Source organism: Chironomus tepperi, unplaced genomic scaffold, assembly GCF_022539635.2.
Source record: "Chironomus tepperi strain 1889 unplaced genomic scaffold, CSIRO-AGI_Ctep_v1 contig_337, whole genome shotgun sequence".
NCBI classification, from domain to species: domain Eukaryota; kingdom Metazoa; phylum Arthropoda; class Insecta; order Diptera; family Chironomidae; genus Chironomus; species Chironomus tepperi.
In genome coordinates, this window is record NW_027226459.1 from 3,318,946 (window position 1) to 3,390,600 (window position 71,655).

Consider the following 71,655-nt stretch of genomic DNA (forward strand, 5'->3'; position numbering starts at 1 on the left):
GTGAAATATTTTTTGAAAAATGGAAGTAGTGTAGATGAATGTTTTTTGGTGAAAGTGTGTGTATTGTACGTAACAATGATAATAATTGTGAAAGAAAAGTAATGGATTAGAGTTTTTTAGATGCAAGGGATGGTAATATTCAGTCATTTAGGTCTTGTGGCATATTTAAAGGCTTTATAAAGTCAGTAATAATAATGCAATTAACAATGATGCAATTGAAGCCATATCCAGGAGTAGTTTGAAGTTCTTTTGTACATAATACTTCATTTTGATTGGGTTTCTCGTAGGATTTTTCGGAAATTGCAGGCAAGAAGACAATAAACGCTTGCGTACAGTCTTAAATGAGTTAAGTAATAAGTTATAACCCAAAACTGCAGGTCTGCGCATCAAATGTCTTATTTTGTAAACTGCAAAAGAGTGCGATGGCAGCTAAATAACTCTTGGAAGGAAGCTGTTGATAGAGACAATGTAGCATTTGGTATTGGCAAAGGATAGCCAGAGATATAGCCAGTTTCAGACACCAACCAATGATCACAATCCAGAGTATATCAAAATATGTTCCAACCAGTTGATGGCAAGTTAATACCCAATTGATGACTATTTCTTCTAAGTTGATCTGTTCGGCCAGTTAGCAAGTTAAGCATCTGTTCGGCTATTTAGCCAATAAGTTACCAATTAAAGTCAAATAAAGAATATCAACTCTTATATTCCTAATTTTGACTGGATAGATTCTAATATCAATCCGAATTGCAGCTCATCCTGTTCTTTGCAGTGCTTAGGACATTGCTGGACATGCTGGACATGCTTACATTATTGGAATATTAATGATTATTCAATATTAAGGAGTTCTTGGAAATATTACAAAACCGGCTAAAAATGCAACAAAAATCTGGATTGACTTATTTAGCAAGAACTTGAATACAACTAAAAATATCCCACCAAGCACCCATCCCATGTCTCTCACAAAAAACAAAGAATTAGCATAATGAATAAGCCCTCAATACCTATTTACTTAGACAATGTAAAGCATTAATGAATTTACATAAAGAAAAATAATTTCACTATAAAGAAATTAATTTAATTTAATGCGTGTCCATTACGACTTTACAAATGGAACTGAAAAACAAAGAAGAATTCATTCATTTCTGTTCACATAAATCCCCTCCGTACTCGAGTTTGAAAAATTAATATTATCCAAGACTCTGTGTAGCATTTTTGAATCAAAACACCCATAATAATATTAAAAAGCATATACAAAAAAGTTTGTGCTTAAAAGATGGAAATAAATTCGAAAAATATGCAAATTTGCTTGCTTCACTTGAAGGCTGCTGTAAAGATTCAAATTATTCATTCAGTCCAAAATAAATTTCGGTTAAGTACCGTGATATGGAATGAAGCAAAAAGAAAAAAGATGGAGACGAGATAATTTTTAAGAAGCTGCGTGCTGTAAAAAAAAATAAAAAGTTTCAATGATGATAATTATGAGGAGGGAGGGTCGCATGGGGATTCCTTTTTAAAAAATGGACAAAATTAATTTTGGGTTGAAATTCGTGTTACCAAATGGCATCAATTTCTTAGTGTCCTCAGCTCTTTTTTTGCCACTTTATGTCATTTCTTTTTAGCTTGTGTTCTTCATTTGAGATTTGGAGGATTGTATTGCAGTCTGTCTTTCTGTCTGAGGAGCAAATAGAATGGTTTCAGACTTTTGTAGCAATTGAATAATTTTAAGGCATTTTGATGGCATATGCACATGCTTTGGGTTTTTTCAGTTCAATTATGATCCATGGGCTCCTTCAGATGAACCCTAAGGCTGGTTACTTCTGCTAATTACAATACCAAGTTCAATACTGTATCTATCGACAGTTTTCTTCTAAGAGCATGCATATGCACATGCAAGTCTATTTTAAACGGTTTTATATGAGAAATTTGAACCATGGGAATCTAAAATCAAGCACCAAGCCAACGTGACTCTGGCACCCGCGTGACACCGAAAACTTCACTTATTCAAAATCAATTAGACCTATTCCCATACTTGATCATCCCATAAATCGGGTAATGATGATCAACCTATGCTTCAATGGGCAGGACATGTTATTAGAAAACCTGTAAAAACTCCTCTAAGAAAAGTCTTTAAGTCTGACTTAGTGAATATCAAAATATCACGCGGGCGTCCAAAGAACTTATGGAAGGAAGATATTAATAGAGACAGTATTGCACTTGATATCGGGAATTGGCAAATTGTAAACATACTGTCATAAATCAGGGTTGATATGTTCGGCCAGCTAAGTAAGTATGTAAGTAACGAATACCTCAAACTTAAGTATTCAATTTTGGGACTAAAAACCAAATCATATAGCCTTTAGAAACGGCTGAATATTCAATTCTATAGACAATTACGATGACGATCAATCATTTTAGATTCATGGAACAAACTTCTGGTTTGACGGACCTTAGCCATCATGATCAAGTATCATTGACTGTCTCTTTTCAAAACTTCAACAACACATTGCTCCAAATTTCAGGTTTTGTCTTAAAAATGGGTCCAAAATATCCATTAAGGACCCGTAAGTGCACCGACTAATATTGCCTTCAACTCGACGACGTATCATTGCTCTAGCTACTTTATTTTGTTACTCAAGACACTCTTTAGGATAGTACCCGATAAAATTAAGTAAAATCAGAACAGCTCCACCAAATGCGCTTCTATCCACACATCCAATTGTCACCATTTCATCCTATTAGCATTTTAAATGCTTCTCAAAAAAACAACAAAAAAAAACTTCTAAAATGTTAAATTACTTTCAATTAATTTAATTTGTTTGCTATTATTTGCGCTCAATCTAGCAATTGCCATCTATGTATCTATGCCCTCAATAATTTTTTGTAAAAACAATTTTCTTCTTATCATATTGGAGCAATTAAAAAAAGGAAAGGAACAAAAATAATCATTTTAAGAATAAGTTTAAGTTTAAAATCTTTAGTGCTGTCCTCTTGACCCCTTCAATCCTATTTGAATGTCTTATGGAATGGACAAAAACAAAGAAAAAGTACTCAAGTGTGCTGAAAGGCTACGTAATTTAATCTTTGATAATGATATTGACTTTAATGTTGTTTTTAAAATGTTATTGACGTTTTTGTGTGTGTGGGTGGGCTAGGCTATGAATTGAAATGGGTGAAGCAAATTGAGTGAAATGGGAAAGTAATTACATGGAATATGAATCAAAAAAATAATATTGTAAAACGTGGTCGAAAGGGGAACCTCAAGTGATTTCTTACAGGGAAGATGTTGGTTTTGGAGATTTTTAAGAGGGATTTATTATATGAAAAGGAATCATCTTAACAGGCCTAGAGACCGCTTTTAGATACCGTAGTGGACTTTGTGTACCATTAGAGCGATTTTCTTTATCTGTAAGGGTCATTTTTCTAAATATATTAACATAAACGGGTTATTTCCATCATGTTCCTTAACGGCACATTGTGGTGTACAGCAGTTTTGGCCATGAAATCCACTATCTTGGTGTTGGAAAGCAACCTCGTATTCTTCTGTTAGTACGGCAAAGTATCGGTGCCCTTGCGAACACGATGTGATGTTTAAGGTTTCATTAGACCGTCACAGAGCTAGACCCTCATAGCATGATTGGCAAATTGATTAAGGGATCAGAAATGCGGCATCAGGCTGGTGAAACTCTGACATGAAGACGAATTTAAACCAAATCTGGCACCAAGTCACGCCGTTCTTTAATCCTATTACTGATCGATTAACCGGTTTGTACTGTTTGGGAATAGTATTCTTAAGTATGTACCTGAATCGTGACAGAACATTAAAATTTGAATATTATTAATTCAATTACCCATCAATTACGCTTAAGGGGAAGTTACGAAAGTATTTCCGAACGTTCCCTCAACGACAGTTTAGTTAATTTTAAAACTTTTTGCTTCTAAATTTTCTTGTGAGGAAGATATCGATAGAGACTGTATTACAATTGATATTGATGATTGGTAGACATAAGCCAACAATTGAACCAGCTTTCGGCGCTCTCTGAAGGAGGCCATAGTTCACAATTAATCTGTGAGACTAACTATGTAAGAAGAATTCCTCCACAATCTATCATTCCATCACCATACCTATTACCCAACACCTGTAAGTCACATTAATTGCCACCTCAAACAATACACAATGTTTGAAAAAAATTATGTTATATAAGCTCAATGAAGCATAAAAGTGAACCCCAATAATAATATCAATCCAACACACACAAAAAATGACAATAGTCAAAAAATGAAAAGGAAACAGCAAAAATGAAAAATTAAATAAAGAGTAAAAAAATGGTTCCGCTTGACCAATATCTCAGACCAATTTCTCAACTGTCACAACACAACTAATTATTTAAATTAAATAATCCGCTTCGGAATTGTAACGCAACGGCATAGGAGATAGGTAGATATAGATAGAGTTGATATAATTTGTAACCCAAGTTGAGTGCTCCATAAAATTGCTGATTATTATATCAGCAGCCATAACGAAAAATTATAACAAATGAAATGAGTGTGTGCCTGTGTATATCCAAAACAATTAGCTAGGTGAAAACCAAATGCTGGTCGGTTTTAATGCCGATAATTGATATTATAAACACCCAATTCCTTTGCTGATACAAGAACGGAATATTGAGGGGTATCAGTGGGTATGGGGGGTGTTATGTGAAGTTATGTGAAGCCGAAAATTGAGGGGTATCAGGGGGTATGGAGGGTGTAATGTGATGTCACATGAAGCTATGTGAAGCCGAAAATTGAGGGGTATCAGGGGGTATGGAGGGTGTAATGTGATGCCACATGAAGCTATGTGAAGCCGAAAATTGAGGGGTATCAGGGGGTATGGAGGGTGTAATGTGATGCCACATGAAGCTATGTGAAGCTGAAAATTCTGAAGATGGGGCGCCACGGGCGCTCCCGATACTCTAGTTGTTATAATAATTTTAGAAAATTTTAATAAATCGTCAAAATGGTGGAAACCTTAATTTTTTGTGTTGTTTTGTTTCCATTCGCGTTCCACAAAAATAAATTTTTGGAGTGAGTGTGAAAAATCGTAAATTAAGATTTTTTTTTTGGTTGTGTTTAGAAAGCGATGGAAATGGCGTAAATATAGTTACAGCACAGTTGTAGATTTATATATTCATATTATGTTCATTTTTCTAAGCTATAGTGTAAATGAATTAATTTTAGTGAGGAACAGAAAAATATAATAAATTTCCTTAATCATTTACGTTGATATCTCCAGCCATATCTCTATGCTTTATGCTACATGGGGAGAGTTTTTTTTTCCATTTCTAACGTGTCAAAAATAATTTTAATTTTCATGAACATTAAACAGCGAGGTGCGTTTAACTTGCGAGGTAAATGAGATAGCTCAAAACATTTTAATTTTTTTTGGAATGAATCTATGTTTGGATGGGTGAATGGAGCGGGTCTTGTAGCAGTTTGTCCTTGGAAATGAATTGTATTGTGCATACCAAGAATGTAACCTTGGAATTTTAAGAGGGGTGCAAGATTTTGTGATTTTTTTCACAAGAACTCCTAGAAAATTGAAGAATTCATTCCAAAAAGGCTGATGAGCCTTAAAACCCTCTAGGTCCCCTCTCTGAATAAGCCCCTAGTGCATGTAAAGTGGTGCATTCAACTAAAAACCACTTTTTGGATCTGAAAAGAAGACTTCCGTGTTACCACACTAATTTGAGCCAGATACCTTACCCATTTGCCTAGCAAGACACTTAACTTCATGAAATTTCAAAATGCGCCTTAAACATCTCACCCAAAACCTTCCTTACTTCCATATTTTTTCCCTCTTCATACCTCCGCACTAAAACTTCTTCTTCTTCTTATTCTTCTTCATGTGATACAATAAGCACAAATTTATATAAATAATAATATTAATTTAAGTATTTTTTATATGAAATTTCATGCTCTGTCGCCCTTTTGTATTTAAAATAGCTTTTTATTATGGTACATTGTAAACAGCCATGCGATTGCGAGACACGGCTTTTTTTTCTATAATTTGTTTATTTTTGTATAAAAAATAATTTAAATATTAAAATGTAGAAAAATTACAAATTTAATTTACGTAATTTTGACATGAAAAAATCAAGAGGAAGAACTGAAATTTTTACCTCACATTTAGTAGATTAATGTATCATAATATCTCTATTATGTGGCAATAATTAAGCGACATACCCTTTCTACTTCTACAAATATAAAAACAAACAAATTAATTGCTTGACTTCAATAGTACAGCATTAAAGTGTGGGCAAAATAAACCATTCCCTATTTATATGTATAAACATTTTTATCTTAATGCCACTCTATCAGCTCTATTAATTATGTTATAAAAGTCCCATTGTCGATTAGTGAGTGAAAAATTAAAGTGAATTTATATTTTAATTATACATGCATATGGATGTGATCATGAAAATGAGAATTTATAAAATTAATATAAATATTGTAACAGAATGCTCTATATGTGCATCGTGGTGTCTTGTTTGTTGATAAGTATGGTTAACTATATTGATTAGTTTGAAGATTTATTGAAATTTAACAATTTAAGTTAAGAATTTGTCTTATTTTTTCACTATGGTTCGATGGTCAAGATAGTAGAATGTTGGACATATAACCAAGAGGTCAAGAGTTCGATTCTCACTCCGAACAACTTTTTTTTTTGTATCTTTTTTTTGATTTTTTTTTTTAAATTCCTTCAATTTTCAAAACCTTAACTCCATCCACCAAACCTATCTCAATCTCCATTATTTACAAAATAATAATATAAACATTAAAGCTCAAAGGCAAATACACAATAAAAATTTTTTTATTGCTCATTTTATCGCAAACTGTCATCGCTGTGAGCATCAAAATAACAGTTTTTATTTCCATTACAATGCAATAAATCATAGAAATTTGTTTACATTGAATTAATTTCTTACTTAAAATTTCAGACAACAATGCTCAAAGGTCCTAACATAACATACTTCGAGATCAAGACGATGCGATAGCATTAATTATAAAAATTAACACCTGTTAAAAATTTCTTTATAAAATGAATAATATAAGGAGATATCGTATGACGATGATCATGCCAGCCGTGAATGTGTGCCTGCTTTATACATAAGTGTGATAAATGCCTTTTAATTTATTTTTTTATAAAGAATTATTTTCATGACTTTTTATGTTTTGTTTGTTGAATATTAAATTAAATTATTATGCAGGACATGTGAAAATGCTAATTAGAATTTAAATATAAATTTGAGCATTTATGTCTTAATTTTTGGTTGGATACATTTGTTTTGGCTAGATTTCATTGCTTAATATTGACATAAAGACTCTAATTCAGTGTTATTCAAACTTATGTGTGCGATTGTAATATACTAACTATGTTTTTGCTTATATTCTGTAAAAACACCAACATTTCAGGATCGGATTGTGATTGTTCAACTTTTGCCACTTTTTTGAAGAGATTAAAGCATTAAAATGATTAAAAATCAGTGATTAAAGCTGGAAAAATCAAGAAAAACTTTTCGAAGTGAGGAAATTTTTTACACATCAACTTACATATCAAGCCACACTTCAAAGTTTTATTTCAAAATTCCAAAATTTCGTTATTTTATAAATTTAAAAACGCTCAAAATCCATCCTTAACATCCAATTCTTAATCATTTTCCTCTCATATATACAATCCCAGCATTCTTAACATCCCGAGTAGACAGTAGTAATCGAAATAGAGATAAAGCTGTCTACAGACGTTCAGTAAACGCGAAAATGGTCCCCCGTACACCCGACCCAAGGAAGCTAGTAAGTAAAACTACATAACCCCCAAAAATGTACCAAAACATCCATCCAACCTTCATATAACTCACATTACCAACTCCATAATAAATTCCTCCAATTCACAATAATTCATAAAAAGTCATCATCATAAAGATTTCCTTAATTGGACTAGCATGAAGTCAGTTAATATTTCTCTTTTCGCTTCGACTGTGGCATTTATCAATCATACATTCTATTTTTGATGCCTTTTCAAATAAATAAATGTCACAAAAAAATTTCTTCATTGCCTTTTTTATTGACAAAATTATTTTTTTTGAATTTTTTGACTTGTGGAGGGGTCCTGTGTGGTGATTTAGTCAGGAAATTTGGGGTAGAATTAGATTTTGTTAGGAATTGGAGATTCTATGGATTTATAGAGAGACAGTAGAAAAGTTTGATCACTTAGTCGTCCAAATAACTCATGGACAGAAGCTGTCAATCAGGACTCTGGACAATATTGGAGTCGGGAACTGGAAAAGATAATACAATTATCAATGGGATTCGAACCACATATTTTGATGAATTTTATCTATTAATGAGGCTTCAGACGTATTTCTTGTTAATAATGATTCAAAAAAAAAAGGCAACAAAACTCCGAAAAAAACTAAAATGTTTACCTTTTAAGATTCGAACCCATGATCAATACTTTGAGGAATAAAGCAAACAGGTACTGTGAACTGATCCACATCGCCAGTGAGTCAATTTTATCTACAAGTCAATCATAGCATAAATCCCTATATTAATAGCTCATAGAAGCTTAACATGCACTCGAAGAAAGGCCATGATTCACAATTGTAATGTTTGGACAGCGAAAGGAACTCCGAAATCTAAAAAAGGTTCAAATTTAAAATTGATAATTGTTCAAATTTCTAGTGCTGATCTAGCTCTTTGTTGATTGAAAAGTAACTAGGTTTCAGCCAAAAACTCGCAGACCTACATTTCCTGGGCTGCATCTACATCCTTGTAGTTCTCGGTTGTATCTTATAGTTCATCCAAGGCTGCAAATCTACATTTTCTGTCTGCAGACCAGCAATTTTTTTTCCCACTAAATAAGCTCTTTAAATCAGACTTTGTGGATGGCAAGAGAGCTTGTGGGAGATCACCGGCGATAGAACTAGTTATAGGCGACATTTGAGGGAGGCCATGGATCTCAGTTGATCTGTACGACCAGCGAAGAAGAAGAAGAAGACCAGCAATTTCAGATGAATCTAATAAATAAATCATGATCCAAATGTCAAAAAATAATCTCCAAAAATCCCCAAAAATCAGATCAAATTTCACCTAACATAACGTTGTCTTCATCGTCCTATAAAAAAAAGAAGGCAGATCGACATATCGATTTTAATGAAATTCTAATGCATACAAAATGCTCACGAGGACACAAAACATTCTTCTTTACCATACATTATAACTTTTCAGACATGGACTGCTGTTTGCTGTTGGACGTGGCCGCTCCAAATGTTGTCATATACATTTCATTTAATATTATGAGAGTGTGCGTCACGAAAGACGACAAATAATGATTTATAGACTCGCAACGTTGACTTATTTTTTTTTTAGCAAGAAACAAAGACGACGAAAAGCATAAGAAATGAAGAAACAATAAAAATTCAACATTTGATGAGACACTGACATCATTCGCTGTCGGGATGCTCAATTTACAAATAATTAAAACAAAAAATCCATTAATTATTTTTTATATTAATCATTTTTTTACCGTGTTTGTTTTTATCGTTGGATATATGAGAGGAAAGTGAGTAGGAATTGGATGTTAAGGATGGATTTTGAGCGTTTTAAATTTATAAAATAACGAACTTTTGGAATTTTAAAATAAAACTTTGAAGTGTAGTTTGATGTGTAAATTGATGTGTAAAAAATTTCCTCACTTCGAAAAGTTTTTCTTGATTTTTCCAGCTTTAATCACTGATTTTCAATCATTTTAAAGACTGAATCTCTTCAAAAAAGTGGCAAGAGTTGAACAATATCAATCCGATCCTGAAATGTTGACGTTTTTAAAGAATATAACCAAAAAATAGCATAGTGTGTACCCAAGACAGCCACACAAACTGACTAAATATTCCATAATTTCTGTTGTTTAACATTCATATAAAAATATTTCATTTTTTCCTCGTTCTTCTAAAAAAAAATTGATGATTCAACGACATTATGATGATGAATATAAAGCATAAATGCGAGCATATTGAGTTCCTCAGAATTCATCAATATTTCGGAATGTTAAGAACGCCAATGCGATTCGTAGACATCATAATCAGAGACATTGCAGTTATTAATTGCTTTCCGACAAAAGACCAAGAAAGTCTTTTTTTATAGATGGAACCGAATTAAAAATGCTCAGCATATTGCAGCCATCATATTATATGATATATATCGAAACAATCAAAATTTTTTCATCATGTTGAATTAATTTTATACTTCTTTTTTATGCTTTAAGAATACGCATAGAAAGCATGCTGGAAAGTCTTTAAAATATGAGAGACGATCAACCGCAGACAAGATTGGCATATGACATTAATTTGTTATGAGATATGACTTTTTCTATGTCAGTGGAGGTATTTTTTGATGATTTTGGAATGTTTGGACATCAGGCTTGTGAGGTAGCTTAGTATGGATGTTATTGTGGGTTGTATACTTAGTTACTTACTTGCTGGCTGGACAGATCAGCTGTTATCCATGTTCTCCCTCAGTTTGCGTCTAAAACTGGTTCTATCGCTAGGTAAGTTGCATACCTTAGTGATTTCATGAGTATTTCATCAGAATTCTAGGAATGATCACCAAAAATCCACAATTTTGACTACCATACCCAAATTCCCCCTCAAAAATCAGTCGAATGACCTCAAAAATTCCAGTATCCACATCATCCAAGACTCAACTACCTCAGCAACTGCTCAAAATCATTCCAAAGATCTAAACCAAAAATATTCTCCAATTCCTTCATCCTACATTGCATAACATCACATGGCGCTCCTAAAATTTTCCGCGTTCCACATTATCTTTTCTGCATTCTTGCTTGTATTTTTTTATGATTCATTGGAATTGACATTTCGATTTCATTAGTCTCTCTCTCGTATTCTTACTTGTCTTTCAGCATTTCTTATCTTCTTATCCATTTTGTGTATGTCAAAAAAAAAATGCGATGTGGTTTTTTGTTATCATTCAGTTCCAGCTAAAACATCTGACTGACTTTGATCTTGTATGTTAACTGATTAATATGCTTGTGTATTAATTTATTGTCAATAAAATGTTTTGTTATATTGCAGGGGATGTGGAGCACAAATTTAAAGCTCAAACATGAACTGCAGACCTGCATTTTTGGATTTTCCTTATAGTTCGTCCAAGGCTACAAATCTACAATTTTGAATTCGTTAAAAACTGATTAAAATTTTCATGAATTTTGTTTTCTGCTAGCTCTTGTGAAGTATAACATTTCATGCAAATTTAAATTGGTTTTTTTTTTCAGTTTTCTGCTAGCTCTTGTGAAGTATAACATTTCATTCAAATTAGAATCGTTATTTTTCTGTTTTCTGCTAGCTCTTGTGAAGTATAACATTTCATACAAATTTCAATTGATTTTTTTCCAGTTTTCTGCTAGCTCTTGTGAAGTATAACGTTTCATACAAATTTCTATCGGTTCTTAGCTCAATTTGGCTTCAACCTCTGTCCAGTACAGCTCCTTAAATCATCAAAAACATGAAGAATGCTTCTTTATTATTCCAAACACTACTGTCAATAACAAAACAATCCCAAATCCCTGACCAAATCAAACAAAAATAGTTCCACATCGACTCCATGCGCCAATGATAAAAACAACAGATATCAAAATGCATCGCAAATTGCTTGTGATGAAAATTTCATGACATGAATTTTTAAAAAAAAAAATTAATTCTGTATCGAGAATTGAAAAATAGTCAACTTGATGCTAATTTAAAGGCGTTCCATATGCATATCCATTGCACATCCAACAAAATGTGTATGTAAATTATAGAAAAATTAATTAATCTCTACATAATGTTCTAGCTAGAGAATGAATGTTAGATAGTCAGATATAGCTTATTTGATAAAGAATAGTAAATTAAAATGGATAACATAAAAGAATCAGATTGAAACGTGTCAGCATTATTGACAATTGAGAATTGGACATTGCAAATGACTTTTACATGATGAAATGCAGTTTGTGGAGATAATAGATAAAGAATGCATGTGAATGTTCATATGAATATTTTCAAACGATAAGCGATGCTTTTGTGATGAGTAGAGTTAAGCTATTGGGTGGTGGCAATTGGATTGCTGTTTATGGATGAATTTTAGATAGATAAGGTAAATCGCATAGATTTTTACACGCTTTTTTTATAATTATTTTAATATTTTCACTCAATTATTAAACTTGTTGCTCAGTTTTCACATTTGTTGCTCAGTTTTTGTACTTGTTGCTTAGTTTCTGAACTTTTTGCTTAATTTTTCTACCTAACTTGTTGTCCATTTTCTAACTTTGTTCAGCAGCTAATGAACTTGTTGTTCAGTTTTTGAACTTGTTGCTCAGTTTTTGAACTTGTTGCTCAGTTTTTGAACTTGTTGCTCAGTTTCTGAACTTGTTGCTTAATCATTGAACTTGTTGCTCAGTATCTGAACTTTTTGCTCAACTTCTGAACTTGTTGCTCAGTTTTTGAACTTGTTGCTCAGTTTTTGAATTTGTATTTCAGATTAAGAAATTGTTCCTCAGTTATTGAAATTGTAGTTCAGTTATTGAACTTATTGCTCAGTTATTGAACTTATTGCTGAGTTATTGAACTTGCTGCTCAGTTTTTGAACTTTTAACTTAGTTAATGAGATTGTTGCTCAGTTTTTAACTTGTTGCCAAGATTTTGAACTTTTTGCTCAGGTCTTGAATTTGCCTTTCAAAGTCATACCTCACAAAATAAGCCATAATACACTATTCAATGAAAATTTCCCTAAATAAAATAAGAATAATGGCAACAACTTTAAATCAATTTTAATAAATTGACACCATATTGACAATAGAAAATGGATATACATATATATTGTGATAAATTTCTCCTCCAACGGATTTCCATTCAATCTCCCACAGTGTAATATGCCAATAAATGATAAGCCAATTTGTATCTTTATCATCATCACCGTCATCATCCTGATGCCTACCGTACATTGTAAAAAGGGTCTCCCCTCTATACCATATCAATCTAATTTTTCATATTGATAGCAGTTAATATAAAGGCACAATAGATCAATCACATTCGACGGCAGGAATGTGAAATTTTTTTATTTTATTCGCCCTCCTGCTGTAAAATTTTACATCCTAAAGTTTGGAAGAGCAACAATCCGCCCTTATATCCAGTAGATTTTGCATGAAATTAGATTACATCCGAGACAAATTTTTTTATTATTTCCAAAATCGATAAAAGTTTTTAATAAAAATTAAATTTTTTTCTCCGTCTCCATCCATCCTAGAACATCCATCGTATCGAGATCCCCGAGACACAAAATCCCGATCATGAAGCATGAAGAAAAAAAATTGAGGAGTGAGAGATTTTTGCATAAAATGCGCGTTCATCAGCATGATTTAATTAAATGAAACAAAATGGAAATGGATAGATTTATTATTCATTGAGGATAATATAATTTCATGTTTATTTATTTACACAGTAGATGTGGAATTATTTTTATTCGATATACATTTATATTGAGTTTGATACTAGAATATTGTACCCGTGGTGACATTATTGGATGTGATTTTGGTGGGTCAAGTTGAATTCCATGTCTTTGGGAGTCTGGTTTATCAAATCTGAATAGCACAAGTCGGTATCATTGATCCAAAATTCAGCACAAGGTCACAGTAACTTCAGTCTACGGAGCTGTGGAACCTAGAGCTGAATAATATAAGGTATCCTTCAGTTCTAGACTCTAAAATGATAGAATTCTATTCAAAATTTTCCGAAAGGCCCACGGAATGGAAAGTCGGTCGAATTTTACCGAAGCCGACTCAATACCTGACCTACGCCGACCTTAGGGTACTATTTTCACCTTTTGTACACCCTGTGTCTTTCAAAATCGTTCAGATAATCAACAGGTTAGACATATAATTCACTGCCCAATTCCATAGTACTCAGGTTGAGTTTCCATTTATCTAATACCATATTCTGGCATGAAATCATCCTCAAACTGTAAAACTGATTTAAAATGCGCACCTGAAGGACGCACGACATGAAAAAGATTAAAATTAGTGTCACTATAGCTGCGTTACTCTAGCGTAGCCTCGGATTTTACCATATACTGATACCAAATTCTACCTTTAGTTACACATTCTTTCACAGAGTATCATGATGCTATCTTGAGCAGTGGTGTGCCACAGCACACTAGTGGGCGTTCAAAATTTTAAGGATATGCCATAAACAATTTTCCGTGTGATCTCAGTCGAGTGAAGGTTGCCCCAAGCACAAGTACAAGTACAAGTACATTAAGCATCAAGCAGTAATGGCGTAGTGCTGAGAGTGTCTGTCTACCGATCCTCACGACCTGGGTTCAATTCCAGGGAAAATTTGTTGAATTTCTGTGCATTTATGCTGTTCTAGCCACGTCAACTCGGTTTGTGTGATTCTCGACCAGAATTGGCAGGAATTCGGAGTCCGGATTCCGAAAGTCCAAAAAGTCCGGACATTGAGGAGTCCGGACTTTTGGAGTCCTGCCAATTTTGTTCGCAAATTGTGGTTTAGGTCCATTTTAGACATTGAAACCTATTCTCTAGTGATAGACTAGGTGTCAAAGAAATCGCGAATAGGCCCTAGTAGTCTCTTAATAGACCCCTAGTAGACTATAATGTCCACATAAATTCCAAAAATATATTAAAATTTATCAACGAAAATATTCTAAATGACAAACAATTTTACACACAACATGACTCTTATAATCATCTCATCGCGGGGTATCAAGAAGTCAAACATATTCCGGTAGCCAAACAAGCAGTAGCAGTAAAATATAAAAAAAAAATATAATACACAGAAATGAGAAGAAATGGAGACATGAAAACCAAGTAAATGAGAATGTTTTTTTTTTTTTTTGTTTCTGTTCTTTTATTTCGACTCGGTTTTATGCGATTGTCGATTGTCAAATCGCACGGGGGATCATCGTCGTCGAGTGGAGCGAGTGAGATAGAGAGAAGGAGCTATGGGGTCAAGAGCAACAAAAGCGCCACTGCCAGTAATGTTTTTAAATTGGCAAAATTATCTGGCTGTGATTTTTTTGTATTTATTCAGTTTTTCTTCTTCAATTTTCGTTCTGCTTATGCCACAGAAAGAGGCAACAAAAAAAAAATTGTAAGGAATAAAAAAAGCCATTCGACATTGTCAGTAACTCACGATAAAAAAAGTGCCTTTAAGCTACTGTAAACAATTAAACAGTCAATGTGCAAGAGAGCTGTTTCTACAGATACGAATCCCATCGTCCATTTATAACTAATATCTCTATGCGATTTTCATTTGCTCTGCCTTTAAGCACAACATTTCCATTTTTCTTCTTTATAATTTTTCTTAAATTGTTATTTCAGGTGCTGTGACTTTTTTTATTATTATTATTTTGGATTGATCTAGTTTGATGGTTTTGTTGTGTCTTGATGTCCAGTTTGATGGCTGTGATTGGAATTTTTATTGGAATTGTTGGAACTAGAACAACTGACTAGAACATTTTAATCCGATTTTTTAGATGGCAAGAGATCGTGCAGTAGACCAAAGAACTCATGGAAAGAAGCTGTCGATAGAGATGGTGTCACACTTGGAATTGGTAATTGGCAAGCGGTAGCCAGTGATAGAGCCAGCTTCAGGAGGCGACTGAGGGAGGCATGAATCACACTTGATTTGTACGGCTAGCGACGTAAGTAATATACAAGTCATATTTAGGAAAATTTGTCAATGTAAGAGTATGGTCCGTGTGGCCTAATGATTGTCTACAGTGAATAAAATGAGATCTGGGGTAACGATTCTATAATAAGGTAAATCTGTCAATGCTAGAGTGTGGCCACTGTGGCCAAATGGTTTGATAACAGCATGCAAACCGAAATTTGTGGCATCGTGGCATATATAGGCCAATCTGCTAGCACCAGAGTAAGGCCTCAGTTGCCGAGAAATTAGTCAATAGACCATAATTGAATGGCATTCTTTCATATGTAATTGGGTTCAGAAAAACATCAGAGGTTGATCATCATTACACGACAATGCACGAGCATGCGACGTCCAATCAACTGATTGTAAGTTCGAGTCCCATAAGATCCCCAAAATCCCTAAAATTTTCAAAAATCAAGGATTTGTCAAAATTAGATGCGCATGGATGCATAGATGCAGAAACCTGCAGGCCTGTAACATCTTGGCGAACCCTCAAAAAATCATATCTAATTCCTCCAAAAGAATCCACAAAATAAATTAAATACCGATAAAATTTCCAACTTTCCTATCCAACCACCATAACCATCATCATCATTGCCATCAACCTCATTTCAATTCAGCCTCATGTAAAGTCCCTATCGTAAGGAGCAATTCTCTTTACTTATATTTTAATGCGAATTGCTAAGAAATGATTTGCATAAAATTCGAATTTGTACGACTACAGTAGTCACTTCAATAAAGATTAATGGGATAGTATCCCAACGAGTAATGAATAAAATGAAAAAAAGATTATAAAATTATACAGAAAATGCTTAAATCATTTTGATTGGCCATAAATATCGGGTAGCATAGTTGCCATAAAAAAAAAATAATAGCCAGAGCAGAATGTTCTCATTTTCAGTTATAATATAACAATATATTCAGTCACAATTCCTTATTTTATTATATTTGCATTTATATGTACACAGACTTTTGTCTTAATTTTTTGCGATTATCAAGAATATTAACAACCCCGCGACAAGTCATCACGACTATTTTTTTTTATTGTGCATGCTGCAATATAATGTATGAATATCAATCTATGGATGTAAGTCAAAATGAGACAAGAAAACAATTTGTAAGCATTTAACCAATTCCATATTTTGATGTTTTTACTGGACAGCTAGTTTTATGATTTATTTATCGAAAATCTAACACATCTTTCAGTAAATTTGAGTAATATAGAAATTTGTACAGTAATTGTTCATTTAAGTATTATCAATTATCAAAAGTTTTAATTTATTCAAAACCATTCCATGTGATGTCGGCCATTTTTTGAAAAAATACCTTCTAAACTAAATAATTATGGGCAGAATTAGCACATATTAATAGCTCAATTTACAAGCTTTAAAATAGTCAAATTTGTACATAGTTTTTAAATTTTAGTGGAAATAAATCAAAAATAAAATATTTTTCAAAACATGGAAACAGTTTTGAACGATACTGTATGAACAACTGATTGCAATCATGAGTCTCTTAGTGAGGAGTGTGGGATATAGGATATCAAGTCATATTTAGGCAAATTTGCCAATGTAAAAGTATAGCTCTTGTGGTTGAATTGTTAGGCAGCAATCCGTAAAGTGAGATCTAGGAGATCGAGCCATATCAAGGCAACTCTGGCAATGCTTGAGTGTGGTCATTGTGGCCAAATGGTTGAACAACAGTGAGCAAAGCGAAATTTGTGGTTTCAAGGCCTATATAGGCCAAAATGCCAGCATTTTCAAAATTCTGTGGTTAAGTAATTACAATAGAAATTGTAAGCATTATTTCGTGAGTAAGCGGATTTGATTCCCACTAGAGGAGTTAATCATCATTACACGATGTTGCACAAAAGCAGGCAACTTCATTCAATTGACATAAGTTCGAATCCTATAAAGATCCTCAAAATCCCTAAAATTACCAAAATTCACAAAAAAATCCTCCAAAAAAATCACAAAATAAATTAACTTACTTACTTACTTCGCTGGTCGTACAGATCAGTTGTGATCCATGACCTCAAGTCGTGAAGCTGGCTCTATTGTTGGCGACCATGCCAAACTGATACCAAGTGCATTGCTAATCGACAGCTTCCTTCCAAATCTCTCAAAATAAATTAAACACCGATAAAATTCCTAACTTTCCTATCCAACAACCACCATAACCATCATCATCATTGCCATCAACCTCATTTCAATTCAGCCTCATGTAAAGTCCCTATCGTAAGGAGCAATTCTCTTTACTTATATTTTAATGCGAATCGCTCAAGAAATGATTTGCATAAAATTCGAATTAAATACGACACAGTAGAGAATCAATATAGATCCCCAGCGATAGTATCCCAACGAGTAATGAATAAAATGAAAAAAAGATAATAAAATTATACGAAAATGCATCATTTTGATTGGCCATAAGATATCGGGTAGCATATTCGCCATAAAACAAAAATAAAAGCCGGAGCAGAATGTTCTCATTTTCATTATAATATAACAATATATTCAGTCACAATTCCTTATTTTATTATATTTGCATTTATATGTACACAGACTTTTGTCTTATATTTTTTGCGATTATCAAGAATATTAACAACCCCGCGACATCATCACGACTTTTTTTTTGTGTGCATTCTGCCAATATATATGTATGAATATATCTATGGATGTAAGTCAGAGTGAGACAAGAAAACAAAACGTAAGACATTTAACCAATTCCATATATCTCAAAATGAACATTTAACAACTTCTGTTGGTCTGGATAGTAGCCTGTCTTATGGTTAATATTCATTTTTAATTCACATTCTCATGCATTCAAAAGATGAAACTAAATATTGATGTGGGGATATGGAAGTATGGTGATGTTGGGGTGATAAAGCGCATTTTTGATTGTTGGATCAACTAAAGATTTGTTTGTGAATTAATGCTGTTGTATATCTCAATTTTTGACTGTCGATAGAGATCCTACCAAAAAAACTAGTTAGTTTCTTGCTGGAGTAACGCTCACGAGTATGCTTATATAGTATATTTAAGGTGAGCAAGTTCTTAATCTGTTATGGCTAGTAAGTGGCTAGTTAGGGAGTATTGCTAATGACATCGTGATTTAACCGTACTTTAGTTACTGCATTATGAGTAATCTTCAAATCCACTTCAAAGACAGCTTATTTCGCTGTCTGAACAGATCAGTAATAATCCACAGTCTCATTTTAATTGCACCTGAAGCTAGATCGTCATTGATAGTCAAATGCGGCCTGCATTCTGTTGCTTTCTTTGTATTATGTTGGGTCTATACTTGATTGAATTACGATTGGTTGTCATCCTTCAAGTAGAGTTTGGATAGGCTTTGAATATATTCTTTTGCAGTATATATTTGGCCCATGGCTCAAGAGTGATAACCGAGAATATTTGACATTTGGTCAGTTTTGGAGCCAGACTTCGGCTTCCACAATTCCTCAAAGAAGCTCGGGTAATTACAATTAGGAATCTCAATTAGAAAATTAGGAATCGAACCCATATCCTCGCAATATTAATCACAGGATTCCTTCAATAGATTCTTATCTTACGAGCTACATAAACTCATTCATCCAGTTACAGGCGCACCAGTTACAAAATGATGATCTAAAATATTCAATAAGCTACTCTATCAGCTAATCTTTGAGCCTTATAACTTCAACTATGCACAGCTATGTCAAACGACTCCAAATCACTTAACATATACTCACTAGCCAAACGAGCACTTCCAAACATTCTTTCCATAATAACACGATCAGAAATTGAAACATAAAGTGAGTCCTTTAATAATGAATGTTGCACATACTTTTCGTATCCAAACGAATATGAATTGCCCAACAATATTGTATTTTATTGCCAACAAAGCATTATCAAATTCTTTCTTAAAAGAAGCTACAACGAAATTTAATTAATTTTAATATTTTTTTTTTGCTCTTCTGTTTTTCTCAATTTCATTTTATACTCTTGTACATACCCGATGCGATGCCAAATGCTGAAAAAATAATTTTGTGTCTTAAAATTATTTTATGTCATTACCAATCGGTATCCAATAAATGCCTTACATTATTCACGATTTGCTGTTGTTACTGACTCTCACCGTCCTTAACTTCTGTGCATATATTTAAAGAACGTAAAGGAATAAAGGAAGACGACAAATAAATAACAAACAAATTAAAAACTTACAACCGCAATTGCAATTTTGCTTGCTTGCTTCTCTTCTTCTGCTGCTGCTTTCCGAGAATAATATTTTGTATAAAGTAACAAATGTTTGAGAACTTGGCAATGCAAAAGAACGGAGAAATATGAAAAATTGAAACAAAAGAAAGTTCGATGCGCGTGTATGCATTGAAAGTGCAATTGGTGCATCATAACGATAAGGTCTGATAATTCCTCTAAATTGCATGTTGTTATTATTGATCAACTTTCATTTCTAACATTTATTATCGATTTGAGCTGGATATGAATGAGTTAATATCATTTAATGCGAAGATTATAAATGAGGTGGAGAATTGCGGGGATTTATTTGATAATTTTGTGGTTTTGAGGTAGTGGATTTGGTTGATATTGAAGAGATTTATTAGAGATTGAGTAGAATTGGTAGAGATTCATGGTTGGAACCCAGAAGAGTCACACTATCATTTAAAAGCTACTTATGAATCTCAACTAATTTGATGATTGCTGTTAAAATAGACATGTAACCCGGAAAGTACGCAACAAAGAGAAGACAGCTAAATTGGACCCTGGATGACGTGAATCTGGGCTCAATCCGGATTTCACCGAAGTTGGCTTCAGTCTAGAGCAGTGTTGGATAACCTGAGTGCCGTGGCAAACTTGAGTGCTGCGTACAGTTTTTGCAAATGCTACCAATCTGTGGTATCCAATTCCAAATATTCCAATATCTTGGAATGCTAGGAACTGTATGCTATAGTACATCGGCTCCTAGCACCGAATTCTTTGCCATGTTTATAATGTCTGATATTCGAGTCAAAATAAAGAGACTTAATCAGAATTGAAAATTCTTGGTTTCATCCATGAGAGAATGGTCAATAAGAGTCAAAATGAGTTTAGTCTGAACTCCGCTGGAAGCGCCTTTTTGGACTTTTGATGTCTGAACTCCTCAAGTTGTACCAATTCTCCTTAAAAGTACTGGGAGTATTCTAAGGCTAGCTTAGATACTTAACTTAATAATTTACCCAACTGTTAGATCATCTTTCAAATCTTCTGACAATTCTGAATATTCAATTCCTTTTCTTCTCATCCAATCTAACAATGTTTCCCTTTGAGATACCAAACTTAAAAGTATAAATTCCCTCCTAAATCAATTACTTCTTTTCTTCTTCTGATTACATTCCAACCACAATAAATCTAAAAACTTCAACCATTAATTTTAAATTTCAAAAAAGTAAAACTCACTTTTACCTTAAAAAACATCCAAATTCATCGACCTTAAAAATTAAACAAATCAATAAGTGAATAATTACCGTCCATAAAATCCACTTTCATGTCTACAATCCCCCTGCTTTCCACCTTTCAACACACAACTTCCATACAACAAGCCGTTTCACTTCAATAAATTCATAATTTTATATCCATTTCCACTGTTTCTTCTTTATCCACCTACTTTGATCTAAAAAAACATTGATTAATTGCTCACATAATTAATCATATTGTAATTAACACATTAGTGAATGAGAGAAGAAAAATGTATAGTAATGACTTAATTTAGTAGCATCACGTGAAAGTGGATTGAAAAATTAGAAAATTAGATTTAGGAGCATGAATTTATTATGGCAATGTAAGGTAGTGGTGTTGCTAGGGGAAGGGTATTCAACATGTATGTCTAACATCACATGGTCCACTAGAGTACCACTGTGTCGACGTATTGACGGCCATACTCAAAGTTGCCCAGAATGCACATTAACGGCGCATTTTGGACAATTTTTCGAATTCACCGCATTGTGCTACTCGGGTTTAACCCTCTAAACCATTGGACTTTCAATATCTATTCCGAATAGCACACCATGCCTGCTAGGACGCTGCAGTGCCGCAGTATTGACGGCCATACCCGAAATTACCCTGAATGCACATTGACGGCGCATTTTCACCAATTTTTCAGTTATAATTTAATTCACTGTATTGTGCTGCTCGGGTTTAACCCCTTAAAACAGTGGTGAGCAACCTGTGTGCCACGGCACACTAGTGGGACGCCACAACTGCTTGGACATACCATGAACCGTATATCATGTAGGGTTTTGGTCGAGGTTTACCATCAATGTGTCTCAAGGGTTGCCCACCACTGCCCCAAACCCTACCCACACCCAAGCAGTAAGCCATGTAGACTAGAAACAAGAAACAATCCACAGTTATTTTTCATTTTTAAGCCTCAAATATTAATAAATAATTTTTCTTTTTTTATTATTATTATTTCAATAAATTAAATCCATTTTACAGCATGTTTAAATCGGAGTATTGTGCCAAATTCCTATCTTCCTTTAATTCTCACACGAATAGTCAGTAAGATCCAAAATGAGATGCACATAAGAAAAATTTATATGCCAAACATTTTGGATAATAATCTGCAGTTTATGGTCGAGTAGAGGAATTACATTTTTGTCTTAATTAAGATTTTCATCGCAACTTATCATCGAGATGAAGAATGAGGTTGAGGAAGTTGTTCATGTGTTTGCTTATTAACTTAGTTTTGGGTTTGGGGATATTGTTGCTCATAGTAATATTTGTATGGATCGGCGTAGTATTGGTTCTTCTTCAAGTAGGCATTACGTCTGTGGAAAAAACTCATTAGAATCATCAAGACAATAGAACTAATATTCAGCCTTACCTGTTGTGGTCACCAGCATGAACTTGGAAGCTTGTTTCTTCATGATGATCACTTGAGAAGATTTTCTTAAGAGCAATGATGCCAGCGATTGTCAATGCAACTTTACTGATGACTAAAGCTTTACCAGCGATGGCAGCCAAAGCCTTTAAACCCAATGGACCAGCAATTCCCATAGCAGTCATCATAGCAGCAATAATGTATTTATAATGCTTGCCTTTTTTGCCTCTGGCTTCTGATAAGTCAACCTTGATTGTGTGTGTACGAAGGAACTTGTCGACAGTTTGAACTAAAGCCTTATCAAGTCCACTTAATCCACTTAAAGCACGGGCATCAGCAATAACTGGAGTATCATCATCAACTGGATGTTCAGCTTTAACAAGATTGATTCCATCGAGAAGTTGAATTGAATCCTATTGGAAATAAGAAAGATTATTGATTGAAATATTCAATAGATTTAATGTTAATCCTCACTTGTTCAACAGCACGTGAGATGGCAGTAAGAGCTTTTCCTTTTAAACATCCTGTAAAGTCTTCCTTGTTTTCACAATCATCATAAACTTTTTGAATGATGCTTAAATCCTTTCCAACTTGATTCTCATCTGATTTCTTTGACACGGAAGCTCCAAATACAGCTGATGAGACAGCAAGAATAACGATAAGTTCTACAGCTAACTTTGAATACATCTTTGGTGATTTTATTGCTTTAAAATTGATTTTTTAACTAAAACTATATGTTCTTTTCAGATTTCACACTTAAGTTACTGCTGTATGATGTTAACTCTGCAATAATTGAATAGAAACTGATAATTTTTTGATTAATAACTGTTGCTTATAAATGAATCTGAATGCTCTGCTTACTCCTCCACGCTCGTATGCAATTTTCTTTCGATTTCTTCTCAACTCGATGCATTTTTTCATGTTTTTTTGTTGCTTCTATATATTTTTGTTGTGCATTTTTCTTTCGTTTGCTTTCATCAAAATTTTCTCTTTTTTTTTATTGTTCGTATGGGATTCTTGTGTATGCATTTTTCGGGAGATGCCGTGGAAATATTTCATATCATTATTAATATCACTGATAATGTATTGGATTAGGAAGTTGTAGAGGTGAAAACTTGATAATTAGTGATTTTTATGGTTGATTTGATTTTAGTCTGTTATGGATGGATTGATCTAACGGGATGGGCAGTATGTTTTGCTCATAACTTCAATTATCTGTCAATCAGAAGTGAAGATGAGAATCTGTTGGATTTGCTTGAGAAATTGCGTTCTATTGGAAGCAATTGGATGTTTTTGAGGCCGTCTATTGAAGAATTCTTTAAGAATGGATTGTAATTGCTTCTTAAGAATGTTAAGAGAATCTATGCATTATTGTTTAGGACTAACATTAGGTTCTTGACATCAAGAGCGGTAAACAGAGGATATAGTTTAATTTGACTTTTTCATGGCAATTCAGGATGATTTGTTTATTCATTGGGATTTAATTAGCTCAGCTTTAGCAAGTCTCCATTTAATTCCAAAAATCTAACCATGCTTCTCATCCAACCTCCAAAAATCAAGTATTTCACTCCTTAATAAAGGATGATAATACAAAAATCTCCCATTTTCATTAAATCATATCAATTACATATCATAATCCATCATTACCATAACTCATTATTCATATTCATAGCCTCAACTTCAATATTTATCTATTAAAAATCATCTTACGCATGGAAATCTAAAAATCGACACTCAAACACGAACGAAAGATGCAGTAACCGTTAAAATTGAAGAAAATCATGAAAACTTGCTCAGAAAACTGTTACTAAATGAAAGTGAAGCTTCTTTAAGAGGCGCTTAGTGAAATTTACTTTTCAAAAATTCATTACAGCTATTAGAATTTAGTAGATGAGTGATTATGAGGTGTAAGTATTGCTGTTTGTTTGAATTTAATTGTTATATACTGGGATATTGTAAGAATTCTTTAATTTTGTAGGATATGATGTAGAATAGAACTTGAAATCAGTCTGGGTTACTAATTGAACATCATGTTCTGCAACGCATATTGAACTTCATGGATCAGGAAGTTGAATCTATCGATATTTGTTATTGTTGAGTGTAACTATTATTAAGAACTCCTTACGGATTCATAATGATGTTTATTCTTCGGAGTTAGTTCAGATACAGTCTGAACTTTTGTATGAAAAGGGGTCTTCAACTATGTACAATAAATATTATTCAAATCTCAAATGAACGTTACAACAACGATGCAATTCCATTTACTTCAGTTAATTTCCCATGTCTGGTATAGATCCCATGCCTGGAAGCACATCTAAGATTGAACCAATAGCTTTTATGAAAATTAGTCTCTAAATCATCCTTAACTTTTATTTATTAGCTACACAAATATTTACTTTAAATTGTAAAACCTACAAAAACTTTATAATTATCCTCAAATATCATTCTCTGTATGTACTTATGTATCATCTAGTTATTAATTCCATTTTTCCTTAACTTTAGTTCTTTTTACAAAAAAATTTCATGAATAGCTAAGATTATATATCAAATTGTACAAATTATGTCCATAAGTTAGCATGTTCTCTAATGATTTCATGTTAGATATTCCTCATGATCGAGATATTCCACAACCTCGTCAGTGGCTTTACTTCAAGAAACTTCCGAAAAACTCGTCTCGATTTTAACTTCATTTTGGAATTCCGACTCAACGTCCATCTCTTCCTCTTCAGCTGCATTCAGACGATTCAGTGTCATATGTGATGATGTCTGTTGAACTAAATTTTCCGGAAGTTGATGTTCAATCTTAATTGTTGCAGGTTGTTGATGATGGAAAATGACTTGTTCTTGTATTACAACAGGAGTTTGTGTGATTGTTGGCTTCACGACTGGCTCAACTTTTGGAACAAGCCCAGCTTGCTGATAAGATTTATTCTTCAATGTTTGTCTTATTTGGGATGTTTGTTTGGCTTTAATGTGACTACTTAATTGATTCAAGTCCTCATTGAATTTTGTTACGGAATTTTTTAGCATGTCAACTTCCTCTTGACTCCATTTAGAGCTCCTGAAATGGTAAATAGCCGGCTTAACATCAAGTAAACAAGATTTTTTGTACAATTTAAAGAATTTACCCTTCTTTATCCGTTTGAACTTGCAATATTAGGTCTCCTAGCGTATTGAAGGCTTTGCCGGCCGATGTAAATATTTCACTGACCTGAAAATAAATTGAAGAACTGTTAATATTGAGTCTAAAATTGATAAAATTAATTAAATTACTTTTACGTTCATTTTTTATGTTTTGATTGTATGGTTCTGAAAAAAAGATGTACGGTTTTGAATGTTTGTTTGTGTTGGTGTTTGAATTTTCTAGCGGTTTTTGGCGCTGGATCTTGGATGTTAAATAAATAAAGAATTTTGCATGATATTGTTAATTCTGATTTGCTAATTTGATGGATGCAACGTGACATAGCTGAGCTATGTGAATTTATTCAATTTCGAAGTATTTGATTGTAGAATTTCCAGAAAATTTTGATATTTGAGATGAAAAAAGATCCAGGAATGCCAATAAATCTGGAATAAATGCTGTAATTAATGAGATCTAGCGATTTTAAGGAAAATGATTTATTGAAATGATAAGAAACATTTAAAAGAATAAGTTATTTCTCATAAAATATAATCAGATGATTTAAAATCCTCCTCGAAGCGCGAGAACCAAATGAAGAACTGATCCACCTTGAACTTTATAGTCTTGAGCTGTTTTATCATCGTTCCTAAAATCAATAAGGTAGCAATTAATCAGATTAATCGATTAATTATGGCTTAATTTACGTACATTTGCTTTCCGGAAAAAATTAAACGCTGTTGTTGCGGTGGAATGCCTTCTTTCTCTTCAACACGCTCCTTAATTCGATCTACTTTATCTGTTGGCTCAATATCAATTTCAATCTCCTTGCCAGTGAGTGTCTGTAATTAATTTCAATATTAAAATCATCAAAAAAATATAAGAAGAAGAAATTTTTAGTAGAAAAATAAAAATTTTGCAAAAATTTATGAAATTTAATCAATTTACCTTAACTTTAATCAACATTTTTGCTATGTATCAGTTCCTTTATTCGCTATTAACTAGAATTGGTGAGGATGAAAACCTTTAAGAGGCTCAGTAACGAGAATTATGCAAATTTATAGATTTTTTAATTCACAAAATTTGCAAAATAGTTCTTGACTTCGAAAATTCGATCGAGCAATTTCGAAATTCGAATATAAACATAAAATCAAAGGGGAATATTGTTGCCTTTTATGGTGAAATTTTGACTAAGACGCATTTCTCGGAATAGACGATGACTCATTATATTAGTCATCGCTTGGTTCTAGTAATTTCTAGTTGATGATTTAATTTATTGCAATTTTTATTTAACGGTTTTCGAAGATTCAAATTAATTCGAAGATTACTTAACGAATTCTTTGTCAATTATGCTTTTGTGTAGAATGACTTTTTGTCGTGTTTTATCATTCATACTTGTTTAATATGCTTCAAATCTGTTGTTTGTGATTAAATATGATAACAGGAGTAAGTACAAATTAGTTTCAAACACTAAAAGTTACGGTAAATTGTCAAGTCAGACAAAGTGAACAACACATGACATTTTTCTCACGGATTTTGCTATAAAGTTACAAAAGTAAACAAAAATATTATAGCAAATCAAAATTAATTAAATTTACCTCATCATACACAAGATATCCATCAAATAACAATGACAAATCCACTAGAGAAGATCCAGGCACTAGATGCAATTGAAAAGGAAATAGTTTTGTGCATACAAAGTGCTGGAAATGCACTTCAAGAATTATCAAAGGAAAAGCCGAGTCAAAAGAATGCTGAAAATCATGCCTCACAGTTCCTCAAGTCACTAAACAGCATAGAGAACAAATTAAGTGATCAAATAAACTACCTACAGCAAGTATCAACAACTCATGCACACGAAGGAAGTGGATATGCGAGTGCAAAGAATCTCCAAATGGCATGGCAGCGACTCAATAATGTTAAGGCACGAGTAAAGGAGCTGGAAGATTGTCAAAATAAGTATGCAAAGAAGCAAGGACAGGTCAGCATTGTGGCGCCACCTGCACCGGCTCCAGCAGCGAATTTACCACAACAATCTTAATTCATAATTTGTAACTTTAAGTTTATTAAAATTAATTTTGATATAAAGGTTTAATTCTGAGAATTTACAGCACTTTCTTCTGTTTCCATGCTTGACTTTTCAGCACCATCGTCTATTTCCATGCTTGACTTTCCAGCACTTTCACCTATTCCAAAGAAATTATTCTTAACGACAAAATTCACACATTGCAGCAAGACATTCCGTTCATGGACAATGTCACGTTCAAGGAGCTTCTCAAGGAACGGATTAATTGATCGATTCCTGAGTTTTGAATAGTCAAGTCCACTACGTCTGATGATTTTCTTCGGTTCCTGCTTGTCATCATTACGTTTCCTCTTTCTGGATCTTTGTTGAGGATTTGTGGATGTTGATGGCTCGTCAGCTTCAATTTGCTTGACTGTTGGAAGTTCCTCTGGTTCTGAATTGTTGTCATCGACTTCCTGCTGCTCTTCCTCAATCTCTGGACATTCGTCGTCATTTTCATCGTTGGCTATACTGTCAGTGGCTTCTTGTTGGATGCTTTCTGTCTGTGGACTGTCTACTTGTGGATGTAAATATGAATCTTCTACATCAGCACTTCCAGTAGGTTCCAAATTCTGATCTTCGAGACTCAAAGCTTCCTTTACAGGACTTCCTGTATCTTCCTTCATTTCCTCATCACTAGCATTGCTATTTTCATCCTCAGAGTCAGATCCATACATTCCTAACAGTGACAATGCTGGCTTTTCCTTCACACTAGACTCAACTGTGTGATAATTCTTCATTTTGGATGTTCCTTGAAACTTTGGCACTGATCGAGTTTCTTCCTCGTCTGATGAATCTTCATTAGCTTTTTTCACTACTTGTGGCTTCTTGGCTACTTGAGGAACTGCTGGACTTTTGAAATTTTCAGTCTTTTCAGGCTTAACATTCTCAACTGGCTTAGTTGCTGGATCTTTAACTTCCGATTTCTCGGATTTTTCATTGTCTGTCCGTTTCTGGAACTTCTTGCTCCTGTCATTGTTCCTATTCTGTTTATTATTATGGTTCCTCTTATTGTCATGCTGTCTATTTCCTAAATTCTTGACAAAATCTCGTTGCTGGCCATCGCCAAATCTTTTCTTCGAGTCATTCAGCCTTTCGCCTCTCTTCTGTCTTTCCTCTTGTATTTGTTGTCTCAAAATGACATTTTGTGTTGTTGGATATCTTTTACGTCTTTCTTCTCGCCATTTTTCAATCTGTTCAGGCGTTGACAAGTCTTGGATCTTAACTAATCCATTCTGCTTTAAATGAACTTTCTGGATGTGAATTGCGATTGTTGCATCATTTGCATTGAATTTACAGTCATCGTATGGACATTTTGCATGAGACCGCCGATGCTGAAAGAGTTCTGTATCAGTGCTAAATCCTTCCTGACAATATTTACAGAAATGGATAAAATTCCTCTTTGCTGGATGTTGCTGATTTGAGTTTTGTTCAGAATTCTGTTGGAACTGACTTTGATGTTGTCCAGAATGCTGTGAGCCTTGATTGTTATGGCTTCCTTTTGGCTGGAATCTGTTTGATTGTTGCTTATTTTGTGTAGGCAATGTGCTGATTGGAGTTTGTGTTGCAAATGGACTTGGCAGTGTCATTTTTAAATCTGAAATGATGAATTGAGATGTTAATGAATGATAAGACTTGGATTTATTAATTATAGTTACCTGTAACTTTAGATATTCAATTATTTTGATTTTTGTTGATAACAATGTGGATTTGTTTATACTTTTTCAAGGTATGGACACTTGGATGAAAGTTCGAAAAAAAATCACAAATTTTCTATTCTGGATGTTTTAGAAATTAAGTAACTCATTAGCTAAGGTATGCATTTATCTTACTAACCAGCTCAAACTTCAGAAATTTCAAAGAAATCATCATTTTCTCAAACATTTGAGTCCATTCCTTGAATTTTCGACAGTCGACATTTGTTTTGAATTTATCAACAAATAATCCCGCGTTCCTTAAAAATAATTAATTAAACTAGTTAAGCAGTCATGATTACAACAGAAGAAGCCTTCAAGTTACTAGAAATTGTCCAATCTTCAGGTAAATAATCAAATTTAATCAACTTTTCATTGAAAATTTAACAATTTCACAAATTTTCGTTTTTAACATCCAGAAACTCAAAAGGAAGCATTTGACAAGCTTAATAGCCAACTAAAGGAAGAGGACATCATCAGTTATTTAAAAGATCTCAACTGTATCTACACAGAACAGCCATTTTCATGGAGATTTTCATGCTATTTATTTTATTTACTCAACGAAATCATCAAAAGTGCTGAAATTAATTCACTGGATGTCAATCAAGCAAACTTATTCTCAGAAGCTGTTCATAAATGTGAAATTAATGCATTGGAAGTGTGTGTAAAGAGACATAAGAGCAGAACAACTTACGACACAACAAATCAAAGTGACAGTGAATATGAGAAATTGATCAGCTGCCTTCGAATGTTCCACAAGTTCTTCTCAGTCAAGCTTATTGCCACAAATCCATTATTCCATGATGCACAGATAGACTACCTTGTTGGAGTGTTGTCAGTACTGACTATGAAGAAGTCAGACCAAGACATAAATGATGCTAATAACATGCTGATCCAGTTACAAACATTTATTGGAACTGAGCAGTTCTTTCAATTTGTCATGATGGTACGTGGATTTCAAGGATTATCAAAAGACTTCCAAATTCAGTCACAACTTCGCTTATTGCAATTAATTAGGTCTGATAATGGATTTTATATGCTGTGTAAAATGATATTAAGGAAGAAGACTGATGATTCACAGGCATGGCAGAAGTACAGCGTTATAGCTGGGATTCTTATGAAAGCAATGAGGAACAAGAGCTTCTACGAGAAAATGGTCAATGAGATTTTCAGGACATTGAGAAAATGCATCAACAGCAATGAAAATGAAATTGTTGCAGCATGTGTTTATGTTTTGAAGGAACTGTATGGCAAGAAGGAAGTGGAACTGGATGAACATCTAGACAAGTGGATTCTTGGTCCATTGATTGACTTAATAAATCCACAAATTCTACTCTGTGGATCAATTCTTATGGAATATGATGAAATTAAAGGATATGTAGGCATGCTTCATGTTCTGTTCTCATCATCAACAATTGTGGCACTTCCATCGAGAATTCTTCATAATCACATCGTTGCCTTGTTCAATTTACATACAGTATTGCCGGATATACCTGAAAAAGAGAAATTGGCATCAATTGTTCTGTTTGTGCTTAATAATTACGATAGGAAGGAACTGCAATTAGTTGTAAGGAACTTGAGACTCAAGGATGATCCAAAAGTCCTCAAAATGCATCCAAGAATTGTCTATAAGAATAATTCATTACAAATCGGCGAGGAAACGACAGCTTTGATCGATGACACTCAAGCCTTCGTCCTGCTACTCAAAAATTCCAATAACAGCCTGCTGATCTACGAAATTTTCATATCCTTCATAAAATTACTAAGTGACGTCCAAAATGCTGGAAATTCAATAATCACTGGATATGACTTAGAAGAAGATGAACTTACAGACGTGCTGCATACAAAATTTTACAAGCAATTGTCAATAATTGAGCCACTTCAGGACATGATTCAATGGAAGTCACTTCATGCGCAGCTTAATGAGAAGCCAAAGGAGATACTTGATGCTATTAAGGATGTCTTAGTCCATGCAAATAGCGAGGATGAACAAATTGTGATAATTTTCTTCTCAATCTACAAGGAACTGCTGTATAAATTGAAGGATGATGAGGAACGGCAGCGAATGAGGAACGAAATATTGAAGGTCAAGGAAAAGTTCAAAAAAGCACAGCTTAAGGAACAAATTGACATAATATTCAACAATAATGAGGAAGTGCCAAGCATTGATCCATCAGAATTCACATTTAATGACGCGATGAAGCTACTGAAGTCGAAGGAAGTCTACTGTAAAGTTTATGGATGTGACAATTTGATCAAAATGCTGAGGAAAAGAGACAAGCAGGCACTGGCAAATCGACATACAATTTTGGCTGTTGCTATGCAGAATATGAAGGAAGTTGAGAGTTATGCTTACTTGAATGTCATTAAACTGCTTGTTGCACTGTCATACGTCCTTGATACTGAAGTTGTTGATGCTTTAATAGCTGAATATCAAAATAAGGAACTGGAAATTGACGAAAGGTTGAAATTTGGTGAAGTTGTCCTTAAAGTCACTGAAGATCTTGGGGAAATGTCTATGAAATTTAAGCAGCAACTTATTAATTGCTTCCTTAACGGAAGTAGAGACTCGAATAATGAATTTAGGACATCAAGCTTGGCGAATTTAGGAACAATTTGTAAAATTTTAAGCTATCAAGTCCACAACTTTTTTAATGAATTGTATCAGCAATTGGAAGTGATTATTAAGTCTGATCCATACCTTCCATCAAAACGAGCAGCTTCTATGGTTCTGTCACAAATCCTTGCTGGAATGCCAAATTTGATGGAATTTCAAGATTATTTGCTGCCAATTTATCATTTATTGAAGGATATTCTAGCAAATGAGGAAGATCAGCAGACGAAGTTGCATGCTCAAATTGGACTTGAGCACTTGAATGAAAAGACAAAAGACTTTTTGAATCCAAAATTAAATACCCAGAAAGAAATTAAGATCAGAATAGGCGACGACAATCCAAATAAGTTGAATGAAATTAAGTTTAAGTGAGTAGAATTAATATTTGATGAAGGAATACTAAGTTTAGATTTACAATGAATTGTGGATGGATTAATAATTCATGGCTAAACTTATTACAAGCTAAAATTTTGTATTTTACAGCAAATTTTATATAAAAATCTAGATTTTAACAAATTTTTAATTGAAATTTTGCAGATTTTGAATTTTTACAAATTTTAAATGTTCAAGAAACACCAATTGATTATGTTTAGATGATATTCAAGACTAAGTGATGTGATATTTTCAGGATGTTGCGTAGAAAGTGCCAGGTAAGTCATATTTAGATTGAGGTTATTAGAAATCTTTGTTACAGATAATGCGGTGTATACTTGAGCTTATATATACATAATATAGATTTAAGATTTATTGTTAAGGATAAAATCGTTGTGCTTAAACGTTCTAGAAACAATTGCTCCAAAATAATGGGATACATTATACCCTTTTTAGCTTCTGGATCTGATCCGCAAAGTCATTCGTCATAAGCACTACTTAAAGTACAGATTTTTCATGAGGGTGAAGTAGGAATATGCTGATTTCAATACCTATTTTGAATAGAGAAATAATAAGTCATTACTACCCAAAAAGCACAAATCGGTTAATCGATCAACCATCCAGACCCAAGGAGGATAAACTGTTCATCCAGTTCTACCCTACTTTCAACGAATGAACTAGAAAGTATCCTACGTGACTCTGAGTTACTTTGAATTCGGTATAATTCCAGAATCACGCTGTTCTGGTGCTTCAGTAGAGACTTAGATAAGATTCAACATGATTCTGACGGATTTTAGATCGATTAACTGACTTGTGCTCTTCAGGCTAAACTTACAGCCGAAAATGCTTCGATAGACAATGAAACATATCCAAATCCTGACAGCATGCATGCCTTTTGTGATCTCTGAATTATAATTAAAATTGATTTCTTTATTTTCACATCCTTAATTTGATACCAATTAGAGTCAAGAATGTTGGTTCCTACATTTTGACTCGTTGTGATTAGTTTTTCACCAAAATAGCAATACAAAAACACTTGACTAAGTGAACAAGCACTATAAGATATTGAATAGAGTAAATCAGCGAGACTTGGTGCTGTCAATAGCTGAAATCCACAAGAACTTATTGCAACAGCACCTTGGATGAATGTGTAGAAGAAAATGAATGTGAAAAGTGACTTGATGTCTTCGCTGATTTCAATTAGCTTTTGATGTTGAGTGATAAGCTTACGGAGATTTGTAGTTTGTCCCTTATTGATTGCATTCTTAATATCATCTCCAAAATTCATAAATTCTATGGAAAGAATCAAAACATTCGCAAACAAGTAAAAATCAGCAGAAATCACATTAACAGCTGCATTTGATACAGTCCAAATTAGCCAAAGTAGGGATATAATTAAATTGAGATTATTGGCAGTGTCATCAAATGGAAACCAAATTTCAACAGCTTGCTTTCTAACATTATTGAAGATGAGTTGATAGAGCATTCCTATTGTTGCTGATGAGATTGTCGCCATGTAGAATACGATGTAAATTTTATAGAATATAAGAAACCATTTTAAACGAAGTGACAAGCTGCATCTTTCTTGATCGACTTGAGTTGTAGGAAATGAGATCTGTAATTTCTCTAAAATATTAAGGATCTTCCTTCTTTTAGTGAAGAACAGAATGCCTTTAGAGCAATTGTATGGAAATATTGTAATATTTGGTAGGATCCTTACAACCACATGAAGATTGCCTATGTCCATCGCTAGACGAACTCCAAATTGAATAATTATTAACCATATTCCAGCAATACATGCAAAGAAGTAGTATTTCATCAATTTTTCAATTATTTTACTACGACGTGATGTAATTTTGAGTGGAATGATGTTAAGTCCAATTAATTTAAAGATCTTTAATTGAAATTCGAAAAATTCTTCTAATTTTATAATTTTGTGGTGATTTTCTGGAGCTTCCATCTTTGAGATTGCTTTATAGTTGAGATCCAAACTTTGAATGAAGGATTACTTTATGCGGACGTGATTCTTTGGTCTAGATATATTCAATATTCAAATTATAGTAAAAGGAAATTGTTTTTCATACAAATTTATTTAAAGTTTTAAACATTTAAACTAAAGTTTTGGTCAAATAATTTGAAACATGAATGAATTATGGATTGTTGGTAATTTGTTATATCCTTCCAATAGTAACAACAACAATTTGTTACTACTTTAAATGAGTTTTTATTAAGTGAACAACTTCTTAGTCTTGCTAGATTTTAGTTCATGGTTTGGTTGATTTTATTCTAAGAATTCCATAATTCAAACATCGAGTGATAAATAAAGACATAAAGTTCTTATTAAGCAATTTAAATAGCACACGTGGGGCTATCGATCCAAAATTTGGCTTCAGGATGAAGTGATTCTGGCATAATGCCGGATTTAAAACCGATTTGACATCAATTCAGAGTTATGTTGGTCTGAGACCAGATTTTCGATTGATTAACCAATCTGTGCTATTCGGATAAGGATTCCCGATGTCAAGAATAAAGCTTCTAGATCTCGGTCTAGAAGTTTGTCGAGATCGAGACATTGGGAAATTCGATGATACAAAATTTCACTTCCAGCCATTGAAAGTATTCCAAAATATGTTAAAATGTAGATTTTGTTGAATATTCCAAACCACTTAAAATGATGTCTTAAGTCACAGTTTTGTTGATCTGATTCCGTTAGAGGATATAATATCCGAATATTTTCTAATAATTCTAGGATTTTCTTGCGTTTGATGTAAAATATAATTGTTTTGGAACAATTGTAAGGAAAAAGCACCAGATTCGGGAGAACCTTTACAATTATTTGTATATCTGAGATTTTAATGATTATTTGAATTCCAAATTGTATTGATACCAAAATAAATCCAGTGATGCAAATATTAAAATAACATTTCATCATCTTATCAATAATTCTTGCTATAGCTGATGTTGTTTCCATTGGAATAAAGTTAAATCCCAAAATTTTGAATATTTTCAATTGAAGCTCAAAGAAATCTTCAAGTTTTAAAATTTTTTCTTGATTTTCGTTATTCGATTCCATTTGGACTGTATAATTCACTTTTGGAACTCGCGATTTAAAATAATCTAATGAAATGTTCTAAATTTGTTCTACACTCAATTAAAGACAGTTCTACAAAATAATTGAATAATTAGTAAAGTCAATCTACTAAATTTTTGACAAAGTAATTAACATATTTTTGAAATGTCTAGTAATAGCTTGTAACAGAATCAACTTCAGGCGTAGTTTGAGAGAATATATGAATCAGAAATGAGAATAATTCTCACTGAACATTTGTTGTTTCCAAGAAATAACCTTAAATTACTTACCAAATTGAATAATTAGACTAATTAATAAATCGTATTGTAGACGGAGAAGGAAGGAATTACTATTTGTAGAATACCATGACTGCAAAGGGTAGTGACGCGTAATACAGGTGTTCAACACCCTTCAGCCTATCCTATCCAAAAGTTATCGAAAGATAAAGCTGTCTACAGACGTTCTTTAAACGCGGCAATTGACGCTATGCTTTATATATTAAAAATCTCTGGAACTTCTCTTGTCATGCTCAGTGCATTATTTTGCATGCTCAAATCAAACTATGAGATAATGATAAGAGAGAATTTGCATTCAATCGAACTATGTATAAATAATAATATCATTGAATAATTAGTCTCAGTCTATACACAAAGTTAGTGAAAAGTAATCAATTGAGCAATATTCTTATTTTGCTAATTTCAAGAAAGTGTGGAAATTTAGAATAAAATCCTTAAAAAAAATATAAAAATGAAAGTTATTCAAGTCTTATTAGTCCTTAGTTTAATTTGCGGCTTATTAGCCAAACCTGCTGATAATCAATCATCTGAAAATCAGGATAATCAATCCTCAGAAAATCAGGATAATCAAATATCAGCTGAAAGTACAACAAAGCAAAATTCACAAGAACAATCCTCAACTCAGTCATCAAACGATGAGAGTAGTGCAGAAGAAAATAAAAGTACTTACAATGACATTCGCCAGAATGATCAGAATGATTCAAATGATGAGAATGATTCCAACTCAGCAAATGCAAATGATGATGTCAAAACCACCAGTACAGAAAAGGCTGAACAAGCCAATAATAACTCATATGAAAATGACGAACCAAACATTGAGGGATCTTCTCCAGACAGAGAATCAGAAAATGATTATAATGATGTAACTACTTCCCAAGATCCTGAAAATCAAACCAGTGCTACAGAAAAAAGCAATTCAACTACAGAATCAAATTCAGGTGAATCATCACAAGCTATAGTTGAAAATCACGATATATCTGGTTTTATATATGCAGTAGTTGCTGTTTTGGTATTATCTGCAGCTGTATATGGTGGATATACTTATTATGTAAAAAATTACCTTTAATAGTTAGGAATTAATTTATTGATATGATAGAATTAAGGTTAAATTAGTTATTAATGCTCAAATGTGGAAGAATCAGCACAAAATATGGTACTAGGACGGTGTGACTCTAGCATAATGTCGAATTTAAGTCAGAATCACGTTGTTCTTGCTTTAAGCCGAATATTTGATCGATTACCCAAATTGTGCTTTTCGTTCCTTTAGTTCATACCTAATTTAAATCATAGCTCGAATTCGGTTCAAATTTTATCAAGTTATCCATGCAATATTTGAATCGACTTCGAGCTCTGCTAATACATAACATAGTAATATAAATATGAATTATTTTTTTCATGCTCAAATGAAAAAATATGAGATAATAATAAGCTGAAGTATATAGAATTTAATCATTGTATACGCATACTCAGTCGATGTATACTGTTTTTGTAAAGTAATCAATATTCTCATTTGACTTAAGTAAAAAAGTGAAAATATTCCAAATAAATCCTCAAAAATTACAAAAATGAAAGGATTTCAATTAATATTAATCGCTTGCTTTATTGCATTAGTCAAATCTGATGTATACAAATCATCTGAAAATCAATATATTGACTTTTCAGTAGAAAGTTCTGATCTAGAATCCTTATCTCAGTTGTCAATTGATAAGTGCTGTATGGATCAATTTAATGGTGATGACTTATTCAGTATTGTAATTCCACAATGTCAGAAAAATTACAATAAAAATGAAAATAGTGCACGGAATAACATTGAGGGATCATCTCCAGATAGTGATTTAGAGAACGATTCTGATGAGGATAATTCTTCTGAGCAGCCTGGAAATCCAAGAAATGCTTCAGAAATAAGCAATTTAACAACAAAATCAAATGAAAATGAGTCGTTGGAACCTTTAAAAATTAAGCACAGATCATCGAGTTTTGTATATGCAGTACTTATTGTTTTGGTTCTATCTGGAGCTGCTTATGGTGGATATACATATTATGTAAAGAAATATCTGTAATATTGAAGAAATGGATATCTATTTTGTGTAAAGAAGATTTAATAATGGAAAATTGCTGTATGTAAGGCTAAGAAGCAATGAGTATGCTTAACCTCCCTTCCTTCTCCTGAATACGCTTCTGATGCGCACCTAAAATCAACTTATAGATTTACATAATTCAAATAATGTAATTGTTATCAATTTTATTATTTAAATCAGTGATGGGCATCTTGTGTTCCGTCGCATACTAGGTGCCTTCAAAAATGCCATAAACCGTATGACAATAAAGGTTGCTCACCACTGACTTAAAAAAATCAATACAAAGCTCTATTTTAAAAAATATTATCAGTTTTATTCAGATTTATTCAGCTATTATTATATTACATAAAATAAAAAAAATAATTAAAATTTGCTCTCATGAGACTAAAATCAGCAATATATCCGAACAGGCAAGGAGCATGTTCATTTTAATGAGTATGGTCAGTGTCTGTTAGGGATCTAATTAATCAAAGTTTCAATCCCGAGCGGACAAAAATAGGTTATAAGTAGTTTTTGGCAAGTTAATGCCCAGTTCATAACAAGTTCTAACGTATTTGTGTGCACTCGGGAATTTATTATATATTGATGATTTTAACAATGATCACAAACTCTTAAGTAACTAAATAAAGCAAGTTAGGGCTATGAAAAATACCCTATCTGAAATTTTATAGTCTATTTGTCATTTATTGGAAGTAAAGTTTTAAAATTCAGTTCAAATAAGTGACCTCAATCTTATATTGAATATCAATAATTGTTATAAAGTTATTACTGCATGTTCTAGCAACTAGGAAGAATTTTAGTTTGATTTTGTTGCAACTAAGCTGCGACACATGCTACATGATATGTTAATTAAGTAGGAAGAAGCAGAAGACGAGATTTTTTTAAGCATTCGATGAAGATTAAGGAATTTTGCCTTTCAAAATCTTTAATTGAATGAAATGAAGGTTATCATCATTGAACTTGAACGAAAGCGTCACTCAATTGAGCCAAATTCCCTGACCTTCATCAATAATTTTGTTTTAATCTATATTAAATTTTTCTACGTAAACACAAAGTTAGTTTCTCAAGAATTCAGCAACTTCCGATTTCTTTAAAGTTAAAATAAGTTTGTAGTAAAGGTGGATATGACTTGGATTTGATAACAATCATAGGGATTTAAGTTTGGGGTTTAAGGTGTTGGTATTACTTTGTCGACAAGATATGTTAGTTTTTAGACCAATTGTGGACAACCTGTGTGCCGCGGCCATGAATCGTATGTCATGTGCAATTTCGGTTAAGGCTTACCATCAAGGTGTGGCTCAAAAAACTAAAGATTGATCACCATTGCTTTAGGCTGTAAATTCTTAAGTCATTTTTACTATTTCCTGACTCATCCGGAAGGCACACAACGTAAAAAGGTGGCAAAAACTCCTACCCCTGGCAGACATGAGTCTGACCTGAGGCCAAAGTTCACCGAATCTGCCCCTAGACAAATGTCACATCTGCCAACACCGTGTGCCTTCTGGATCTGTATACATTAAAATTCATCGTTCATTATCAAATCCAAATCAAAGTCTACCCACCCTTGGTATATTGAGAAAGTCTCCTCTTAAATTAATTCAAAATTCAAATTCATTCACAAAATCTTAATTAATAAACAGCGTTACTTTGTAGTCTTTCCATCTGCTCCTCGCCTTTTCTGTCCTTCCGGAAAATTATAAATGCGATGAATATTATGAGCACTATCAGTGCTACACCTATAATCACACCTGTAATTGCGTCTATCTGAAAAGCTGTTGACTTTTCATTCTCAGTTGCGTAACGTGAAAATCTTGGATTTTTGTACGTAAATGTGGTTTTATTGATATTTGGCGATGGCGATGATGATGTTGATGGAACTGGAATTTCTTTTGTTAGAATTTTTTCTGTTAAATTTTCAATGTCACCGATTGCATTTTCAACAGAATGCTCGCTGCTTTCTTTAAGAATCAATGCTGACTTATCGACCATTTTAAATTGTCGGTTACGGGATGTTCGTTCTCTATCTGACCATGCTTCATCCTCAACAACTACATCACCTTTTCCAGGCAGTGCTAATCTTGCTCTGACTGTCAGTGTGTCTGGCTGGAATGTACAGACAACCAAGAATCTTCGAGTGCTGTGTGTTAAGATTCCTGAATTTTCTTGTACTGTAATGTAAGTTTCGACTGTCAAGTCCTCATGTGACACAGTCGAGCCACACCGCTCGTGATCAATTCTCATTGCATAAGTTTCTTTTGGATCTTTTGCATTTCCTTGAATCCCACAAACTCCATTCTCGGATGCAATTTTTCCACCAAAATAAGGTCCAGTTTCAACGAGAATCTCTGACTCATTTGGTAGACATTTTGTCGCTATTGCTGAGAATCCTTTTGTTGGAATGATAATTGATTGACCTGTTTTGTCTTCTTTGAGGAAGTTCTCTGATCTTGCTGACTTTTCTGAATCACCAACTCGTTTTGGTCTCACATTAAATGAGTATTTTGTAGCCATTCTGAGATTGTTGATTGTCATTTTGTAGATTTTTGATGTGTCTCTGAAATATGATGAGAATTTAGTGTTTGGTATGGATTTAGAGGTTGTAGTGGACTTGGATTTTGTATGGAATTGTCAAGTCGAGTCGACTTGACTGCATATAAATTTCTAGTAGACTTTGTGGTCTGGTTTGATTGTAAATTCATAATTATTAAACATGATGCAATTTTGAGCATGTAGATCATCACAAATGTGATCTAGAACATGCAGTCTAAATCACAAATTCTATAAAATAATCAATAACATTTCCTTATCAAATTCCATACAAAATGACTCAATAAATCAAAACATGCAATAAATTACAAATTAATCATCATTATAGGAACTAAAAACTTACTTCTCAAAGTCAACTCCGTCATCATCGATCAGCACTTTCGAATTACATCGATGATACTCGCCCCAACTTTGAATTTCACAATAATGTACGAAAAAGCTTTTTGGTTCAGTCTCTTGTTCTGTCTCCTCTTTAAGACGATTTCCTGCATATTTATCCTCTACTTCCCATGTTAAATTAACTGATCGATAATCAGGCTGTCCAAATAGTGATTTAATTTCTGTAATTAATCGGTAATGAGATCATGAAAATTTGTTAAATTATGGAATTAGAATTAATATGGTTGAAGAATTAATCATGTGTGAGAGAGAAAGTGTAAAGAGCTTAAAAAATCATATTTAATTCCACCAAAAAAAAAAAAAACAATTCAACAAAACAGAAAATTAAAATAAATTGATTTTATTGCTAATTTACCAACATTTAATAAAAAAGCTATAAAGCAACAGAAGAAAACTTGCTAATGCTCAGAAACCCGTTAAGCATTCACTTAATAAATCAGTGTGCACAGTGGCACTGGAGCATCGCAAACTAAGCAGATCATAGACTTCTCAAACTTCATAATTTAATTAACCGTATTAGAGATCGCTTACTATATATGCTTGTTGTCTGCCTATAAATAGAAATGCTTTTTCTTTCTATCCATTTTATATTTTAAATTAGCACACATATTATTTAAACTTTATAATAAATCGACATGCTATAGATATGGAACCCGTTTGACTGGAGAGATGCTGAAAATTTTTAACGACCTGCGTCATGCGATAGACAATTTTATTGCATTTTACTTATCGTTCTTAAGTGAATAAAGTTAATCATCTGGTTCGTCTTATTATGGTAATTAGCAGCTTTTATCAGTCATAAATCAAATTACTTTACAAGCATTCATTCTCACCTACTTAGAGGCTTTGCAAGACTAGCCGCGATTAGAGAATTAATTACTGTTATAAAATAGATCTAATGGAATTTATGAATAATAAATATATGTTAATCTGCTTAATAGATTTATTAAGTTTAAATGAATTGGAATGATTTTGGAATGATAGATGCTTTTATGAACTGTTGACAGGTGAATGAGGAGGACCTGAGTCGACTAACTAGGTTAATATTTTGTTGATGTCTAGTTGATGTCTAGTTCAAACTTGGGAGACATTTAATCAATAGAATCTGTTACACTAGTAATATAATTCGACAAAATGGCTAAATTGACCAAATTTTTGACGTAAAAATGGACTGAAATCCGTTGTCATGGTCATCGTCACTGCAATTTTGTGTCTCATCGTCAATACGACGACACAGCATTGCCTTAGTATATAAAACGTGATATTCAGTCGACTACAGTCGACAACAACGCCTTAAACTCAATAAAATACCCAATATTACTTTCATTTTCTCCTTAAGTCAGAAACTTCGCAAAATCCCCAAATAAACTTCATTAAATAATTGTGGATTGCCATAATAACAACCTCCACTTATCAGATAACTGCAAATACATGAAAACTGCATTTTTGATTTAAAAAAATAATGTTATCTTTAGCAAAAATATATAGAACAAGTCGTATAAATTCAAAAAATACCGTTTTCTTGATCCATCATTGATAATATACACATGTTAAGAAATTATCGAATAAAAATTGCAAAAGACAATTTGAGAAGAGAAATGAAAATCATCACAAAGAACGGTTCTTCGTGTGAATGTGTGAATCTGGAAAGGAAAGAAATGATACAAAGCCAGAAAAATTGTGTCAAAAATTATTTTTAGTGCGATTCATTTAAAAATCGAGACAACAAGCTGAGTTATGATGTGCGGTGCTGTGCGGAAAGACAAAACAAAAAAAGAGAGAATACAGCATGAAAGAAGAAGTTAATAGAGTTGTAAACAGCATAAAGACAAACAAATTTAATTAGATAATCAGCAATCAGATGTGAAATGAATGAAACATATATGAGAAGTAGAGGATGAAGTTCTTCTTCGTCCACATCTTTCTTTTCATCACATCCAACTCAATCATCTTTTCTGTGTCCAAATTTCTCACCAGCCACTTACAATTCACGTCTTAATTTTCTTTTTTCGGCCAGAATGTGTAATTAATTTATTGAAGATCAGCCTTTTGTTTGTGACATTTCACGTGCCATTTGACATAGATATTTGGGAACGGATGGAAGTCGCTGCCTTGTTTGGTCATGATTTAATGTTATTTTAATAATTCTTTTAAATTTTGTTTAAATTGAAACGTGAGAAGTGACACAAAAATTAATTTTTGGAATTGCCAATATTTTTGCAGCTTCATCTTTTAGCTAGACATGCATTGTCACACATAAATGCATAAGAATCAAGCAAAAGTGAGAACATCACAGGAATTAGGTCTTCATATCTCATCACAATTGAATAAAATTCATCACGTGCTTGCATTTCATTAAGAAATTGAGATGAAAACATAGAAAAATGTAATTAGCTTCGTTTTCATTCATCCAGACTGTGAAGACACAAACAAAATCGAGTTGACAATTGAAAAAGCTTCTCACATTTAAATTGCAGTAATGATCACATTAATCCACTTTTGTGTTAAGTCTTGCGTTCTACAATTTAAGTTTTTCCTGCTTTTAATTACCAATTTCTAATGCGAAATCATAAAACTCACAGCAAGAAGATGCTGAAATGTTGCCAGCAGATAATGTCGTCAATGCCGAGAATTGAATTTTTTGCGGCAATAACAAAATGATTTTTTGTGGCATAAAAAATTTTCATTCTTTAGATTAGCGCAGCTTTCGTTTTCATCTGCTTCGTGTGGCCTTGTGGCTTCATTTCAAATTAATTGATGTCTGTGAGCAATTCTAGCGGATTTGAATTTATTGAAGTAGTAATTTTGGAAACAAATGCCATGAATCACTGAGAAATTGAGCTTCTGGGTATTAATTTGCTAATTTAAATAAATTTTAAGGTAAAAATTTCACTTTTGATCATAAACAATAGCTAATCCCACCTTAATCTATGTAAATCATCAACTTTTACTATTCAAAGTCACACAAGTGCGAACAGAAATCAGGTACTTCTATCAGGTACCTATCTATCAAGCATCATCTAATCCGTGGGATGATCTTGACTACATTTACATTTAAATGTGGAACGACTTCAAAGTCTTCAGCAATAATTATTTCTAGATTAAAAGAACATGAAGAGGCCATGATATGCTTGTATAGCAAGTAAGACTTGTAAGCTTAAAAAAATTTATTAACTTTATTACATTGCATGAAACTAATTCCTGCATGTAAAAGCAGCAATGAATTGTCTTATTGAAGATCTGTGTCATTCTGACTGATTATGTGTCATTTCGCTTTCATGTCTCTATCTTTTACTTCAATGATTTGCATGCACTTTTCAGTCTTTTAAGCCTGACTTGGCTTATTGTAAATTTTATTTTATTTCTAACTTTTTCCTTCCATTCGTTCCTCATTTCATGTCTTATTTCACATGATGACATTTCCATAATTGCATTTTGTCTTATTTATATGACATGTAGACATAGACAATGACATTAATTAAATTATTATTTTTGATTCTCATTCTTCATGTCCCATATTCATCGGCTGATTCCATTTGATGTGTATTTGTGCCGTTCTCAGTTCCAATTTCTCAAAAATTCTGATGTTTGCATAACAAAAACTCATTTAAGGTATTTAAAGTACACAGACAATGGATATGATGATGAGACAGGCTGTGATGATAAATAAATATTTATGGATATGAAGCATGAAATGAGCGCAGCTATAAATCAAAAGTCATGCAAACAAATTGTTCAATTAACTTCATTCACTTGTTCCATAGCTGGAAAATGTTAATCCATTGCTCTTTTGACTTTTGGATCTATATGGAAGTGAATGGAAGAAGATGTGCTAGGAGTCATGCTTAGCGGTAAATCTTCTTCGAATTGGTTGCTGTCGTCATAAGATTTGCATAGAAAATGGTGATAGAAGTTATAGCACATAAGTCAAAGCATATCAGTGATGATCAATGACTTTATGTGCAGCATGAATACATTAAAATTACATATTACTAATGTCTGTGGACATATTCATTAATTAATTAATCATTACTGGATATTGCGGGCATCAGCCTCTGTGCTGTGTATATTTATAGAAATTAATAGCTCCAGCAGCAATTCCAGTAGTCGCGACTTACTTTCATCTCAATTTTCATATCAATTGTATCGATAAATTAAAAATGGAAAGTTGTGGTTCACCACCGTCATCTTCCAGTTCTTATGCTGCTCATTTCTAGAGCAAATTCGTGAATCGTTGTGATCTTCGTGCAACTGCAGAGCAGCACTGCATAACATTATAATTAGCACTTTCTAGTTTTTGCTTTGCATCTTTACTGTCAAGCTTCTGAACTTTTTTGTTACTTCTGTTCATGGCGTGGGATTCTGAGGCTTTATTGGCACATTGACAGGTTCTAGAGCAATTGACATGAAGTCGTCAAATGTAAAACTTTTAGAATCAAATCAACAAAGACATTCTAAAAGCCAAAATGTATGCTGAGAACCACAGCAATAGAACTTTTAATTCAGACTTAACAATGCCCAGCACTTTACTAACTGAATTATCACAAAACCTTCATAATTCCATCTTAATGCTCAGTCGTCATATGCTGAGAACTACAAACTGTTTCTTTAGTATTTTATGCCTCAAAATTCTTCATTTCTATTTCCATTTTTAAGCCATTTAATTTTATTTACTTTTGTGCCTTCAAGTCAGCTTTGTACTTGAATCAAAAAGAGTCAACAAATTCTGGAATAAGAATGAAGAATATTTTGTAACGACAACAAAAAGAGTCGAAAGCAGCAATTAATCTAATGTCGTTATGAGCATCAGAAACATGGAACGAACGAACAGTAAGGCAGGCAGTAAAAGAAAGAAAAATCCCGTTTAAAGTCATATGATTGCATTTATTTAGAATATGAAGAAGAAGCAAAGCAACAAAAAAAGTACGAGACAGCAGCACAGCATGTGATGGAATTGAGCTTATGGGAAGCAGAAAATTCATGAATTATTTATGGAAGTAGTTGCAAGTAAGTTGGATATTTTAGCATTTTTTATCGCCCTATTGTGTAACTGTGATTAATCAATATATTGACTATGATGAATTCAGCCATCAATTGCTGTCCATATTCAGCATGTCACGCATCACAAAACGTCATCAAAAAACACAAATCAATTCCAATCGATCACGAATAATTTTCACAATGACTTGCAATGCTCCAGTCTCTCAATTTTGTATTCGTCGTTTGATATTCATATTCAGCATAGAGCAAGCTCCATAACGGTATAAAGGTCGAAACAATTGAGTCTTTGAGATTTCTTGCATTCAGATTACAAAAAGAATCTCTTTCAAATGAAATGGAAATTCTATGAAAATAGTTCCGTATGTTAAGCTATAGTTCCATGAAATGAAAGAAAACAGACTCAATGGTAATAAATAAGGCACATAATTATGGCAAGTCTACAAAAATATTAAATATTCGACCTAATTTGTATCAGAGATGAACCAAATAATTTTTTTTTATGAAGAGATTTATTAAGCATAAAAAAAGTAAGAAGGAATGAATCTTTGGGAAAAAAAATTTGTTTGCTTTGTGAGCAGTAATAATAAAAAAGGCATATCATTATATATAATTTATGGAATAAAGAATAGTGTAAAATTGGTGTTTATGCGGTACGTAATTGCGTGGCTATAAATTAATGAATGCAGTGAGAGCATATTGTTGGACATGAAAATGCCAGTCGTATGGAAAATAAATATTAATTTACTTTGGTACGGTGAGAAAGTTCGAGGAAGACAAAGGAAGATTTCTTAGGAATTAGCCGTTCTTGATTATCGCATTTATGAATTCTAAGACACGAAGATGCATCGTAAATAATTCTTATTGTAGTCATTTGTTGAGAATTTATGAGGTTTTTTTTATGGATGCATGCACTTTGTAATCTTTGGGAACTTGAAAATCAGGTCAAGTGTTAGAATTTCTTGACTTAAATGCTACTTTAGTGGCTATAAAATGCTTCTTAAGTTTTAGTAGCCATAAATGTAAAAACAGGAGCTTAAGAAGATTTGTTTTTATGGATTTCAAGTTTATATGCTTGTGTACTTAGTATTGATAGCTTCTGGTTGTTGGTTTTGCATCTGCACGTTTTATATTCTGAATGTTCAAATCATAATGAAGTCATTAAGAATTAGGTCTTGTCAGTATAAGAAATTAGTTGCTTGCAGCGGCTCTTAAGTAGATAATTCAGAAAATAAGTTGTTTGTGCTATTGATTTGTAAGCAATTCCGATATTTCATGCAATTTTCAAGGTAATCAAGGTTAAGTGACTCGGTTGGGCAGTAGACCAAAGGCTTGGACCATTAAACAAGGTCTTTAAGTCAAATTATGTTGATGATAAAGGAGCACGAAGAAGGCCTTAGAGCTCATGGAGAGAAGCATTGCATTCGGAGTCGGTAATTGGCAGACGTAAGTTAGCGTTAGGAAACAGTTGCATTAAATGCCTGGAAACTAGAAATAAACTACAAACTTAGTGTCCAAATACGACAATGTCCAATGCTTATGCTTACTGATTGTTGATATTCCAAGAAAGTCATTCATTCAATGCATCAAAAGAAGCAACAAACAAGTGAAAATATAAAATTAACAAATTTCGGAAACCTCAATTTTATGACCGGAAATGCACCATCTTCATTGATGCAAGACAAGATTTCTCAACTGAAATATTCAGCACAAACCGTTGAAACTGAAATTTTAGGTCTCCTAAATCTCACAATTGACAACTTAAAACTGATCATTCATTGCCGTTAAATCTCTTCCATCAATGGATTTGGGAACTTGCATCCGCTGTCCATAAAAGAATCACAAAACGAAGAAGATGAAAAAAAGTGAAAACTTTTATAGATCACTGAATGCAGGAATGTTTTTTGATGTTTCAAGTGCGATTGAATGAATGAAATTCGGAAGGTATGAAACATACTTAAGTCCATAACAATAGAATCTGAATGAAAGTATTTTCGAGTGCGATGATGATGGAATGCTTTTGAAATTGATCATTCTTGAATGAGGCTGGATTTGTCTGATAATCTGGCACTAGAAACATAAACTACTTAAGTATGACTGCGCAGTCTCTGTGTCATCAGTGATAAGAGCTTTAATCCATCCATTATGCCGCTGTATCATCATTTCTAGATAAAAGCCAATCATTAGATTAAATTCATCTCATTATAATAAATTCCTTCCTTGTCACCAGCTGCAAACTGCATAATTAAATGATACTAAGAATTTCTTTATTTCATAACGGATGCATAAGTTTTGTTTTGATGCCTCAAGCATGGTCTATCATCATCTTCATCGCCTTTATTATAATGTTAATTGATCAAGATGCAGGTAAACAGTTACACCTGCAAATTCCGATGATAACTTATGATTCTCGAGTCAGGGATGGTGACTTAGATGTTTTGAACCTGGAAGCAGTGTGATCCAGGCTTAGGACTGACTCGAGCCGGCCAGGGGTCATATTCATGAGACTTCTCTAAATTTTGTGCATTCTGGGTAAAAGGGGAAGCTCTGATGGTTATAATTCGGTCAGTTCTTGACAGTATATGTTGAAATTTGGATGCTCAGGCACTCAAATGCTCAGATGGGCTCATTCTGTCTCTGCATTTCCATGTCTAGCCACAGATTCGATCTATTGAGATCCAAATTATGAGACACATAATTGACACCGACAGACCAGACCCAAATCAATCTAAGTTCACTCAATTAACAAGATATCAACACTGATTCTCGTATCTCAATCAAAACTCCTATTATGAATCTTCCAAGAATTTTTAATGGATGTGAATATAAAAACCTGTGAAATGCCTTTCAAATGACTAAATCTGCAGGCACTTTATAACATTTTTCTAAATGATGATGATAATAATAATTGTTTGTTTATTTCTACTAAATGCAGTGCTGTTTATTTTGCAAAATTACAAGGAACGGCATGCCATTTATCACAAACTTGTTATAAACAAGAAGTGAAAATTCAAGATTTTTTTAATTATTTTTTTCAAGTGAAAATGATGCATTATTTGATATCGCAAGTGTTTGCTAATAGATAGGTGTGGATGTGATGAACGTGGCTGAATTTGTATTATTTGTGAGAATGTGTAATTTGCTACGTGAAAAGTTGTTCAGTGAACTGAACTTGAATTGTGAATTTGAGAAGAAATTTCGCTCTATTGTTTGATTATCGAACAGATTAATGCATTGTCTTCTTGTTTCTCAATAATTCTTGCAATTTTCATGCTGGATTGAGCTTAGACTTGATCAAAACTAGCTTTTTTAGTACTAAGTACTGAAATTAGTCAGAATTTGAGTCAAGAAGCCTGTTTTGTGTGAAATTCTTGCTTAATTTGCACTTAGAGTCGATGTCATGGGTTAATGCTGTCGATAGAGGTTGAAATCGTTAATTACCAAGCAGTTGCCAGCAATAGAGCCAGCCTCAGACGCAAACTAAGGGAGAACATGCATCACAATTGATCTTTACACCCAGCAAAGTAAGTAACCCAGTGTCAGGACCCAAATCACATCAATTGACTACACAAGCTGTGTCAGAATCAAGAAGAACTTAAAAAATTGGGATTTGATGTCAGCAATGATGAAAAAAATCAATAAAGTAAAATTTAATTCAATTTATCGATTCCATTATTCTGCATCATCATCATCATCTTCATCTATAAATGCCAGTTTGTACTTTCTAATAATCTTTTAAACTACAAATTAATTCCTATGTTTTTATAACCCACATATCTATCCAAAATCAGACATATTTTTGTTGAAAAAAACTTCCTTAAATCATTTTGAATGAATAATGGAAATTCATTGAATAATTGACAATCTTGTTCCAAATTTGTTGTTTACGAAGCTAATTGTTCAATTTTCGAATAGTCCATATGGTTGTTTTCCCAAAATTACTCAAAGCACAGATGCAAAATCAGAACATCCAATAATTTCACTTTCTACTCACTCAATGCGTTAAATCAAATTGTTATATGCTAAATAATAGTTATAAAAAAACACTTATCATAATAACAATAATAACCTGATAATTTCTACTAAAAAAATAAATATTATGTAGTGCTGAACAGCCAGCATCTTCTCAATTGAATACTTAATTATCATGATTAAAATAAGAAAGTTATTAAATAAATGCAGCATGAATTATACCCAAAAGCACACACAATCTAGTAATAAATAAAATAAAAAAAAGTCAAACAATTAGACGTAGCCATAAATGAGTCAATTTATGATGGGAGCAAAAAATGGGAATAAATTTCATTATTGTTCTAAGCGCATAGAAATTACTGAGCATAAAGATGGAATTAAGTTTATGAAAAGGGTCAGTAATAAAAAAGCACTTTTTAATGAGATATGAGGGACGGAAGAGAATTAAAGAAGCAAAAAAATAGGTGATGGGGCTGTACTTAAGTGATGTGTGTTGGAAATTGGGATTATTTAGAGCTTCTTACTTAACTACTCAATTTAGCTTGAAAGTCGATGTGGACTTATCCACACCATATTATGGCAAGGCTCACGGATAGTCTGAGCTTTATTTAGTACAATTCACACCTTTTGTAGTCTCATTAATAAGTCAATCTTCATTCGGGATACATTTGAAGCTTCAGAGTCTCAACAGAAGTAACATTGTAAAGTTTTACGATATTCATGTAGGATCTTATCTTTTAAAAAGGACATTTACCAAACTGCTATGTTAAAGTTAACGATTAGACACAAAATTACCCTAACAGCAACATAACAGTGGATTTCAACTCATTTTTATGTCGAAAAATGCGGTTCGACGTATTGGACCGCTTGGATTTATGTAAATCTTCTAAAGCAGCTGCTGACTCCTCCCTTTGTTGATACTCAACATAAAATAGGTATCATAAAAAGCTATAAATTGCGAAAAACAGACAAAACTCTGGCTTAAAATTTAGAAGGCTTCCTGCAGAGCCTGTAGGGACATATTTCTCCTGTACTGATACTGTGCAGTGTTAATTAACCACTCTGCCATACTAGATGACCTAGTATACCATTACAGTCGTGTTGTTAAACCCTATCGTACCGAATATTACTAGTGCCGGAGAAATTTGACTATTAACTCCATTCAAATCTATCTCCATTCAAATATTGGACATCACTCCTGAATAATCCCCCGTCAACTCTTGAATAAATTTCCATTGTTTCTACAAAAAAGTCTTTTTTATTTTGTAGGCAAGTAAATTAAATTTTTTCAATGGTCTATCATTCTTCTTGTATAAAACATATAATTGAATAATGGCCATTGAGGAACAATTTCATTTTGCTGCTTGCGATTGAATTTTTGCACAAAAATATGATTTTCAGTTATCTGTCTTCCTCATTATTATTTTGCTGTTTCGATGATCTCATATATGAAAGCTTAGCTTAACAAAAAATCCCGTGTGTTACTGTAAATGTCGTTTATTTAGTTCCATTGTTATTGTTTTTTGTAGCTTGTCCCCAAGATAGCTTGGTAAATGCATGCATAATCGTGTTTGTTTTTGTTAAAAGAATTTCGGAATTTTTTTAAAACTATTTTAAAAGGTTGAGAACTTTACTGTTAAGGTAATTTCTCACTTACATGAGATTATTCTTTAGGCTTACTTTTTGTTAAGCATTTTGTAATTTTTAAGAAAGAATTTTAATTCATTTGAGATGCGTAAGAAGTTTGTAAGAAGCATAAATGGCTTGGATAGCGGAAATTCTGGTCGGGTGTTTGGGAAGCTTTTAGATTTACACAATTTGAAGACTTTGTTGTATCTATCCGACCTAAGGGTAACTAAATTTACCTCAAAATAGGGTGAGCGACACAATGCGGTAAATTGCATTTTTGACTGTTAAAATGGATCAAAATCAGCAGTCATAGTGTAATTAGGACAATTTCGCATATTTCCATTGATGCAGTGATAAAGCAGTGCCCTAGCGAACACGAAGTGCTGCTCAAGCATTCCTTCATCAATTTGAAGATAACGACTGGTTCCTATTGATCCACTTTGAATCTACTGACGTCAATAAAGCATCTGAACAATTTTATATCAATCTATGTGTAAAAGCACATTAAGACCATATTCCACATCAAAAATCTGTTCCTCAAACTCTAAACTCTTAATCATAATTCAATAATTCCTAAAAACAACTGCTTCTATCTCATCACAGCACCTTGCTAATCACTTAATATGAACAACTTACTAATTCTTTTTTCAAAAAATTCTTCAACCTGTTCGATTGTTCTACTAACGATTCAGCTACTTTAATAGGATTTTAATGCCTGTTTACAGCAACAATCATAATTTAAATTCAATTTAATATCCACAAGACAACAAAAGCGTCTTTCTTATTCTTTATTCATAGATTTTTTCAATGTTTCACGCCTTTTTGCCTTTTGTTTAAGACAGCATTTCTACAAATAGTCATAATAATTCTTACCGCATGCAATTGTTTTTGGTTAGACAGTCATTGTAAAGATGAATGAAATAGAATGAAAATTGTTCAGCATTGTAAGAAGTAAAAAGACACGACTAAATTGTATTTATCCAAAATACCGTAACAAGTAAGTCAAATTTAATTTTCGCTAATTTTTACCACGGAATTTTCTGTGTTCGGTGATTTTTTTTGTGTGCATTTTTTATGTTGTCATTGAGGCAATAACTTTTAGCAAGCTGTAAATTACTTATTCTTGCATTAACAGACTAGTTTAAATAGCTCATAAGTTGAATTGAAAATTTCACGCTTTAACTCGATCAATTCTTTTGTATATAGTCGGATGAAGTTTTAAATAGAGATGATAATCTGCGATTTATGAGTTTTTATGTATAGATCGGACCGGATGAGAGAATATAGATTGTTTGCAATGTATTTGATAAAACTATATTGTATGTTCTTGCAAATTGGAGTAAATTAAGTTGTTAAATGTTTTTATGGTCATTTTTTGAAGATATATTGATGCTTATTGGTGATTTGGGAGCTTTAATAAGTTTGCACAATGCAAAAGCCAGAGGTACTGCCATTTCGATCTTAAAATTAGGAAACTGAGTGGATTTAGGAGTCAAAATTTTAAAATATTCCAAATTCACTTTATCCTTTAACGTCATACTTATAAAAACATTCTATATCAATATTAGGCACTTAAACTTCAACTTTCTGACTCGTTTCTTAATCTTACGTTGCCCAAAGCTTCATTAATTCCGTATTGAACCGACAGGATTTGAACCAATTATCTCTAAGATATTACACCAAGTGTCTTGCAGATTGCTCACATTGTCACTTAACTGCTTGCCTTCTGTTTGACATGTTCCTTAATTTTGTCACCCAATGTTCCTATTTTATATTGATCTACATTTAGAAGTCGCTTTGTAGTCGCAATATTTAATAATGAACTCCAATTCCTAGTTAAAGTGTTAAAGTTTAGCTCGTGCCTTGTAACAACTGAACGAATAAAGGTATGACGAAACTGAAACTGAAAACTTCCTGTTTTAGACTCTGCATTTCTAATAAATTGCCAATTATAGCTAGTATTGGAAGATTGTCTTACTTTGTATATGACAAAAGATCACGAACAAAGTACTTGTGTAAGGAAGTTGTTGATAGAGACAGTGTTGTGTTTGGTATTGGAAATTGGGAGGCTGTAGGCAGTGATAGAGTCAGTTTCAAATGGCGAGGTTTTATCTGAGGGAGGCCATGGATCACAATTGATCTGTACATCCAGTGAATTAAGTCAAGTATAGACAGATTTGAACTTAATTCTAATATGCCTTAAATGAGCAAGAAGTAGCTCTATCTTGTCAAGAATCAGAATTTTACAAGCTCTAATATAAATGATTTCCAATTTCATGTTCACATTTGTAAATCCGAGAATTCGATCTGAATTCAAAGATCTCAATTTAATCCTTTGTTGCTTCATTTCATTCATCAAGAATTTCTTTTCAATTAGACCAAGAACTACTTATTATTCTCAATCTAAAGAAATTCTTAATACCCAATAAGAAATGCGTCTTATTCAATCTCTCACAAAAAGTACAAAACACAATTAATTCTCGTTCCATTATGAAGACATTTTCTCTTCAATAACTCACCATAACTGATGTTGTTTGCAATAGTCATGTGCCAAGTTAATACGATGAGAAGTAATTTTAATTTATTGTAATCCATTTTTTGCGATTTTTTATGCTTCTTCTTTTTTTGCACTCACTTAACTTCCTTTATATTATTTTTTTGCTCATAAATTCTCTATCTGATTAGATTTATTGAATGCTTTCAACTTGCATTCTTTATCATTATTTACTAGATTTAAATCTACATGCTTTTCGTTATAGCATATTCACATTGATTCTTCATGGAATATCACAGACTATCAATTATTCTTATTAATATTTATTCCGTGCCTTAAGAACTCTCTGTAATTCACCGTAACCGGATATCTTTTATATTATTAATATTATTGAATTTCCACTGCTATGTTCGACTTTTTTTTTTTACGTCTTTACAACTTGACGATTTCACGGAAACTGACTTTTTTTCTTTACTTCCATTTCACATCTCCCGTGAGTTGCGCTGACTGACTGCAATTCTCCATTCTTTGTCTCGCATTCAAATCTCTCGTTTCTCTTTGTGCTTTCTTCGCGTTTTTTATTTTCCTTCATCTGTGGCTGTATTTATTGAGCCATGAGTATGGTACGAGATGCTTGAGATATGAACTCTTATTATGTGTTATTTTGTCTGTTCTTTTCTGGTTTTCGTTCTTAGAATATGAAGAAATTCTAGATTTGTACATTTCTTTTGTGCTTTATTGCTGCTTTCTACTTGAACTTTGGTTATTGCATGATTTATGGGTTGTGGATTTTGGAGTTTTTGTTGGTTTTTGAAAAGACAAAGCATGTCAAAAGTTCAAATGAATTTGCATAGTCTTGTCTTTTGTAACAATGTTACTACATGGAGCTTAGATTGCAACTAATGGCTTTCTATTTGAATATTGATGCTTCTGGTACTTAGCTGAATGGCTTAAATTGGTTAATCAATCAAAAATCCGTCTACAAACGTGAGTGACTCTGACTTGTTGTCAAATTCAAACCTAATCCGACTCTTTGTCGAAGTCAAGCTAGTATGGTGGATTTCAGATTAATTAACCGAGTTGTGCTTTTTGGATTATTTTGTACAAACTCGATCGGCATACATTGAAATATTATCATCACAATGACGGCATTATGTCGAGATGCGGCATTATCCCGAGTGAACAAAAATACGTTATAACTAGTTGATTGCAAGTTAATGTCCAGTTGATAACTAGTTCTAACGTTTTTTTGTCCACACGAGTATACTAAGCAACAAGTGGCACCAAATTGGGTAAAAAAATCAAATTTGGCACTTAATTGCCATTTTGCTCTAAAAATGCTGCCGTTTCGCCTCAGTAGTGACAGCATTTAAATTTGTATCAATCGTATTGGATATTCATTCATCAAAATACTAAAGAATTTGAAAAGAAATGACAAGGAAATATGAAATTACATAGAAAGAATAAAGAAGTGAGATTTAAGTTTAGTACTGGTTGCTTATGACTAGTTCTTGCGATATTTCCGAAAGTATTTCAAAAGTATGAGTAAAGGATCTCTTCTAGGTTTAATCGTAGCTCATTCTCTATGACATAATCCACATTATAACCATGTTATCCCTCAGTGAATTTAAGCCAGTTTGAAGTATTCTAGGACAAACCAAGTATTGAAGGTCAGCATTTCTCTAAGTTTCACCTAACTCTGTTGAGCCTCAAATTTAATTCACCTCTCTATAATAATCTTCGATGATCTACACGAAAAACAACTTGTTTTAAACTTGACCCAACATGATCCATCACATGAATGCCATTGAGTACTTTTCATAATAAGAAAGAGAACTCAAATTACAATTAAATTGATTTAAGAAAGTCATTTTCAAGCTGCACATTCAATCGAAACTCTTCCTTTTTGTACAATTGCAAAGGAAAATGGTAATTCTCTCGCTATAAAATAGTAGTTCTCGCATTAATTTCTTAGTGAAATTATGAAGATTATATACCACAATTATATGATAATCAATGAGATATTATTATTTTTACAAACGTGTACTGTATAATATTCATTTTTATGTATTTTCTAAAAATATACATGCAAAAGCTATGATTGCAATCATAGCATCCAGTTTAACAAAAGAGAAGCATAAAAAGTTGCATTTTTATATTATTACATCTGTTCTAAAGTCATAAAAGACGTTGTTATGCTGGCAATATGTTACAATAAATCTTGTAATGGTGATCACTTTACTAAATGCTTTAACATGATTTGTCTGACGAATACCAAGTAGCTTGAAGTAAATTTCACAGTAATAGATTAAATGTGCTGTTTTTGCCCTTATCGTCCATCATTTCACATGAATTCTTTTTTCTTTGCTGATTATTTTACTTTGATCAAATTATTAAAAAAGGTATGGAAAATGAGGTGAAGAAGAGGAAGAGAACAAGTAGGAGTTGCATCGTTGATTTTATGACTGGAAGGCATTTAGACTGAGATTTTCTTTGAGTGATGGAAATTTATGAGCTTTAGTTTTGATTGAGAAAGTATAATACGGTTTATTACCTTAATTTAGATAAGATCTGGTACTTAGAATTGATTAGGTAGTGAACACGTAATTTTGGTGGATTATAATGTCATGATAATGCTATTAAGCAGTATTGTATAGGCTTATTTGTGCGATGGCTCACCTTAGTGGTAACTCAAGTAACTCAAATCTATTACGAGATCTAGATTGAAGCAATGTCTTTGATTTAAAAACAGTAAAATTCTAATTTACTTTCTAGTACAAAATATACAAAATCTAGTACAATTTGATTATAATCTAATGCACAATTCTAAAAATCTAGTACATTTTGATTATAATCTAATGCACAAATCTTAATAATAACGTACGTTTTACTAGAACTATTTAAAATAGAATAATCTAGTACATTATTGGAGAATTTATCACAATTTTTAGTAGAATCTGGTCCAATTTCATAAGATTCTGGCATAAACTTCAAAACGCTAGTACTTACTACTTAGTTCATTCGTTGGATGGACATATAAATTGTGATCCCAGTCCTCCTTCAGATGACGCCTAAAGCTCATCGCTGGATCCTGTCTGCCAATTACAAATACCTAGTATAATACTGGCTAGTTCAACCAGAAATCTAGTACAATTTGGAAAAATGTACTATAATTTGCAAAAACTCTATTACATTTATCAAAATCCCAATTCCAAATTCATATAAATTAAAAATCATATAAATCAAATCCACTTATCCAGGACAAAATGCCAAGCAAACAAATCCAGTCCATTCACATCCACAATACACAATCCGCAATCCGCAACAATGTTTCCAAGTTATTATTGCTATAAGCGCTTGGGAACAAGACAACTGAAAGGAGTGTGCTTAATTCTTTAGCTGCAAAAAAAAGCGTAAAAATAAACGTCAATTATCATCTTGCAAAGATTACAAAAAGAAAATAGAGTAAGTATTTTTCTTATAATTTGCCCACAAGTAGACAATTTATCATTTCAATGGATTTCCTGTCGCTAGTCATGAGAAAATAAAAGTTTATAAGAATGGAAATAATTTCAAATTAAATTGCCAAAGAGACATAAAAATTAATCCATAAAATGCTGTTTTATTATCGATATTGCGTGCTTCTTGGCAAAAAATTGCATTTGATCTAAATTCTATCCATTAAAATGAATGTAATTTATTAGAGTAATTTGTCATTATCCCAAATAGGCAGAGACGTATGACCAACATTTCTATTTTCAAGAATTTATTACTGTAATGAATCATCTTTCTTGATTAATTCACTTATAGAACCGTAACTTCATTAGCTAACATGAGCCACGAGAACGGAAATTTTGCAGATCAAAGAGGTTACAGCGGAAGTAAGCTAGATTTATCTAATCTTATTATGTAAGCATGAAAGAATCTTAATTAATCGCTACAATTTAATTAGAGAATCTCGACACATTTGTATGACTGCCTGTGGATGTGAATTTTTATGGAATTTTTGGTATTTGTTTTAGTTAATTAAGGTTAAGTTCTGTTGGGTAAGGCAAACAATGTTAAGTTCTGAATGGTGAGATTGTTGAGTTTTTATGTCTAAAAGATGATTACTTGACATATCTGAAGATCGAGGACAGTGGTGGGCAACCTGTGGTTCGTACACTAGTACGAAATATAAAGGTTGCCCACCAATGATCCAGGACATATTCAGAATTAGGGATCTAGTGAATTTTCATGTATTTACCTACGTATACTCAAATTTACATGCAAGTTCCTGAATACTTTTGACCTGAAAACTGAGTGTATACCAAAGAGGACTATGGCTGAATCTACCCCCTATGTCTCACCTCTGGATCACTTCTAAGGTCGGATTAATTCAAACTGTACCTTTACCTTGGCTGTTTGGTCTGATGATCATAACTCTTCAATCTCTGTTCAAGAATATTAGAATTTCAAGAATTTTAATGCTATAAACCAGAGCTCGAAGTCGAGTCGAGTCAACCAGAAAAAATTGGATCGACTTCGAGTCGACTCAAGTCGAGTACATTTGAGTAGACTCGACTCAAGTCGACTTAGCTCGAATCGACTTGGAGCTCTGCTTTAGACCAAAATTGGCAGAATTTTGAGAGTTCAGACACCAAAAGTCCAATTATGTGCCTCTTTTTGGAGTCACGGCACTCAAAGTTTAGATAAGCAAGCGCTCTAGAGTTAACAGAGGCAGATGGAAGACCTTTTGCAATAACCTAGGCTCCAGGTCGGTGCATGGTGCCAGTAAGGAAGTTTAGATAAGCTAGCGCTCTAGACTCAAAGTTGAGCATTCAATTAGACAAAATCTTCAGAAATGAAAGCTTCCCAATTTCTTCGATACAAACTTAAAGATAGCCTGAATTAGCAACACTCAATCACATACTATTAAGCTCATGTAATCGATTGCATCAATTACTAACAATTTATCAAAAACCTTCTCGTTCCCAACCTTAACCATTCAGTCTGTAATTCATACAACATATGTCCGAGATATGTTCAACTTCCATTAGAGGAAGTTCTTCACTGATGATTATTCAATTAATGCACCAAAGCAATGAAATTGATTGTAATCACGTTTGAATGGTTGAATGTGCATGATATCTATGAAGCACATTCCATTAAAGTACTCATCGTAATGCATGTTATGCTTAGTCCCGTTTTCGAGTACTTGTTGTCCATAATTAATGCGAAATTTCCTTCTATTAAATTGCATTTGGGAGATTAAGGTTGGATTAAGGTCTAGTCTCATTTTAGACACTTTCTTTGCAATTCAATTCTGTGAATTTCCCTTTTTAAGCTTGACATTAAAATAGAACTGCCTGACACAATACCAAATTTATGTATATCTCAATAGAAATTGGCTCATCTCTGAAATAAAAAATTAGGTCAATTTTTTGTAGACTTACAGTAATTATGTGCCTTATTTATTACCATTGAGTCTGTTTTCTTTCATTTCATGGAACTATAGCTTAACATACGGAACTATTTTCATAGAATTTCCATTTCATTTGAAAGAGATTCTTTTTGTAATCTGAATGCAAGAAATCTCAAAGACTCAATTGTTTCGACCTTTATACCGTTATGGAGCTTGCTCTATGCTGAATATGAATATCAAACGACGAATACAGAATTGAGAGACTGGAGCATTGCAAGTCATTGTGAAAATTATTCGTGATCGATTGGAATTGATTTGTGTTTTTTGATGACGTTTTGTGATGCGTGACATGCTGAATATGGACAGCAATTGATGGCTGAATTCATCATAGTCAATATATTGATTAATCACAGTTACACAATAGGGCGATAAAAAATGCTAAAATATCCAACTTACTTGCAACTACTTCCATAAATAATTCATGAATTTTCTGCTTCCCATAAGCTCAATTCCATCACATGCTGTGCTGCTGTCTCGTATTTTTTTTTTGTTGCTTTGCTTCTTCTTCATATTCTAAATAAATGCAATCATATGACTCTAAACGGGATTTTTCTTTCTTTTACTGCCTGCCTTACTGTTCGTTCGTTCCATGTTTCTGATGCTCATAACGACATTAGATTAATTGCTGCTTTCGACTCTTTTTGTTGTCGTTACAAAATATTCTTCATTCTTATTCCAGAATTTGTTGACTCTTTTTGATTCACAATTTAAGTACAAAGCTGACTTGAAGGCACAAAAGTAAATAAAATTAAATGGCTTAAAAATGGAAATAGAAATGAAGAATTTTGAGGCATAAAATACTAAAGAAACAGTTTGTAGTTCTCAGCATATGACTACTGAACATTAAGATGGAATTGTGAAGGTTTTGGATAATTCAGTTAGTAAAGTGCTGGGCATTGTTAAGACTGAATTGAAAGTTCTATTGATGTGGTTCTCAGCATACATTTTTGGTTTTAGAATGTCTTTGTTGATTTGATTCCAAAAGTTTTACATTTGACGACTTCATGTCAATTTCTATAGAACCTGTCAATGTGCCAATTAAACCTTATAATCCCAAGCGATAAACTACAACAAACATTACAGAAGTCACAAAAAAGTTCAGAAGCTTGACAGTAAAGATGCAAAGCAAAAACTAGAAAGTGCTAATTATAATGTTATGCAGTGCTGCTCTGCAGTTGCACGAAGATCACAACCATTCACGAATTTGCTCTAGAAATGAGCAGCATAAGAACTGGAAGATGACGGTGGTGAACCACAACTTTCCATTTTTAATTTATCGATATGAATTGATATGAAAATTGAGATGAAAGTAAGTCGCGACTACTGGAATTGCTGCTGGAGCTATTAATTTCTATAAATATACACAGCACAGAGGCTGATGCCCGCAATATCCAGTAATGATTAATTAATTAATGAATATATCCACAGACACTAACAATATGTAATTTTAATTTATGCATGCTGCATATAAAGTCATTGATCATCGCTGATATGCTTTGACTTATGTGCTATAGCTTCTATCACCATTTTCTATGCAAATCTTATGACGACAGCAACCAATTCGAAGAAGATTTACCGCTAAGCATGACTCCTAGCACATCTTCATCCATTCACTTCCATATAGATCCAAAAGTCAAAAGAGCAATGGATTTACATTTTCCAGCTATGGAACAAGTGAATGAAGTTAATTGAACAATTTGTTTGCATGACTTTTGATTTATAGCTGCGCTCATTTCATGCTTCATATCCATAAATATTTATTTATCATCACAGCCTGTCTCATCATCATATCCATTGTCTGTGTACTTTAAATACCTTAAATGAGTTTTTGTTATGCAAACATCAGAATATTTGAGAAATTGGAACTGAGAACGGCACAAATACACATCAAATGGAATCAGCCGTCGAATATGGGACATGAAGACTGAGAATCAAAAATAATAATTTGATTAATGTCATTGTCTATGTCTACATGTCATATAAATAAGACAAAATGTAATTATGGAAATGTCATCATGTGAAATAAGACATGAAATGAGGAACGAATGGAAGGAAAAAAGTTAGAAATAAAATAAAATTTACAATAAGTCAAGTCAGGCTTAAAAGACTGAAAAGTGCATGCAAATCATTGAAGTAAAAGATAGAGACATGAAAGCGAAATGACACATAATCAGTCAGAATGACATAAATTCTTAATAACTTTACTTGCTTGAATAAATTTATTGTGTGGATTTTGAAAGTTTTTTCATGCAAATTTTAACAAGATAATCAGCTTCAGTCAGGCGTTTGAATTTTGCGCTTTTTAAATTTAAATTGAAAATGTTTAGAAATTTATTTTGAAGTTAAGTTGTCATTTTACAGCTTATAGCTAGTAATTGAGGCAGATCTGTTGGGAAAAACAGCACAAATGTCTCTGATTTGCTTATTTTCTTAGCTAAGATGCATTTGAGCCCATTGCCGCGCTTAGAGAGCGTCTAAAGGCGGCTGTATCTTTAGAGAACAATCCAGGAGGTCTTTGGTCTTCCTCAAGATCTCTTACCATCCACAAAGTCCGATACTGTACACAAATGCCTATAATCTACCTCAATTTGTCATATTTATATTCATTTCTACAATCTACCTCACAATTAACTACAAAAGAAGTGACAAAAGCTAGTTACACCCAACAATTCACTCGACTAATTGTAATTGACCATTGTAACAAGTGGAAGCATCAATTATAAGCCTCAAACACCTTTGTTTTGATCCCAATTTCTCTCATCAACATAACAATCTCCAACTGATAATTTCTATGATTTGTTGGACACAATCACAACTTACAATGAACTTACTTTAAAGATATCACTACAAACAAGTATAATTAAAAGATTATTAACATAATCTCTAATGGACATCAGCCACAAGACTCTGAAGTCTGATAAAAGCGAAAGCAATAAAAAAAAACATGAAGGCAATAAAATTTTATGTCTTAAATTACATTTAAAAGTAATCTTTTTACCGCAACCAAACAGCATTTGAGATTTTACTTCATTCTCGGATATTGGCGACATTACAACTTTCTTCTTATTTGCTGCAGCAGCATTTCAAACTTCTTGCTGTGAGTTTTATGATTTCGCATTAGAAATTGGTAATTAAAAGCAGGAAAAACTTAAATTGTAGAACGCAAGACTTAACACAAAAGTGGATTAATGTGATCATTACTGCAATTTAAATGTGAGAAGCTTTTTCAATTGTCAACTCAATTTTGTTTGTGTCTTCACAGTCTGGATGAATGAAAACGAAGCTAATTACATTTTTCTATGTTTTCATCTCAATTTCTTAATGAAATGCAAGCACGTGATGAATTTTATTCAATTGTGATGAGATATGAAGACCTAATTCCTGTGATGTTCTCACTTTTGCTTGATTTTTATGGATTTATGTGTGACAATGCATGGGTAGCAAAGAGATGATGTTGCAAAAATATTGGCAATTCCAAAAATTAATTTTTGTGTCACTTCTCACGTTTCAATTTAAACAAAATTATTAAAATAACATTAAATCATGACCAAACAAGGCAGCGACTTCCATCCGTTCCCAAATATCTATGTCAAATGGCACGTGAAATGTCACAAACAAAAGGCTGATCTTCAATAAATTAATTACACATTCTGGCCGAAAAAAAGAAAATTAAGACGTGAATTGTAAGTGGCTGGTGAGAAATTTGGACACAGAAAAGATGATTGAGTTGGATGTGATGAAAAGAAAGATGTGGACGAAGAAGAACTTCATCCTCTACTTCTCATATATGTTTCATTCATTTCACATCTGATTGCTGATTATCTAATTAAATTTGTTTGTCTTTATGCTGTTTACAACTCTATTAACTTCTTCTTTCATGCTGTATTTTCTACTTTTTTTTGTTTTGTCTTTCCGCACAGCACCGCACATCATAACTCAAGCTGAGTTTAAATGAATCGCGAAAAAAAATGAATTTTTGACACAATTTTCATTCTCTTTCTGGCTTTGTTTCCAGCATTTTTTTATGTACATCTCTTTCCTTTCCGACTCATAAACTGAATAAGATTCACACATTCGTACGAAGAACCGTTCTTTGTGATGATTTTCATTTTCTTTCACTTAATTTGTCATCTTTTAAAGCCTCTTTTAATTCAGATTTATTTGTTTGACATATTAATGATCTCTGTCGATCAATCTTCATTATTGGATTTCTGATGCTTTCTTCACATGCATGAAGATTTAATCAAGAGAATCAACATATTTTTATAATCAATAATAAAAAAACTATGGGGACATGCTGTGAGAAGAAGACGTAGCGGAAGAAGAAAATTTGAATTATTTTTGGAGCGCCATCTATTGAGTGATGGAGGAAGTTTGACTGGATGGATGGGAATTCTTATTGGAAATTTTGTTCATTACCCTAACATACACGCATATACTCTCACTGAACATATGCTTGAATGTTTAGTTTAATGATTAAACAAGGAAGACGATGGCATGCTTTGACCATTAAATTCATTAAGTTAGGGCTCTGATTATTCCCTTGGACCTGCAACCTGCTTTCGAATGGAGTTTTGTGCAATTTGAGAAAGTTTGTTAAATCTGTCTGTATTTTTCAAAAGTACATGCTGTAAAAAATTGAAAAGTCTGGCCTCAGGACGACGTAACTCTAATTTGAGGCAAAATATCATCAAACCTGACTTCAGGCTACAATCATGCTTGTCTGGTCAACATTTCAATCGAATTGTCTTTAAGTAACATTTCTCACGTCGCGCCGCACCGACGTGCGTTTGCAATGTGATCGTTGTTCTAATCAGTTTTATCCGAATTTAATCATAGCAACCAAGAAAATTGCATTTGATTTTGTAAATTTTTGTTTGTTTTTTTGTAAAATTGATCAAAAGTATTAATGACGGTCGAAAGTAGAAATGATGGAACAGTAAGTACCTCCATACATTTTGAAATTTAAAAGTGCAGCCGAAGACTACCAATGTGTTTATGTTTCAGCCAAGAACCGCAAATTTGAATTTCTTGCGTTTAAGATCCTACAGTTTAAAACTGCAGACCTGCGCATTTAAAACGCAAGAAATTCAGTCTTGCTGTTCTTGGCTGAGCTCTAAACAAACTGCTATTTTTCGGCTGTACCTTACAGTTCGTCCAAGGTTTTAGATTTGCCAGTCTGCATTTTTGACAAACGCTCAAATTATTGCTACCCTGTTGTTTTCATTCAAAGCTTTTAATTTTTTGATTCTTTGACAGATCCAAAAATCAAAATTCAAAATTGATCTCCAAGGCTTGACACTCCCTCTCATCGATGACTCAGTAATAGCAAATATCGACAACATTATCACAACATTTAAACTTCCAAATCAAGACAAGAAAACTGAAAATAAGAATTTCATCAAAAGCTTACATGAACTAGAGAAAGTAAAGGAATTGCTTCAAAAGATCAACATCGAGTCATCATCATCATCAACTGTTGAGTCATCAAATCCTTCCGTCACCAACAATGAGTTGATAAGAAACAGCATTAAAATGGTCAAAAATCGCGGAGAATTTCCAATTTCCTCAAAAAATTCATCATCCAGTTCCAAAAGGTCATCAAATAGTCACGATTTAGCTCCAAAATTTTCATTATCGACACTCAAAAATGCCATAACCGTGTCATCATGCAAACCATCAAAACAGATCAAAATTAGGAAAAGCAGTCGATGCTTATTGACCAAAAAGTCGGAAATGTCAGAACAAAAGACGAGAAAGAATAAGCACAAAGTCAATAATGAAAAATTACCGACACAAAATGAGCCAAAAATAGTAAAAACATCCTATGCGACGTGCCGCATTCATCAATACGACGACAATTCACGTACATTTGAGATAAATAAGTTGAGAAGCGTGAGCTGTTGTGGCGACGGCAATAATATGAAATCGGAAATTGTAATTGTTGTGATGGCGGACGGTAATACAGCCCTTTTTGCATCCGAACATAGCTCATTGCTAGACATTTTTAATCATAATGGGAATCGCGTGAAAAGTTAATTTAATAAAAAAAAGCATCGAATTTGAATTTGTAATTATTTTGTTAGAAAACAAATGTTTAAGTGTCTGACTGGTGGAAAGACTATGTGCATGGGATGGGTAGTTATTGTAATGAGGTAATAGGAACCAGTACATGAACTAGAAATAAGTAGAACTTAAGGTCTTGAGTTTGAAGAAGAGTTCGGGCAAGAACCGAGGTCTGCATTTTCTGCATTTTAAATGCACAGGCCTGAAGTTTTAGGCAGTAGCTTATAGTTCGCTTTAGGCTGCAGGGCTTCAGTTTTGATCGAACCTTAGTGTGGAAACATTAATGCCATTTCACGATAGTACAATAAAAACTCTTTGGCTCAGTGGTTATGCAACAATTCTCTTTAGTGAGGTTGTGAGTTCAATTCCCACATATCGATACTTACGACCAGAGCTCGAAATTGACTCGGATTTTGTATGAATTTGAGTCAATTTGAGTCGATTTGAGTAGATTTTCGAGCTCTGCTTTACGACATTTGGATTAGTGTCTTTATTTCCCAAATATTTCCTGAATTCTGTGGCTTTGATTACCTTCTTGATCCCAATATATTGATTAGGACTTTCATACCAGTCTTGAATTGCATATAATCCCGGAATCAATCCCCAAATTGAATGAACTGTGATCAAAAGCCCTAATTTCGTTAGACTTAGACCTCATAGTTCGTTGGAACATCATAAAGGACAAAAATACGCTTCAACTAGTCATCAGCCTATAAAGCCTAACTAGTTGTCAACTCGGGAATCTATGAGACCAGCGAAGTAAGTAAGTCAATAGACCTCATTATCCATTAATCCAAACTCTCCATCCCCTGCCTCACCTTCCAACTGGCGACATTCATAACAATTTCTCGTGATCTCTCTACCTCCTAACTAAATAAATACCCATAGCATAGCTATTTCAACAAGCCAAACAAACAAACCCGATTGGCATCGTCGGCTTATCATATTAATTTCAAATTCATTCATATTCAATTTTATGGCATATTTCTCAAAACATTTCATCTCATATCGCAAATCATTTTCAATTTCCATAAATTAACACGCCATCAAAATGTGTCTCTAACAAATTTGCATGTCTATTATCAAGATTAAGATTGTATAAAATTTTCAAGTGCGAGAATTATTCTATTTAATGTGACAAATGCAACTATTGAATTGGATATTAAGGTGGGTGTGTAAGACAGAATGAAAATGTAAAGTTGTTATGGATATTTTTTGCTGATATTGACGACGGATTTGATATGCAAAAATTATACGGGAAAATGTAATAAATCTTATGGGATTAAAATAAATTTGGAAAGATTTAAATTAAGATTCAATTTATTAAGAAATTCTAGAGCTTATTGGAGATACCCGAGTGACATAGATGAACGAAGGGTTCAATATGGAGATTTAAAGGTTCCACTAAAGCTCTTATTAACAGCAAATTGAAGTATCTTGAAGCCATGAAGAATTTTTGCTTCTAACTTAAAATCGAGTCATATTGGACAAGACATCTTATATGATTCGAGTGGAACTTTGGATTTAACGAGAGACTTGCTAATCAAATTGCTTGTAAATTGACTCGGATGTTGTATCAGATCAACTCGACAAAGTTCTTCAATTTTCTTGGGTACATGATTACCGACGTATTCAAAGGGAATAGGGATTCGTGTCAATTTCTGATAAGGCACTTGTGTCTACCTACAAAAATAGGAAACAAAGTGCAATTCTCTAGATAGACTAAAGAGCTCATGGGATTGATGTGTGAGCAACGACGAAAAAGTGCTGGGAATTAGAAACTGGCAGAAGCTATTTAAATATAGATCCAGCTTTGACGATTCATTACGTGCGCCAAGGAAGTAAGTAAAGGTAAAGTTTCCAGTATTTAATACCTTTATTATCAATTTAATAATTCAATTAAAATCAAACAAAATCAATAAATTAAGAATCATAAGATTTAAACATCAATGACTTTGAATCTCATCTCAGAATCAGGAATATTGACAAAAGTGCTCTTGATCTTCATCTCTGGATAGTGCCATTCAACTTTGAAGTTTCTAATGACATTAACAACTAAAGTTTCCAATTCAAGCTCAGCAATTCGCTTTCCAATGCAACTGTAAAGTCATAAAATTAAGCATATAGTTCTTAATCTAACCCAGTGGTGAGCAACATGCAAAAAACATGCTTTCAAGGTACTTAAATACCAATACGGAACCTAAAAGCGGTTTCTTTGCCTGTTAGGGCTTGTTGTTCACGACACACCTTGAGTGTAAGCCTGGTGGCCCACAAACACAAATTACCCATGACTGAACTAACCCTAGTGACACAAATGAAGAAGGTTCAGCTATGAAACTTTAAAGGCCCTGAGCCTTCTTCATTTTTGCCGCTCGAGTAAAAACAATATCAATTTACCTTCTAACTCCAAATCCAAATGGAAGGAATGAAAATGGATTAGCAACACCAGCTTTGACATCACCATCACTTTGATCTCTCAACCATCGTTCAGGAAGGAACTTCATAGGATCTGGGTAATACTTCTCATTTAATAAATCAATGTAAAATTGTAAAGCAACATGGGTATTAGCTGGTATTCGGTATTCAGACACAACAATTTCTTTTGTTGTTTGTCTTACATTTCCTGATACTACTGGATATAGACGCATTGCTTCTTTTATCACAGCTCTAAGGTATGGCATGTTTTTGTTATTTTCTGTCGTTAATTTTGAATTTTTTTCTGGGAGGATGTTGATAAGTTCTTGACGGAGGATTTCCTGTTTTTCTGGATTTTTGGCAAGGCAGTAAAGTGTGTTGAGAACGGCACTGGCAGTCTGTATAAGAATTTTGATTATTATTGTGATAATCTTAGATTATTAAGATTCCTTACTGTATCAACTCCAGCTAACATCAAATCAGAAACAACAATAACTGCAACTCTTTTGTCAGCACGAAGGAGCTTCCTCAAAACGCTGTCTTCAGCATCACTTGAGGAGCTGCTTTCATTCATCTCCTTGATTGCCTGATCGATGTAGTGCAAAATTACACTGGAAATCAGGTAGACTTTAGGATATCAAAATTTAATTCAAATTCACATCAGCAAGCTTACTCAGTCAACGTATCATAAACATTCAGCAACTCCTTAAATCCTTTAGTCTGATAATACTTCCAGACTGATGCTTTGCCATCATATTCAGCAGTCATTTCAAAGAAATCTCGAATTCCTTTAATCAGCTTTTTAGCATTTTCATCATGTGTGTTCTCATCGAATAGATTAAGTCTGCGTTCAAGTCCAACAGCTGTGACTGATTCAAGTGACCATGTGTTGATGTAGTTTGAAAAATCGCCCGGCATTTCACTTTTGTCGTTCCTTATTTTCCTCATTCTAAGTTAAAATTTGAAAATAAATTTAAAGGAAGTTAATTCCCAGAACTCGAAGTCGACATGAAATTTGTAAGATGTTAAGGCATACAATATCCAATCCAACTTCAAATTCTGATTCCTTCTTATGTCTAATAAACCTTACACTTCAATAAACTCCTTAGCAATATCATCAACTTGAGTTGTATACTTCTTGATTGTCTTTGGCTGCATTAGAATTGGATTCGCAATAGACCTCATGCTTGACCATTTCTCTCCATGTGACACAAATAGACTTCCAAGATCCTTGTAAATTTCAGGACGTTTTGTATCTCTATAATACTCTAATGAATCGAGACCTGTTCGAACAGGCCAGTTGCCTTCGGCTCTGAGGATCTAGAGGTAAGATGAAGGTAGTTAGGATGTTTTAAGGGATTCTTGGGGTAATGAACAATAATACTGATGGGCAACTTGCGTCATGAGGAACAAAAGTGCCATGAATCATATGCTATATGGGGAATCGGTAGGTGCATATTGTCAAGGTGTGCTCCGAAAAATAATAGATTGCCTACCAATGCTGTAAGCAATAGAAATTCTAATCCAGTGTTGGACAACCTTTTATGTTTAGCTTTAGAACTTGGTAGTACGCTTCGAATAAGACTGCACACGGCACGTGATATATGGCATTTCCAAAAATATTTGGCCGAAACAATAAAGTGCCGAGATACACAGGTTGCCCACCACTGTTCTAATTCAATGATTCTTCAGACTGCAAAACACTAAGTAAAGTGATGTGACACTGAGTTTAATTGAGAAGGGTTATTTAAGGTCAGATCGATCAGATCAGTGTCTATTTCATGTCCTTGACTTTAATAAAAGGTAAATCCTTCAAAATTCAATGTCTATATCCTCAGTAAATCCATAGCAACACTACCGAAGATATAAACTTCGTTATCAATATTGCTAAATATGGAATAACGATTTCAAAGGTAAATAAACACACAACACAACTGATAGACATGCACAGAACAAGAGAATGAGAGAAAATTCTCTCAAATTTTTATATGACGCGATTCTCAAATGTCAAAATCATTAGATCTAATAAGAAATTGATTCTTACTCTCTCAAAATATTCAGAATTGTATGACATGACAACTTCTGGATTGCCTAACATTGCCGGAATCCTTACTGCCTCGCCAAACTCTTCATTAAATGCTTGCAATACTTCCTTTATTGACTTTTTGTAATATTTTCCTCCCGGTATACTTTCTTTAACCATTTTAAGGAACGAAATTGTTGGCATCTCTGAGAATGGCTTTGCATTTTCAATTTCACTGCCAAGGTAAGCTGAATAGGCGCGACGGGAAAGAGAATTAACTTGTCTAATGATTAAATTCCTCATTGTTATTGTTTTGGTGATAAAAATAAATATTTTGAGTCTAGAAATGTCGAGGAAGGAACACTTTTCACAATAAAATCTGCGGAACGACTGAGAGAATTTTTGGGAAAAACAATCAAAAATTGAGAGAGAAAAGAGAGAGGAACTGAGAGAGAAATTGGCGATAACAAGTGTGAGATCGGAATGACGTTTGTTTTGAGTTAAAGTCAGAATCTGATACAATTGTTGGATATACTTTTATTACCAAAATACCATATAAAATATAGAAAAATTTATCAGTTCCTTAAATGACAAAATTAACCCTAAACATCAATGATTTTAAACCTCATTTCAGAATCAGGAATATTCACAAAAGTATTTTTGATCTTCATGTCTGGATAGTGCCACTCAACCCTAAAGTTACGGATCACATTAGCTATCAGCGTTTCCAGTTCTAATTCAGCAATTCGCTTTCCGATGCAGCTGTGAAAAAGACATCACAATAAGTCAAAATTGGCTACTTCCATGTCCGAACAATAAGAATCTTACCTTCTAGCACCAAATCCAAATGGAAGGAACGTGAATGGATTTGTAGCACCAGCTCTAGGGCAGCCTTCAGTTTGTTCCCTCAACCATCTTTCTGGCAAGAATTGTGTGCCATTTGGAAACAGTTTATCACTTGTCAGATCGAAAACAGGCTGCATTGCAACATGTGTATTGGCAGGTATGCGATAGCCTGAAATAACAACATCTTTTGTAGTCATTCTGACATTTCCTAGTACAACTGGAAACAGACGGAAAGCTTCTTTAACAACAGCTCTGAGGTATGGCATGTTTCTGGTTACTTCTGGAGTTAATTTTGAATTTTTGTCTGGAAGAATTTTGATTAGTTCTTGACGTAGAATTTCTTGCTTTTCTGGATTCTTGGCAAGGCAATAAAGTGTGTTGAGAACGGCACTGGCTGTCTTTATAGAGAGATACAATATTTAGTATCAAAATTTTGGATTATTAAGATTCCTTACTGTATCAACGCCAGCTAACATCAAATCAGAAACAACAATGACTGCAACTCTTTTATCCACTCGAAGAAGCTTCCTCAATACGCTGTCTTCAGCATCACTTGCTGAGCTGTTTTCATTCATTTCCTTGATTGCCTGATCAATGTAATGCATGATAATACTGTGGACAGTAAAACATACTTAAATCTTCATTATCTCAAAAATAGCCAATCAGCAATCTTACTCAGTCAATGTATCATAAACATTCAGCAGTTCCTTAAATCCTTTTGTCTGGTAGAACTTCCAAATTGATGCTTTTCCATCATATTCAGCTGTCATTTCAAAGAAATTTCTAATTCCTTTAATCAGCTTTTTGGCATTTTCATCATTTGTGTTCTCATCGAATAGATTAAGTCTGCGTTCAAGTCCAACAGCCGTGACTGACTCTAGTGAC

The 71,655-nt window shown here is 33.2% G+C and overlaps 9 protein-coding genes across 9 annotated transcripts in view; 2 read left to right on the plus strand and 7 right to left on the minus strand.

Moving 5' to 3' along the window:
• Window positions 1-22,469: 22,469 nt before the first annotated feature.
• Window positions 22,470-23,297, minus strand: Osi21 (Osiris 21). The gene is made up of 3 exons (XM_070644604.1): window positions 23,085-23,297; window positions 22,614-23,023; window positions 22,470-22,557 (listed from the first exon to the last, which is right to left on the minus strand). Exons 1-3 carry the CDS (start codon window positions 23,295-23,297, stop codon window positions 22,470-22,472), a joined length of 711 nt encoding a protein of 236 aa, XP_070500705.1.
• A 1,657-nt stretch (window positions 23,298-24,954) lies between these two features.
• On the minus strand, window positions 24,955-25,921 carry LOC139093551 (chromatin complexes subunit BAP18). The gene is made up of 3 exons (XM_070644297.1): window positions 25,884-25,921; window positions 25,739-25,821; window positions 24,955-25,671 (listed from the first exon to the last, which is right to left on the minus strand). The coding sequence occupies exons 1-3, from the start codon at window positions 25,893-25,895 to the stop codon at window positions 25,260-25,262; spliced, it is 507 nt and encodes a 168-aa protein (XP_070500398.1). The 5' UTR covers window positions 25,896-25,921; the 3' UTR covers window positions 24,955-25,259.
• Window positions 25,922-26,211: 290 nt separating this feature from the next.
• On the minus strand, window positions 26,212-26,851 carry Nedd8 (Nedd8 ubiquitin like modifier). Its single transcript, XM_070644445.1, has 3 exons — window positions 26,677-26,851; window positions 26,440-26,570; window positions 26,212-26,377 (listed from the first exon to the last, which is right to left on the minus strand). The coding sequence occupies exons 1-3, from the start codon at window positions 26,692-26,694 to the stop codon at window positions 26,293-26,295; spliced, it is 234 nt and encodes a 77-aa protein (XP_070500546.1). The 5' UTR covers window positions 26,695-26,851; the 3' UTR covers window positions 26,212-26,292.
• A 507-nt stretch (window positions 26,852-27,358) lies between these two features.
• MED11 (mediator complex subunit 11) lies at window positions 27,359-27,769 on the plus strand. Its single transcript, XM_070644605.1, has one exon. The coding sequence runs from the start codon at window positions 27,359-27,361 to the stop codon at window positions 27,767-27,769; it is 411 nt and encodes a 136-aa protein (XP_070500706.1).
• Nufip (nuclear FMR1 interacting protein 1) lies at window positions 27,766-29,527 on the minus strand. Its single transcript, XM_070644296.1, has 2 exons — window positions 29,452-29,527; window positions 27,766-29,390 (listed from the first exon to the last, which is right to left on the minus strand). The coding sequence occupies exon 2, from the start codon at window positions 29,380-29,382 to the stop codon at window positions 27,820-27,822; it is 1,563 nt and encodes a 520-aa protein (XP_070500397.1). The 5' UTR covers window positions 29,383-29,390; window positions 29,452-29,527; the 3' UTR covers window positions 27,766-27,819.
• A 196-nt stretch (window positions 29,528-29,723) lies between these two features.
• Tango6 (transport and golgi organization 6) lies at window positions 29,724-32,630 on the plus strand. Its single transcript, XM_070644295.1, has 2 exons — window positions 29,724-29,833; window positions 29,907-32,630. Exons 1-2 carry the CDS (start codon window positions 29,782-29,784, stop codon window positions 32,471-32,473), a joined length of 2,619 nt encoding a protein of 872 aa, XP_070500396.1. The 5' UTR covers window positions 29,724-29,781; the 3' UTR covers window positions 32,474-32,630.
• A 337-nt stretch (window positions 32,631-32,967) lies between these two features.
• On the minus strand, window positions 32,968-54,225 carry LOC139093778 (uncharacterized). Its single transcript, XM_070644606.1, has 5 exons — window positions 53,982-54,225; window positions 40,808-41,024; window positions 39,564-40,471; window positions 33,309-34,144; window positions 32,968-33,024 (listed from the first exon to the last, which is right to left on the minus strand). The coding sequence occupies exons 1-5, from the start codon at window positions 54,055-54,057 to the stop codon at window positions 32,968-32,970; spliced, it is 2,094 nt and encodes a 697-aa protein (XP_070500707.1). The 5' UTR covers window positions 54,058-54,225.
• Window positions 54,226-67,343: 13,118 nt separating this feature from the next.
• LOC139093574 (cytochrome P450 CYP12A2-like) lies at window positions 67,344-70,318 on the minus strand. The gene is made up of 6 exons (XM_070644322.1): window positions 69,946-70,318; window positions 68,992-69,221; window positions 68,575-68,850; window positions 68,356-68,512; window positions 67,884-68,299; window positions 67,344-67,585 (listed from the first exon to the last, which is right to left on the minus strand). Exons 1-6 carry the CDS (start codon window positions 70,225-70,227, stop codon window positions 67,426-67,428), a joined length of 1,521 nt encoding a protein of 506 aa, XP_070500423.1. The 5' UTR covers window positions 70,228-70,318; the 3' UTR covers window positions 67,344-67,425.
• A 123-nt stretch (window positions 70,319-70,441) lies between these two features.
• LOC139093558 (cytochrome P450 CYP12A2-like) overlaps window positions 70,442-71,655 on the minus strand; it is a 2,280-nt gene continuing 1,066 nt past the window's right edge. The window contains 4 exon segments of the mRNA XM_070644305.1: window positions 70,442-70,686; window positions 70,753-71,168; window positions 71,226-71,382; window positions 71,446-71,655. The exon segment at window positions 71,446-71,655 is cut by the window's right edge and continues 66 nt beyond it. Coding sequence (XP_070500406.1) covers window positions 70,527-70,686; window positions 70,753-71,168; window positions 71,226-71,382; window positions 71,446-71,655 — 943 coding nt within the window. The 3' untranslated portion in view covers window positions 70,442-70,526.

Excerpts from the sequence above, each read along its gene's own strand:
- Osi21 (XM_070644604.1), bottom strand. The coding sequence starts at position 23,297 with ATGTATTCAAAGTTAGCTGTAGAACTTATCGTTATTCTTGCTGTCTCA. Across the intron at positions 23,024-23,084 it reads TCTCACGTGCTGTTGAACAA|GATTCAATTCAACTTCTCGA; the intron begins GTGAGGATTAAC and ends TATTTCCAATAG. Across the intron at positions 22,558-22,613 it reads CATGCTGGTGACCACAACAG|ACGTAATGCCTACTTGAAGA; the intron begins GTAAGGCTGAAT and ends TTTTTTCCACAG.
- LOC139093551 (XM_070644297.1), bottom strand. Across the intron at positions 25,672-25,738 it reads GTTCAAACGGATAAAGAAGG|GAGCTCTAAATGGAGTCAAG; the intron begins GTAAATTCTTTA and ends TTACCATTTCAG.
- Nedd8 (XM_070644445.1), bottom strand. Across the intron at positions 26,378-26,439 it reads ATTTTTTCCGGAAAGCAAAT|GAACGATGATAAAACAGCTC; the intron begins GTACGTAAATTA and ends TATTGATTTTAG.
- MED11 (XM_070644605.1), top strand. The coding sequence starts at position 27,359 with ATGACAAATCCACTAGAGAAGATCCAGGCACTAGATGCAATTGAAAAG.
- Nufip (XM_070644296.1), bottom strand. The coding sequence starts at position 29,382 with ATGACACTGCCAAGTCCATTTGCAACACAAACTCCAATCAGCACATTG.
- Tango6 (XM_070644295.1), top strand. The coding sequence starts at position 29,782 with ATGATTACAACAGAAGAAGCCTTCAAGTTACTAGAAATTGTCCAATCT. Across the intron at positions 29,834-29,906 it reads AGAAATTGTCCAATCTTCAG|AAACTCAAAAGGAAGCATTT; the intron begins GTAAATAATCAA and ends TTTAACATCCAG.
- LOC139093778 (XM_070644606.1), bottom strand. The coding sequence starts at position 54,057 with ATGGATTACAATAAATTAAAATTACTTCTCATCGTATTAACTTGGCAC. Across the intron at positions 34,145-39,563 it reads GCAGATGGAAAGACTACAAA|GCATTCTGTTCTTCACTAAA; the intron begins GTAACGCTGTTT and ends ATTGCTCTAAAG. Across the intron at positions 33,025-33,308 it reads CTATCGAAGCATTTTCGGCT|GTATTGAAATCAGCATATTC; the intron begins GTAAGTTTAGCC and ends TATTCAAAATAG.
- LOC139093574 (XM_070644322.1), bottom strand. The coding sequence starts at position 70,227 with ATGAGGAATTTAATCATTAGACAAGTTAATTCTCTTTCCCGTCGCGCC. Across the intron at positions 68,513-68,574 it reads GTTTATGATACGTTGACTGA|TGTAATTTTGCACTACATCG; the intron begins GTAAGCTTGCTG and ends CCTGATTTCCAG. Across the intron at positions 67,586-67,883 it reads TTTGGATTTGGAGTTAGAAG|TTGCATTGGAAAGCGAATTG; the intron begins GTAAATTGATAT and ends ATGACTTTACAG.